This window comes from Erigeron canadensis, chromosome 7, assembly GCF_010389155.1.
Source record: "Erigeron canadensis isolate Cc75 chromosome 7, C_canadensis_v1, whole genome shotgun sequence".
Classification (NCBI taxonomy): Eukaryota; Viridiplantae; Streptophyta; class Magnoliopsida; order Asterales; family Asteraceae; genus Erigeron; species Erigeron canadensis.
The window spans coordinates 38,897,362-38,968,740 of NC_057767.1; the positions used below are offsets into that span (position 1 = coordinate 38,897,362).

Below are 71,379 nucleotides of genomic sequence, written 5' to 3' on the forward strand. Positions count from 1 at the left end.
AAATATTACATATTTTCAACATTACCAAAAATAAAAAGGGCTATTCTTTTTATAATATAGTATAGATAACTTTATATAATAACTCTTAATACTCACACATTAACTAATGTAACTAACAACAACAATATTATAACACTTTGTAATATATGTTAATTTTCACCGTAATTACTTTTTACGTTCATGTAATATTAAAACAAAACACTATATTAAATCATCGTTGTCGAAGTATCATTATTTGCATTAATATAGTTATTGCTTTGTTCTATGTTGTTCGTATATATATATATACTTTGATTTTATTATTTATATAAGTTATTTTTATGATTGCTATATTTTGTTTTCAAAAATACGAGCTTAAATATTTGTCATAAACGTATTTGTATTACACTAATATTATTATATATTTTTTGTATCCAAAAGTTGGTGTTTGAATAATATGTTTGGTAATAACGCACGAATACCATGACTAGTTATTTATCTAACAACCTTTTAAAGTAATAATTTATTTTATAAATATATTAGTAAATAATATATATATATATATAAAGATAAGCATATTTTATATATTTGTGAGAGAATATATCACTTTTCCTATTAGGATATTTGACGAATATTACATTTCAAGATTTTCATGTACAAAATATCAAAGTTCTATCAAATCAAAAATTGATCAAAATATTGAAAAGAATGTTATCTTCTTAGATTTTGTCATGAGTTAAATCTCACCTCATATCTCGTTAATTATATGATTAAATAATTTAATAATTGACGTATTTGTTATTTGTTGTGACTTACGAGCCTAATAGAAAGAAAAAAAATGAGTGGGTGGGATAGATGTGTGTGAGAAGAAAGGGGTTCATTTTTTTTTATTTTAGTGTGTTTAGTTTGTCATATACAACAATTTTAATAATAAAATAATTTAAAAATAAAAAATAATACGATTAAGGATCATTTCTCCACAAATTATATTATGTGTTTATACATAAACATACAGTATCATTATTATTATTATATAAAATATACCATATTACAACCGTCACATCAACAAATGTAATGAAAATAAATTTAGCACCATGTCAAAAAAACTATGTGGTATGTGCAACATTAATCCATTACCTCTAATCTTAGGTGGGGTTAGAATTTAGATATAGATATATAGATAATAATAGATAATGATATAGAATCATAGATAGATATAAGATATAGAATTATTATTAGTGGACCACTTAACCACTAGTACATGAAACAAATGAGTATGATTTAAACTTAAGATATAAAAAAGTAAAATAAAAGGTCCGCTATATATACTTCCGTATATCTCATTATTCTTCCCCCCTTTCCTTTCCTGCGTAGGGTTTTATAAATTTCACCCTCCCACACACACACACACACACACACACACTTGAACCTATAATATCTAATTGTTACAAATCAATCATACCTTAGAAATGGACACATACGCCTTGCATTTAGCTATGGCGGCACTAGTGGGAGCTTCATTTGTAGCTGTGTCGGCATACTATATGCACCGTAAAACCCTAGACCAACTTCTTGAATTTGCCAAAACCATTGAGAAAGAAAGAGAGGATGGGGATGATCATTACAAGAACTTGAATGGTATCAATCGGAGAAATGGGGTTTATCGAAATAAGGGTTCGACTTCGTTGCCAGACGTCACGTCGATTTCGGGTGGTGGGCATGATGATGATGGTATCCCTGTTGGCTTGCCTAAGCTTCAAACTGTTCAGGAAGGTATAAAAATGCAATCTTTTGTTTTTTCCTTCAAGTGTGTATTTTATTTGTTTTTGCAGGATTTTGATGATGCATATATCGATCTGTTTAAGTCTTTCTCGGATAAACGATCCGTTATTGGCCTGCCATCGACCTTTCCCGAGTGCTGTAAATTGTGTAACATTATGGTTAAATCGGTTTTGTGTTGCATGTCCTCTGCCACTAGGCTAACACTTATTGATTTTGTTACTGATTGAAGTGAAATGTGCTATTTGAATTATGTGTTTTGTATTAATGAAATGATACTCTGTTTGTATAGGCTTAAAATTTTGGTATTGTTAAAGCATAATAATGGTCTTTTCTAATTTGTCTGATATGGTTGTGGGCTTTTGGTTAAAGTTTACTTTTTTATTTAATAAAAAATTTGTTTGGTTATCCTAATTACCTTTTTCTTGTCTTTATGATTGTTCGACTACTTTTAGTCTGTGCACTTGTAAGTTTGTTGACTTGTTTAAACTAAGTGAGTATCACATATTAGATCCAAAAAGAGAGATTTTTAGACATTCATTTCACTCATAGTGACTTCTTTCTCGGTTTTTATTTTATATCTTTAAAGGCTGGATGTTATAGAGTCTTGATGTTTTTTTTATTGCATCTTATACTTGTAAAAACACGCTGGTAAGAATTAGTGTCTTCTTCCTTCGGAGGCAGCTATTGCCATGTGTCCCATATTTTAACTTATTGTAGGTTTGCACTTCAAGTTTTACCCTTTGCCAAGGTCAATGCCAATTTTGTTACCAAGTTTGACAGATTACATTAGCAAAGGAATAAATGGGTTTGGGATAGGTTGGTACTTGTGTTCTAAATGTCATTCTATATTGGTAGTTGATATAATCATTTGTACGTGGGTGCTTATATGTGCGATGCCGACGTGATATTGTATCTTCATTGTTTCAAGTGTAAGGTGTTATCCTGTTTTACTTATAATAGCTTAATTTATTGGCAAGTTCTATTTTGTAGAATCAAGGTTTTCAATGCTTGACTGATCCAATTATTACAGGGAAATCTACTGGCCACACTGGGTTGGCTAAGAGAGCTTCACTCATACTTAGACCGACTTCTCCAAAGTCTCCGGTTGCTAGTGGAAGTGCTTTTGAAGACGTTGAAGGATCTGATGACGATGTTGATGTGACTGACAATGTTAATCCGGATGCTACATACCTTCACACAAATGGGGACACGGTACTCTCTCAATTACCATGCGAGACATATGCAATATTATATGTTCGGTAGATATACAATTTTGTATATAATCTAATTGGACATCACATGTGCAGGGCCCAGAGTGTGCAAATGTTAATGCAAATGGTGAACAGTTGTCCATCACGGCAGCTACTATGATACGCTCACATAGTGTATCTGGTGATCTGCATGGTGTACAACCTGATCCCGTAGCTGCTGATATTCTAAGAAAGGAGCCAGAGCATGAAACTTTTGTACGACTTAAGATCAGTCCGTATGGTAAATATGCCTCTTTTTTCTTTGAATTTATCTACGTGACTACATCCCGTTCGAGAATTATTTATATAATGATTGATTTACTTGGCTGGTTCTTATTAATAGTTTATTCAATTAAATAATGGCTTTGTTGGTTCCAATTTTCCACTATGGTTATTTGCAGAGACACCATCACCTGATGAAGCGGAGGTCTATAGGGCTTTACAGGGTTGCCTTGAAATGCGCGAGTCTTATGTGTTCAGAGAAAGCATTGCTCCATGGGAGAAAGAGGTCATATCTGATCCCAGTACACCGAAGCGCAATCCAAATCCATTTGGTTATGCTCCTGAGATAAAATCTGACGTGAGTTCTCATTGTATGCTTTTCATTCCATTGGAAAATAAATGATGGATTTTGGTCCAATGTTGGCATATGCTATTTTGACACGGGATTCTAATTGTGCCACAGCATTATTTTGAAATGGAAGATGGAGTCGTTCATGTTTATTCGAATAAAGATTGTAAGATCCTATGATTCTCTATGGTTGACCTTATGTTCATAAACATGATAGAAGTTTTCAGTTGGAGTGTCTAATTGTTCTCTTTATCAGCAAAAGAAAAGCTCTTTCCGGTTGCTGATGCAACAACCTTTTTCACCGACTTGCATCACATCCTTAAAGTGATAGCTGCTGGCAATACACGAACGGTATGCCATCACCGTCTTGGTCTCCTGGAACAGGTAGATACTCTTTTATTGATTTTTTTTGTTTATCACGTTTTAAAATTTCTTTTGGTGATAAAGCTATCCTCTGACTTTGACATGCTTCTATATGGTATCCATCCAGAAATTCAACCTTCATTTGATGCTAAATGCGGACAAAGAATTTTTAGCTCAGAAAAGTGCCCCACATCGTGACTTCTATAATGTTCGGAAAGTCGACACTCATGTTCATCATTCTGCATGCATGAATCAGAAACATCTGTTGAGGTTTATAAAATCAAAGTTGAGAAAAGAACCTGATGAGGTAATGTGTTGATCTGATGTTCTTATATAATATCCGATAGTGAACTCTAAAATTTTCATTCTTTGCCTTTTTTTAATCTTCAGGTTGTAATTTTTCGGGATGGAACTTATCTAACATTAAGAGAAGTTTTTGAGAGCTTGGATTTAACTGGGTATGAAACATCATTTTGTATTGCCAATCAAATTAAAGATACCATCTACAGTTCAAATTTCATTAAATCAATCAGTCTAATGGTATATAGAATTCATTGTGCAGTTACGACCTCAATGTTGATCTGTTAGATGTGCATGCAGACAAGAGCACCTTTCATCGTTTTGACAAATTTAATCTCAAGTACAATCCCTGTGGTCAGAGTAGGCTTAGGGAAATCTTCTTGAAGCAAGATAACCTTATCCAGGGTGAGCTTCATCTATTTTAACTTGTGGAATCAGAAACCTAGTACTGTAATTTCATCTATTGTAAATAAATATTCTTTTTGCCAGGCCGCTTCCTTGCGGAGTTGACTAAACAAGTATTCACAGATCTTGAAGCGAGTAAATATCAAGTAAGTTTTGAATTCTGGATCGTATCATGCTTTAGGGGATTTGCATAATTAAATGTCGATTACAAGCGTAACACTTGTTGGCTATCAAACCGAATCTCATCCATCTGTTCAGTGGCAAGATAGTGCTTGTAGTTCTGAGTTTTCTGTTCTTGATGGCTCTTTCTGATTTTAAAAATGCTGCTTCTATAGATGGCTGAATACAGAATATCCATATATGGGCGAAAGCAAAGCGAGTGGGACAATTTGGCAAGTTGGATTGTGAATAATGAACTATACAGTGATAATGTTGTATGGCTTATTCAGGTATTGACTAGAATCAACCACATAATTGGTTCACATGTCGAATGTGGCAATTATATTGACGTTAGCTTGTTGTTTGCTATTACTTTGATATGGTTGCTTTGTTGTTGAAAATGCATGTGCATAGTGACAGAAGCATTACTTTGCTCACTTATGAATCTCATGCTTTGTGCAGTTACCACGCCTTTACAATATATACAAGGAAATGGGTATTGTCACATCATTCCAGACCATCCTTGACAATATTTTCCTTCCTCTCTTCGAGGTTACCGTGGACCCAGCATCACATCCTCAGCTACATGTTTTCTTGAAACAGGTTTGACTCTTAAACTTTCAGTATCTTTTTGCCTGCACATCTGTGCACACTTCAAAGCTACATGTCAATTTTTGTAGAAAACCAAGTTTCAGCAAAATCGCTCTCCCTATCGACGGTCGGGTCGTATATGATATTCTTACTATTGTTGCTTCCAATGTTCTAATATATGCCATTTTGTAGTACCATAATGCAGTGTTATTCAAAATTGTAGGTGGTAGGATTGGATTTGGTGGATGATGAGAGCAAGCCCGAAAGACGCCCTACAAAGCACATGCCAACGCCGGCTCAATGGACTAATATATTCAACCCTGCCTTCTCATACTATGTATACTATTGTTATGCCAACCTCTATACCCTAAACAAGGCAAGTATCCCTAGGCACAACTTCATATCACTTTTCTAAACTGTCAAATACATGCTAATATAAAATTAATGGATTCTGAGTTTGTTGATGTTTTCTCACAGCTCCGTGAATCAAAAGGCATGACTACCATCAGATTTCGACCTCATTGTGGGGAGGTATGCATTGCAGACCCCTTAAGCTTTATTCTATAAATGATTGTAAACATTATGAATTCTGTATTTGACCAGGCTGGTGACATTGACCATCTTGCTGCTGCATTTCTTACGACTCATAACATTGCACATGGGATCAACCTGAGAAAGTCTCCTGTACTTCAGTACTTGTACTACCTTTCTCAGGTAACACGAGCATCTCTTGCTGTACTGGTTGATTTTGTGAGACCTGTTTTGTAGTATATCTAATGGTCCTTTGGTTACTTTTTGATTAGATTGGTCTTGCTATGTCTCCTCTGAGCAACAACTCCTTATTTCTTGATTATCACCGGAACCCTTTCCCAACATTTTTCCTACGTGGCCTTAACGTTTCCCTATCTACTGACGATCCATTACAAATCCATCTAACAAAGGAGCCATTGGTGGAGGAGTACAGCATTGCAGCTTCTGTAAGCATTCACTTTCTATTTCCGTTAAAGCGCGTATTTAATAGAGGTGGCTGTTTCGACCCATTTAGTTGTTGATCGGTAAATCTTGGTTTTAGCTTACATGGTTGAAATCGCTCAAACATGTGAGTTACAGGAAGTATGCATTCAATGCATTCAACTTTTTAAATGGTTGTATTTAAAGATTGAAGTTATTACTATAATACTAGCACTATCGTTTTTTAATCATAGTCAACAGAAGAATTACTCAGGGATGTCCTAAAATGGACAAAAAAGAAAAAAAAAGGTTTTGGCACGTTAACTTAACAAGACTAGACACATTTTATCTGTCATAAAATGACTCACTTTTGCCTTAACCTTGTCGCCCTGTTACTCAACCCACTTATGTTTGTGCATCTAGTGTTTGATATTATTAGAAGGTGATAGAATAACATCAGTTTTTTACAGGTATGGAAATTAAGTGCCTGTGATCTCTGTGAGATTGCGCGTAATTCTGTATACCAGTCGGGTTTTTCACATGTTCTGAAGGTACATATTTCATGCTTTGAGCTATGATTTTATTTTAAAAAATAGCTTTTTTCTTGTGGTTCTGCATAAGTATATCTGGACAGCATGTAATTATTAACCTTTTTTTTCAGTCTCATTGGATAGGCCAGGAGTACTACAAGAGAGGACCAGATGGAAATGATATTCGCAAGACAAATGTACCACATATCCGACTTGAATTTCGTGATATGGTATGTACTTAACTTGCATAATCTTTTCTGTGAGTTCGTTATGGGTACGATTTGGAACTTACCTAAATAACACAAGATTTGTGAAGATTACTTTACTCAAATATATTATATAGATATCTGTGCATCAAGATAGTAGTTTATGAGATTAAAATGCATATTAAACCTCTATAAATTATCCTTGTCATCATGATCTTTCAGATGGTACTTCCGGCAAGTAATGTTCTCTATCCAGCCATTAATGGTCTTAGACATTGTTATCTGAATTAACTTATGATAACTGTCACAGATCTGGAGAGAGGAAATGCAGCAGATTTATTTAGGGAAGGCACGCCTGCCTGAATACATCGAGACTTAGCTTCATTGATGTGGTTCCACCATTTGTGGGTTATGTGAGTTATTTATACTTTTTTATACTTCGTTTTTGTCTGATACGTCTGGGTGATTTTCAACACATCCAGCATTAATATACCTCTTTGTTAAATAAAAACACCATCTTGCAAAAAAATTAAATCAGTAATTTTAAATATGTAAAAAAAAGAATAGCACCTCATCGTTGTCTGTAAATTAGACATGACTTGCAACATATTTGAGTGGTGCCCCTTTTGGCCAACTTTAGTGACATGACCTGTTGCAAACAAAACCCAAATTGACCCAGATACAGGTGGGTCAGAATTACCTTGTCCAGATTCTTTTGAACGGAAATATTTACTCGTCTTCCCCTTTTCAATCAGCGGCAGCTAGTTACGGGATTTTGTTACTGCTGTTTCCGTGGCCCACTTTTGGTGACATCATGGCACTCTTGAGTCTTGACTATTGTAGGGATCTGAAACTTGGCATACTGCTAATTCCTAAAGCTTAAGAGCTACTGTGGATCAACACCAGAGTTCAGTGAAAGCTTTAGGTCAACTTGGGCTCATCATGTAAGTGTAAATTATAAGAGGTCTTCACAACCTGAAATATAAAGCTAATAGCAAGAAAATCACAAGACGATCTTTGCTGCGGCTTTCAGGGATATAGTAGCCAACGGATAGAATAAACGAAGTATCTGTTTCAAGATGCTTGATGAGTTTCTTAGTTTTGCTGTGCAATGAAAATGTTGGGATTTTGTTATCATTTTTTCTTCTTTCAGCCACACATTTCTAAATATGCTTATTACAGCTGAATTTTGTATGCTTGTAAAACTAATAGTGGGGTTGCAATGTCATGAATGGCTTCACAAAATGATAGCATCTATGAATCATAACTTGATAATTTATATTTACATATTTGGTTACATTTATTGGTTTTTTACTTTTTAGGCACCATGTGTCATTTTTCACCAGAGTAAAGCTGTTTCTCATGATGAGAGGGAAGTTCTGTGTGGAGTTAAGATAGGAGTTTCATCTCTCATTTGGGAAGGCTTATCAAATACCCTATCCGTCCCATTTTAATTGTCCCATTTTGATTGGTCAAATTTTTTTTCTTCTGACTTTGACCGTAAATATCTTTGTTTGCGTTATATATTAGCTGGCAAAAGTTATATCAATGAAAAGTGGATTTAAAACTCGATCAATTCATATATGTTACATCAAGTGTTATATAACGCAAACAAAAATATTTACAATCAAAGTTGAAAGAAAAAGACTCAAAAAGTCAAAATAAGACACTTAGTTGAGGACAGAGGGAGTAGTTTTATTTGGGAGATAGCCTTTACATGACTCCTAACGTTTTTTATGTCAAAGCATGTTACTTTTAAAAGCTCATAATGTTTCCAAAGCTATTAAAAGAAAAACGAAAACCTTCAAGATGCTTTACAACTGGTCCCAGTTAATAAATCGTGAAAGACATCTGTTGTCTCAGTGCCATGTCGTCATGGAACGGATTCGAACCTGCGGCAATCTTCCATAAAAGTCCACATTAATGTCAACTGATTGTTTTCGAGGAAGCACTCGCTGCCAATTGAGCTAAGCACACCCGCGCTAAACAATTCAAATCTTATTCTCATTTGTAACATTTTGTTATTTCTTCCTCTCATTATGTTACACTTGCGGGAAAGTTTTAGAAAAACCAGCACAACTTTCCTTCAAAAATCTTTCCAATTATCTCAAAAATAACTCAACATCAAACAATCTTTGTACATTTCTCGTTTCCTTTGAAGTCATTTATATAAAACTAGCAGCAAAGACCTTTCTCATTTCCTTTTAAGTCATTTATGTAATACTAGCAGCAAAGTAACATAGAATGTCAAAAAGATACATCTAGCAAAGAAACCAGAATGAGTTTTAACATGGTGACATAATGTCACATCTTTGATAACATCAAAACAAAAGCAAACAAAGCCATATCACTTGAACTAGCAACAATCTCAAGTCTCGCTCAGATGAAACAACTAAAACACCTCAACTTCAAAGGTGACATATCTTGATTTCCTAATATACAATACAAATGTCATACTGGAGCGATCGAAATGACTCTAGAATTTAATCAGCAATCAGCCATCAGTCCCTGGACTGCAACACACAAAAACAAAAGAGACATTTTAATAAAATGCCAACATTGATGTTTAATGAAAGTAAAACAGCATCCCACCTGAAAGTCACGGGACATTTCCTTCACCTGCTCAGCAATTTGTTGCCGCTTTTTTGCAGCTGCAGAAACCAGATATGGTGAAACATGAAGATTAAAAATGGCACGATTACCATTTAATAGGTTATAAAACAAATAATCCCTAGGTACAAGAGGTGGGGGCGAGAGTACCCAAAAGTTGTTCTTGGCAGCTAACTTTCTATGAAAAATAGTTAAAATGTTGGTTGTTATCAATTGTCATAATGGGTATTGTTGGCAAAAGCCTTTAGAAAATTGTTAATGGTGACTTAAAAGTACAAAAAATATAACTATTTGGATAATCCATCTGCTCTTCAAAATGATTTAGGATCCCATCTGCACGAAAATAAACTTTGGACAACTTTCAAATAGTTTGGCCTGCTTCCCTCAAAGCTTACTTTTTAAAAATTTGTATACAACTGATTATACAGGTGCTGACTTAATAGACAATAGAATATGTATCCTTACCTGTTTTTGATATATCTTCCAATGACTTTGAAGTCCTGACAGCAAACTTTTGAAATGTCCGGCTGGGAAATCACATATCATGATCAAAGAAGCTGTTGTCAGCTTACTATAGTAAATATATCTTTAAGAAAAAGATCACACAACTGCAAGCAGTATATACACTGACTAAACACTATTACACTATGTAGCTATATATGAGGTCTTCACTTACGGGACCAAAGAAACTCTGTTATCGTAGAACGAAAACTGTAATTCAGGAGCATGAGCCTTCAAAATATTGTTCCTGAGATGGCCCAATTACTGAACAACCATAGGCTTGTCTCTCAAAATTTAATAGCCATAAACAAAAACGAAATATAACTATCTAAAATAACTTCCTTTATTCCGTGTTTGTTAGATAGCAACAGAGTGCAGAAAAATAACAAAAACACTGGCCATCAAAATGGTGCAGCTCATCTAACAGTGCAGCTTAATACTTATTTGCCATATACCGATTCATAAGAAAACTGAAATGGGATGAAAAATCCATCTGGCGTATAATTTCTCTGCAATATTAAGATATGACTCTGTCCCTAACACGGTTTATTCTAGCCAAAAAAGTCATGTACAACTTCCATATCCAAATTTGCAGTAGGGTATATTGATTATTTCTCCTTGACAGTTGGCCCAACTAATCGACATAAACGAAAGAAACAAAATACATGTCATAAAGGGTCCGTCCATAACCCGCAAAGATCAATAGCCCTTATTTGATGATACTTACCAATCCTAATAACTTACTCACACTAGCTGAAAAATAACTATTCTACTCAAACATGGCTGGCCAGTCTCTGAAAGTTGAATAGCCATAAGCCCATTAACAAACACAAAACTTAATCGTCTAAAAAAGTTTCCCCGAAATTTATAAACGACAGCACGAACAAACAATAACAAAAAAAGACATCAGCCATAAACTATCCAGCTAAAAATTTAAGCTTATTTGTTTGTGAAATCTAAAAGCATCATCATAGAGTGCAGAATATCAAAAAGGTACAAAATTTCATTTTAAAACATAAGTTTTTCAGCTTATTTATACAGCATCGATACAGATATATATACATACAGATAAAAATAGATAGATAGATATAGTTATGAAAAATAGATAATAATAATAATAATAACCTGTTGGCAAGGCCATCAACGAGGACTTCATTAACAACGTAAGATATAACTCTCTGCACGAAATTCCCTCCCGCCATTTCTGTCACAAATTTCAAAGTATATTATTCATGAAGCCTAGTATTTTCTGAATGGAATAATAAATATATTATATGACGAAAAGAAATAAAAATTAATATTGATGATTGAATAATGGGAAAAATAAAAGGGTAACTAATGATGTTTAATTTATTATGAAATACCTGAGATTTCAGATGCCCTAATTTGTTAATTGAAGGTGATGATGTTTGTGTGTGTGAGAGAGAGAGAAAGAAGGAAGGGGCGATCAGTTAGTTAGTTTGATATAGGTGATGATGCGGGTTTGGGTTCTCTTTGGGCCCGTTTTTCTTGGGAAACAAGGTATTTGACTTTTTTGTTTTGTTAAATTCAATTGTTTGAAATGTTTACATGAGTCCATTAAATACTTTTTACTCGGACTAAAAGATATGAATTTTCGACAACATCCGGAGTGAGACATGTTTCGGCAATTTTTCGACATAGAATGTCCTGGAACGCTCTTCACACTGCCCTCGAGGCCATTTGGGAGAAAGAATGAATTGTTGGTTTTTTGGACCACGTTATCTAAGCGAAAAATAAAAGAAAAGCTTTCTTTTAACGCCTCACTTCAGGATATAAGAAGGGAAAACCCCTAAGTAACTAGACTGCCACGTGACATAATATGTCTTAAGAGAAGCATTATATTAAGGACAGTAGGGCACCGTTCTAAAAACAATTATATTAAAGTCACGCTTCTATCATTAAGTATAAAGACTATTACTAAGTATTAGGGATGAGTGAGAAGACCGAAATCCCAAAATCGAACCGATACCGGTACCGAAATTCGGTACCGATGGGGATTCGGTTTCAGTTTCAGTATCAGTATTTAATTTGAGATTTCCTAATTATCTACTTTCTTTCAAATCAACGATTATTAGAAGAATTATTCATGACATTCGTTAATGACCCCTCGATAATTTTAGTTTTTCGTTTAAAAAGAAAATGTTTTACAATCCAAAATTAATGACCCAACAATAATAATACTAGCATTTTGCAGCTGTATTGCTAACTTTGATAGTTGTGATTTCTAAATGTTTTATTAAAGTGTTCAAAACATATAAAGGTAATAAAAGAAAACTAAATAGACAATATGTCAGTATAGATTAAAGTATTTGTTGGTTTAAAAAAAAAGAATTTTCAGCTACATAACTTTTTTATATAAAACAAAAACTATGTAAGAAAAACATAGTTTGTTGTTAAAATATTCTACAAAAATTATGTTGAAAAAGCCAAAAATGGTTACTACTTTGTCAACCACCTAATCAATTATGTTCTACAAAATTACAAACCAAATAACTTGACGCAACTATGATATTGAGAAAGTTGACAAGTTACCCTTTTCATTCCATTTTAATTTTTAATGCATTCGAATATCGTATGTATCATCGGTATTATTATTTTCGTAACTGTTTCGAATCCCCGTACTCATCCTCTTCATCATATCCAAAAATTACTCTTATAATTAAGCCATTTCCAAAAGAAAAAAAAGAAAGAAAGAAAACATTAAATTAGAAATAACAACAAAGCAAGAAAACATTAAATTCACCCTTCCTTCCTTGGAATTGGTTCATTTTCAATCCCTCTGTTTCTCATTTCTTCGTTAATAATTGAAAATAATTAATTAAATACAAAAAATAAAATAGAAATGGAAAGGAATACGGATTATTCATCAGGAAAAAACCATTTTAAGGTATACAATGAGCTTGAATTACATGAATACAAGGATAAATTCAGAATCAGATCACTTCACTTTCCAGATTCAGGCTTTTATATCTCTCGTTCCGATGGCACCTTCCACGGTTTGCTCTCTCCCTTCCTTCCTTTTTAAAATTTTTTTTCTTCATATAAATATATTTTCTTAGCTTACTATACCATTAGTTGCTGATATGAATATAGTTTTATCTAGAAATTTGATGTGTTTCAACAGGTGAGGTCAATATCGAACCCGGTGCCACAAAGGTTTATACCATATATGGAGTTGCTGGAACTATTCGCTTACTTGCAGGTCGGCATATCATTATCATATACGTGTCGTGCTTTTTTATTGAATTATAATATAATAGGCACACAGCTATTGAATACTCTAAGTTGTGTAAAACGACTTAGTTTAGTTCTCGTTTACGGAAATTTGATGTTAGTGTTATGTAGTAGCTATGTAATCGTAAAGTTCAGCTCTTGCTAAATAAGTGCGATAAAACTTTTAATCATCGGCATCCCTTTTTGTCACACATCCAAATCCAGTCTGCATACGTGGTCAATTATTAAGCTTATACTAGAAGATTGCAGACCCAAACTATAAAAGTATTGTCAAACTAGCTGGCACTTCGGGTGAAGAACGTGTGAATAAGTCATCATATCTTTGTTTTTGGTGGGATTTCATATTACAGAATCAAAATTTTACATATTAAGAAAACACTTTTTTGAAATACCTAAATGGCGCATGTAATCTTCAACTGGCCCCTTGTAACTTCTTCCTTTTTTTTGGTATTTGTATAGGAACATACTTATTGGTCATAACTTCTCGCAAGGAGGTCGGGGCGTATCTTGGTTATCCTGTCTTTCGGGTTATGTCTATGAAGTTCTTATCTTGTAATGGAGATTTAAGAAACCTAACTAATCAGCAAGTAAGATCCAATTCCTCGATAAGCTGTTCCATCCAGAAACAGGGCACTTTCTGCAGTTCCAGATTTTAATTGTTTCATGAATCTATGTTTGTGCAGAAAAAAGATGAGGCTTACTTCCAGACATTGTTGAGAGTCGTGGAGGATACTCCTGGCTTGTACTATTCCTACGAAACTGATATTACATTAAAGTATATTTTTCTTTTCGTATGATGAGTTCCTATAATTTGATTTGCTTATCTATGGGACGTTGGTGTTTGATACTGATGCTAAGCTTATATTTTTTAGCCAATCATTCTAAAGAAACGTAATGTCTTACAGCTTGCAGAGAAGATATAAGATGGCTGATGGGTGGATGAGTAAACCAATTTGGAAGCAGGTACATTCACACCATTATGAAGTTATTATTTTATACGCAGTCTTGTGATATGAACTACTCCATAGCCTTCATATATCTTGCATCATGGTTTTTAATGATAAATAACCCCTATTCTTGAGGACTCTTGAAAAGCTTCCGTAATTGTGTTTCAGGCCGACCCACGGTTCGTTTGGAACAGGAGTATCTTAGAGGATCTAATTGAAAATAAGGTTAGGCATTACTATTGAAAGAAACCATGTGATTATATCTGTATCTTTCCACAATTGTTCATATATACATTTTTTTAGATGATATTTTAAATTTTAATTGTTGCAATATAATCTTCTCTGATAAGTTCATATTTCTTTCCACAGCTTGATGAGTTCATTGTACCCCTTTTACAAGGAAATATCCTTTTCAGTTGTCTGAGCGATATAATATATAGATGATTTAAAAGACAAAACTGTTTTTAGATTTTGAACTATCTATGATGCTTTCTTTAACTGAGGATTAAGCTTCCAGATGGGTCAGCTAAAGTTGAACAATTTAACATCCACGATTACATTAATTTCAAGGCGGTGCACAAGGCGTCTTGGTAGGTCATGATGAATACTACTGATTCTTGGATTGAAGACAATCTCATTTGTATTGTCAGTAATTTAATATACCCATTATGGATTAGGTACTAGAATGTGGAGACGTGGAGCTAATCTAGAAGGGGATGTGGCTAACTTCATTGAAACGGAACAATTGCTCGAGTATGACGGATTTAAGTCGTCATTTTTGCAGGTAAATTACTTTCAGGAAGAATCGGGGCGTGAGATATTTTCTGTCGGTTATGTGCTAAGCTTCAAATTATTGTTTGTTTCACTCTCTTTTATCTCCAACAATTTCCATCGTTTGAATATCTAATCCTACTACTTCTGCATGTTTGTTGATTCTATAATGCAGAATCTGTTTTTATTTACCCTAAAGTTAAGATGGGAGCATATTCGATATTCCACTACACTGAAGAACATTAAACCTCTTAAAAGACATTTTGAGGATATTATATTGTCTGATTAGTAAAGTTACTTTCTGATTTCAGGTTCGGGGATCAATTCCACTTCTGTGGGAACAAATTGTTGATTTGAGTTATAAACCCCATCTTGCTGTTATCGAGCATAAAGATACGGTATGGAGTTCTGTCATGACATAGTTTTATATCAGTTCATGAATTATTCAATCAGAGTATGATATGATTTGTCTAAATTGTATACTATTTTATGCATGATCTACATTTAGATGAGCAGTTACTTAAAATTGCATGTTTGGTCAATTGCCTGCAGCCCATGGTTGTGAAACGCCACTTTCGTGATCTTTTGCAGAGATACGGAGATACTATTGCTGTTGACTTAACTGATAAGGTAAGAGCTTGCCAAAACATTATAAAATATAGGCATTGTAATATTATTCTATATAATGGCTTGCAGACTTCAGTCCACATATGAATAACCAACTTTTTGAGTGACTCTTTACATCCTATAAGTATGTATCATATGCTGGGTTCTCACATCTCAGCAATTATGGTATTCTTGTTTGTTATTGTCTTATATGCAGAGCGGCAACGAGGGCCATTTAAACCTAGCTTTTGCCACCGAAATGGAAAAGCTGCCAGATGTTAGGTATATATTGTTTACATTCTCGACCCAATCTATTTCATTTACGTAAAAAGGGAAATGTACGAATATAATACATATCCGCAAGGTAAGTTCATTTCTTGTTAGATTTAGGCTAATACTAGATTTTCAACCATATCATTACAAAGTTATGTTCAAGGTATGCGCTAATTTAACAACAAAAGGGTTACACTAAGTTATGCATGTGCTTACCGAGCAGATCATTTAGGTCCAACCCTAATGGTAAAGGAAAGATGACGTTCCATTACTCATGATGATGATGTACTACATATCAAAATTGGGATAATATCATATAACATTGATATAATTAGGATTTTCTAAGTTTGTAAGTTGCAGAATACATGTGATTGCAGTTTTAATTTAAGTTTATTAATTGATTCAGATATGTTTCATTTGACTTCCATCATTGTTGTGGCAACTCTAATTTTGATGGTCTGAAACTTCTTTACGATGAAATAGCTGACGACTTCAAAAAACAGGGGTATTAGCAAACCTTGACTATTATTTAGAAGTTATACTGAAATAGTTTCCTTAAGTGGAGCTATGATGGTTTTCCATAATACCACTTGTAATATTCACTGTTCCAGTTGAGCAGATACTTCCTCCAAACCCCAGAAGGCGAGTTACTAGCAGAGCAGAAAGGAATAGTTCGATCCAACTGCATTGATTGCCTTGATCGAACAAATGTTACCCAGGTTCAACAACAGCTTTTTGCTTTACTCGGTTATTCATAGAAAATTATACTTTCTAATGATTGCAACATGTTTGGTCGATTTACCAGTAAATGGGTTGATTCAGGTTATGTTAGACTTCTAGCATGTAAAATAGGTAAAATGAAAAAGTAGAGTTTTTTAAATCATGTTTCCGATACAACTAATCATATAAAAAAATCTAATAGTTCTAGACCTAAAAGTGATTTGGGTCAGTCAGACATGACCAGACCCAACAAAAAATTGACCAATTTGACTTGTTATCCAACCCTTCCGACAAGCCCATTTTGGAACTCGCAAGATCTATCATTCTGAATGATTGTTTATTCTAAATGACAATAGTTTAGTCTAATTTGCTTGACGTTAGACTCTTCATGCCCTAAAATGAAAAACGTTTCTCGTTACACCTCATTGCAGAGCTATCTTGCACGAATATCTTTGAATCAACAATTGCAGCGGATCTGTGCATTGACATCATCAGAAAGCATCTGTACATTTACAGAGGATGAAGATCTTGAGATATTCAGGAATTGTATGGCCTAAGAGTATTATCTTCTCGACACATTTTTTTTATAAACGAGTCAATTCAGGTTATGCTTTTATCATTGGTAGGTATAATAAAAATATAATATAGCTAAAAGAAAATGAGTTGAAAATCGTCCAGAACATGTTGTTTTAACACGTATAAAACCTTTTGTATAACTATTTTTCAAAAGTTAAGCTGTCATTGAAGCAATATCATTTGTGTAATCATAGATGACACCTCAATACTTGTATCAAAAGTTTTTGGACCGCGTATTTCGGATGAACCCAATCCGGCCCAATTTTATGATTACCAAAACAATACCCATTTTGACTTGTGCAATCTGCCACATCTAGTTGTGTGGTTATTTTCAAGTTAAAAATGTGTTCCCCTCTCATATTTTCCAAACTTCTTGATAGTGTGGGTAAATCAAGGTGACGAGATCAGCCGTGAGTATTCTGGAACCAATGCTTTGAAAGGGGACATTGTCAGGTGATATCAAACGACAAATTTGAGATACTCTAATACTTTTGTTTTCTTTTTGTTGATGCACTTGATCAAATGAATTTTGCAGATATGGAAAACAAACTGTTTCTGGATTAATCAAAGATGGGATAAGTGCCCTTTCGAGATATTATTTGAATAATTTTCAAGATGGAGTTCGACAGGCAAGTTTCTTTATAACAAATTTGGCCTTCAGTTGGTGCCGAAGTTGCCACTTCCTAGTTGTGTTCATCTTTTCCCTGAGTATTACTCTTATGTTCTTTCAGGACGCTATAGACCTCATTTGTGGCAATTATATTGTCAGTGGAAACAGTCCTTCCCCATTCCAGCTTAACAAATTTGAATCACGCACTGTGAGTATTCATAGCCTCATAGCTATGTCTAGATTATATCTTTTATACGATTATTCAGTTAACAGTCATTAATTGATTACGATGCAACTATGAACTCATCGATCATTATTAGCGGTAGCTAAGTTGTTGTGTTTGGGTGATGAGTCAAGATAAGTAATTTGTTCGGGTTTACTCTAAACTTAATTGCCCAAAACCTTCTTTTTTTTTCTTTGTAGAAAATTGGAGTGTCAAATATAATAACACTTTAATGATAATCTATTGGATAAATAAATGTAGAAATAAGATACCTTCAGCATCTTTTTATTTGTTTGCACCCATATGACATTTTTCTTTTTAGTTTATCTGATTCGCCTGTTAACATAACATAAATCGACCCATTTATAACTAAATGTGCTAAAATTTTCACCTCTAATAATTATATTTTTTAGAGAGCTCTCATTTCATGGTTTTCTTGAAAGTAAACCTAATCTTTGACTAGACACGTTTTATTTTCTTGGGAACAATTTAACTTTGGATCATTTTACTGCTAACTTGGAACATTGTATCTTTTTGCAATCATCAATCTCATCAACCACTACAATTTGGTTATATGCAGTTGTTTCCTGTGGCATCAGCTTTATTGATAGGAGGGTTGACGGTAACATCTATCACTCTTAATCGAGGTATTGTATGATTTACATTTTATTGAACTTTGAATCCCTATTTCGTAAAATTTTCAAATAAAATCATGCTTTGAATACTCACATAAGTTTTTGATATGGCAAAGTAACAACATCAATGAGGATTTAATCATTTAAAATCCGGGTCTAACTTGGTCCTCTTATAACTTAATTTGAGGACTTCATCATTTTCAGTTTATGTATAGACTTCTAAAACCAGATTTTCCAAGACGCTATTAATCCGATTTGATGAATATACTTGAACAGCAAAGCATATCCATTCACGATCTCCTACAACCAGTTTTGTTGTAGCTGATTAGCTGATTATTTTACCATGATTATGCCGTGTAAATCAAATCATTACTTTCAAAATGTACTTCCAAACACCCCTTAGTATCGAGTATTTGTTGTAAAATTTATGGAGTTGTTGAGTTGGTTGTATGTGGATCTCACATCAATGGCTTCATTGTGTGTATTTGTTGTCCTTAAATTGCAGCAGGACAAAATGCCCAGAGTGTGATATCTTCGGTAATATGTGTGGGTGCAACTGCTGGAATGATGGCTCTAGTAAAATCAAATGGAAGACAAATCTGTTCTAGGCCTCGCTTGTGTGGCCTTTTGTAATCAAGTGATCCTGGTCTCGTATTTAAACGAGACATCTTTGCTAAAATGGTATTATGACTTCGTAGATGTGTCCTCTAGGTGGCAATGATAATCATTTTTCTCAATTAATAATAAGTGGCTATACATTGAAACAATAAACATATTGAAACGGTTGTAAATAACTGAATTTGTAGGTTTTCATTCTCGGACTTCTGGGTCAGCGGTTCGCACTGATTTTGCAGTGTGAAAAATTTGTTGATTAGATTTACTGTATATAGTTTTCTTTAACATATATATATATATATATATATATATATATATATATATATATATATATATATATATATATATATTCTATCTTAGTTATTATTTTCTGAATTTCTGTTATCTTATACCGTCATTGTACAGATTTCCTTTTTTAGGTTCCGCTCGAACTAATGAATTGCCAAGAGGCTCTGAGTTCTATATAAATATCAACTTCTCAAAAGTATATAAAACAAAACCACGACCAGCATTTACAGCAAAATCTTTTCACATCAGAATCATATTTTGCATTTAATAATAAAGATGGCCAGTACGATATTATAACCCTTGTAAGTTACGGATCCACTAGTTTACAAACTATACTCTGGCTAAATCTAGTACAACGAAGATGAAAAGAAAAGAGAAGAAATTGCACTAAGTGTGAGAATAGGAATGCCAAAAGAAGATAACAGAGGGATTTATCCAGCAGCCCTTGCACACTACCGATGCAACTTTATACTTTTGGATAGCAGTTCACTCTCTCCTACTTGAAACTTGATACATAAGCAAACAAACTGTTCAAAGTACACTGGTTAACAGTTAATGCATTTGATGCCGCGTCTCCAGTGTTACAGGTTTTAGGCTAGGTTTCCAAAACAGTTGGGTGTTCTATATATAGTTGTACAGACAATGGCTCAATATTCATGGACTTAATGGGTGTTATTATTGGAGGTTGCTTCCACTGCTTTATATGTGTTGGAACCCACATATCGACATTATCACCCGGAGGAGAGGAAAAGTAAGCTGTTATTTCCCACCTCAAATCTGAAATGAAAGAGATCTTTTAAATACATCAGTTTCAGTATCAAGCCATGTGTGCGGCTTAGGCAATTGCTTTAGGCATTTACCTTGAGATACAACAGTCTTAAAAAGAGGTTCTGATTGAGAGAGCTTGATCAAAAATGATCTGAGGGACAACTCCAGTTCTGCATGTTCCATCATCTGCTCATAAGACTTATTAGAGTGGTTCATATCAATTTTGAACAAGAATTTCTCCATTGGAATTTTTTCGTCGCTGAAAAAAATTACTGCGATTCTCTCAACCAATCCCTGTTAGAATAGTATTATATGTTACTTGATATCCTTAGTCGGAACAATAAAAAAATGAAGGCCTGAAGGGGGGCGTTTGGTATTAACCAGTATATATAAACAACTTAATCAAAGAAGACGCACATATACCTGTTGGAAGTGAGGAACAAGTTGATTCAGGGAATGGTGAATGTAGTGCTTAAGTTGGGGGTGTCGAGCTTTATGTACCAATATATTCATGTATCTCCCTCTTTCAAAAGCACCTAATAATAATAATAATAATAATAATAATAATAACAACAACAACATGCTATTCACTTTTACTTTCAAGCAAACAAAGATACACAAACGCTAATTAAAATGAAATTACGAATGAACCTGCAGGATATATTCCTTTGAGGAAGACGACTGATGTAATAGCAATTTCAAGAAATTCAACCACTAATTCTGTCTCCCCTCCTGCAATCAACTCAACAATTCATTCAACGCCAAAACTTACAGATCATAACATGTATGAATATACAAATGCTTTTAACTACACAACCACCTTCTTATTATCAACGACAACAAGAGTGTCAAGACATACCAAGTACTTACTACTTGACAACTTGACATGATCTTTGATATGAACTACTATACTACATGACACCAAAAGTGTTTCTTTACAACTTAGACGTATTGCATAGCAAAAGGGATGTAAAAAGTTCAAAAGATGGCTCATTACCCATTGCCAGACAAGCCAAATCCGTTAGCTGCCCAAATGCGCCCTGCCCCTATCCTTTCTTGTCGTACTTGTATCACCTGAAAAAGTATAAACATGAAGCGTTAAGCTATAAGCTTATGAATAAAGGTACTATATTAACTTGACATATGGCATAGATTGTAGTGCAGCATTAAGAGTCCTGAATAACTTGACATATTGGACCGATAAGCCAAGTGTACCAATTAATAATGACTTGACTTGACTTGTAAACTTGTCAACAATGTGGTGCCAAACTTGAACGCATGAATTCTACAATCAATCAAATAAGAGTATATAACTCTAGAAAGCGAACCCATGATAGGATAAATGCACACCCTTGTACTCAAACACCTGAATGTCTTTTGAGTGTCAACTATCTAATCCTTACCCGCCCGTTACTCACCTTTTAGCCCGTTTGCAACTACACTTGAGTACTCTATGATCCTTGATCCCCCTATAACTGCACATAATCACATATAGGCACTACATTAGTATACTTATTACAAAATAAGGTTCATAAACCTTTAAATACTTGTATCTTACTTCCATGACTATTCAATTTACTTAAAATCTTGCCGATTTTCCTTCTTTTTTCTTTGCCGATTAGATATATATATATACCAAACCGATATTACGTCAAGGGTATGTAGACAGTCAGTCATACGAGGGTAAATTCAAAGGACATTAAAAAAAACTAATTACCAATTATCTAATAGCAAACATGTCATGAAACTTGAAACTTTCATTCAAGCATTTATACAAACATCTAACCTACATGACTTGATCTTTCCTTCTATTGTTCCCTATATTTTTCCAATAAGATTTACATACACAAAAAAATAATTCCTAACCTATTATTTGTTTATGTTTGCTTACATCAATAATATCTATCTCATCTTGATCTGATCTGATGTTTAGGCCTCCTAAATTTGCTCGTTCCCTTTAACCGCCAAAGCAAGGACACATACAGAGATTTAGATGTATGTTTGATGGTTCCTACTACTTATAACCCTGAACTAGTTGTTTTATACACCTTTAGTCCCTCTTCATACTTTTCCTCACAATTTCAGTACTACTTACTTAGCAGCTAAATAAACCTACTTCTCTAATATCATCTTTTTTATAAAAAAAAATTCAAAATAAATAAACGTTTTCTTGTTTTTGTATTTAATATGTGAAATATTTTATATTTAAGTTTAGATTTAGATACGTGACAATTCTGGTCCCTAAACCACCTTCTCATATTTTATATTTAAGTTTAGATTTAGATGCGTGACAATTCTGGTCCCTAAATTACCTTCTCATATATAATATATATAAGTGCAAGTTATTTTAATACCACTTATTTTAGTACTAATTTTAGGACATGTGTTTTTTGTAACTTACACACCACCATGATCATCTCCGACCACCACCATGATTTTTTAGCCGGAAAGTTTTAGTGTTTTTACAAAAAAGTCTTGTATATCGTAATAGATGATAATGATGGTGTGTAATTTACAAAAAACACATGTATAAATTGGTACAAAATAAGAGGGGGTATTAAAATAAGTCATCCCTATGTATATATATATATATATATATATATAGATAGGATACCTTAAGAAGAGAGGGGTGTGAAGGTTCGTTTTTTTTTAATTTGTTTTAAAAACTTTTTTCCTTTTTTTCACTTTTTTCATTCTCTCTTTAATTAACTTATTTTATATAAAAATGTTTTAAAAAAAATTTTTTTTTCAAGGGCGTAGCCCGTAAGTTTTAGGCGAAGCCTTTCGGCTTATGGCGGAACCATAATAGCTAAGGGCGAAGCCCGTTAGGTAGATCACCCCATCACCGATCATCCCCTATGACCTATCACCCTCTATGACTTATCACTCCTACCAGCTACCCCTTATGAATATCCTTAAGGGCGAAGCCCGTACTGTATCCTTACATGTATAACTCACTAACTCGGGTTAGAAATTTTTATTTTTATTTATTTTTTAAAATTTTTTTATGGATTGAATTAATTAAAAAGAGAATAAGAAAAGTGAAAAAAAATAATTTAAAAGTATATATAATATTGATAAAAGTATATATAAAATTTTTTTATCGATAAAAGTATATATAATATTGTCTCGTACCAAAGTATAATTGTGATATATATGACAAAAGTATATATATGATTTGAGTCTCATGATATCCGTACATATTTAAAAGTTTTTTCTTTATCAAGGAGCATATAAGTTTGTATTTTCAAGCAAATTATACAGACACTTATTTTATTGATTTATTTTTAAAGTAGTATTTGTTGTATCCTTGTGAAAGTTACTAATATCATAAGTCAAAAAGTGTGCATCAAAAAGAAAATTAAAAAACTCACCTATACGGTGGTGTTGTATACTAATTTTCTAAAATTAGAAAGAATCTCATCATAAGTTTAAAAAAAGGGTTCAAAGATGTAACGTATAAGACTATGTGGAAAAAACATGGAATGACATAACTCTATTATCTCTATTACATTATAAAATATTTGTTCTCTCAATTTTTCAGATTTAAGCAACTGAAAATACCCTTGTTACTTAATCATTCATGATATCATTAGAAAAAATTTCAACCATCCATTTTTCTCTCTCTCCTCAATTCTCAACCACTCGTTTTTCTCTCTCTTCCATAAATCCTATATTCATCTTTTCATTCAAAATCTTTTATCTCAAAAATCATACATCGATACATTATAAAAGTTATATGAGTGTTTTTAAAATTCCATGGTCTTTCATTAGAGATGTCATTCGAAATAGTTTCGACGGATTTTTAAATCCGATGATGGAGCCCGTACGGCTAAGGCATTTGACTATCACACTCTATGACCCGTTACACTCTATCACTTATCACCCCACCATCTTTCCGCTGCAACGCGTGGGTACTTTTCCTCATGTATATTAGAAACAAATTTGTGCAAACTATTAATTTGAATTGGTTTATTTTTTGGGTGAGGATTCCCTTAAGTTGAGTCCCCAACTTGAGTCAAGTTGGGGAGATCTTGACCATTAAATGAAAATCAATGGCCAAGATTCAAAAATAGATTCAAAGATCACCCTAACATGATAAGTCATGTTAGAGCCAACTTGAAGGAATCCCTTCCCTTTTTTTTTGGTGCGACTCAACCAATTAAACCCATCGAGCCAAATTATATATATATATATATATATATATATATATATATATATATATATATATAACGTGTGCGTTTGGAATCCAAAATCCGCTCACTAACTTTTTATAAGATATCCTGAAACAACGATCAGTCCTATACCACCATCAACGAATTTCGAACGGCTGCTACTATACTAGCAGTACAAAATAGTACACAAAGTATATAAGGTGGCGGGACTTAATAAATTAAGTTATGACTTATTCTAAAATAGTTAATCTATTAGGTCATTAATAATGTTTGTTTTTTTGACTTACTAATAAAAAAAACTATATTGACTTAATTTATACAGACATTATTTTCATTAATTAATTCAATAACTTAATGGTTAGAATAACAAACAAGCCCTAAGTCCATGATTATTTTATATGGATAAATAAAAGAAAAGATAAATTAATTAAATAATGTAATAAATACTCGTAGACGGTAGCTATACATCTTACGTGTCAAAAAGGCCTTAATTTCCTTCTATGTAGAGTAATTCCATCTGTCACTTTTTCCACTTGCCCGCTTTCTTGAAATATCTAGAAATATCATCTCATCGATCCATCACAAATTAAAGAATCTTTTGAATATCCCAAACTACTTGTGTATATAAATCTTTTCCGGGTCATGTAGGAAAACTACTTGTATAAATAATATATAATATATAATAAAAAGATTTGATTTTACTACTATTAATAAGAAAGAAAAAAATGTCCTCGGCCACTAGTACGAATAAGTCGTCACGAAGAAGAAGCGTGAATACAAACATAACTCAATTCGAGAATTTCTTTCAAGGCTGGTTAGTTCGACAGCAAGGTTATCTGGAACAACTCCGTGACACTTTAAAAGAATTAGTGTGTGATGATGATGATGATGATGATGATGATGAATCGGCATCAAGAGGAGGAGGTGACGTTGGTGGTCTGATAACCCGGGTTCTAGCGCATTACCAGGAATACTACGAGGAGAAATCGCGTATCGCCAACCATGATGTATCCTTGGTGTTTTCTGCCCCGTGGTTTTCGTCTCTTGAAAGAAGCTTTTTTTGGATCGCTGGTTTTAAACCCGCCTTGACCTTTCGTATTGTCTCTCGCTGCATTCTCGATATGACCCAGGTAGCTACTTACGTACCTTTCCCATTTAATTTATGCGGCCGGTATTCATTTCTACACGAATGCATGTGTATATATATTTTATTGTTTGTTTTTCGCATTTTTAATCATATAAAAATATCTAAAGTGTGTGAATGAATATAAAAATTTAAAACACCGCAATTACTTTATGCAACAATTTTTATATGTAGATTTAATTTGGAAAGGGAAGTAATATTCATATCATATGTTTTAATAAATCTACATACCCCACACATTCTTTAATAACTTGTATAGTGATGTCTGGTAGATTTATTAAAAGGGAAATGATATATGTTTAAAGATAGGTTTACCTTAAACATTACATGACACATGTTTTTCATTAGTTTTTTTTTATTATCTTTACATTTAATCTTGTTACATGGCATTATCTCTCCTTTAGACATATTTTTAGGCATACCATTTAGTCACATTAATCATTTTTTTTAATTAAAATGGATAACAATTAATATGTCTAAATAATAGGCCTAAAAATTTAGTGATGACACATGAGATGATGGAAGAAAAAGAATGAGTGCATTCATGTGTTATGTTTTAGGCCTATATTTTAGACATGTATATTGTTATCGTATTAAAATTTGTGATACAAATGTCATTTCCCCTTTAGAAAGAATAAGCAGTTTTAATTAGTAATATATACTATGTATGTTTTTACGTACTTTATATGTTCAAAATGTTGAAGATCCTAAAATGGATAATCCTTTTTTATGATCTTTATAGTTAAAATGAAGATGCACATATATACTTACTTAGGAATATGAAAGAAATAAGAAAATAAAAAATACTTCGAAGAAGAGGCAGAATTTATTTATTATTATTTTTTTTAATTCTAGCATTTGGATATATAATATTTTTAAAAACTCAAATTCACTCATTGCCCTCATCGAGTTCGCCACATCAATTAACATGTCGGGTCGTTGGCCAACCGGGCCAGAACCAGTGAATTGAAGGCTACAATTCTTGCAATATTACGGATGGTGTTGCAACCAATATTTCGGTCAATGAGAATTTCTGACCTTTTCAAAATACTGTAATAAAGTATAATAGTGTATCAATAATATTCTAGGACATTCTCATATGAAATGTTCACCGGCCATATAGCACCTACAGAGTAGTTGAGCTTTTCTGTTTTAGTACTTATATATATATTGGGTCACATCGATCGGTTTATAAAGTTGTCATGTGTAATTAAATACATACTCGTATAATTTACTTTAATATTTCCTAAAAACTAGTTCTTCATACTGCCTGGTCAACATGCATGCTAGATCTATCAAGGAGTCGGTAAGATCATTGCTAAATGTAGCTTGAATCTCAGATGCCTTTCCAAGGTATCAAGTTTTCATTTATGTATTTCCATGTTTGTTACAGTATTAATTAATGATCTCTTCTCGATATCCTTTTTAATTTCTTTATCAAAAGGTTTTTTTGTCGGGGTACCAATTAATCTGTTTTCTAATATTTATTTATGTTTTATTATCATATCAATCAATATATCCTATATGTTAGGAACAATCTGAGGCAATGGAGCGGTTGCAAGTGGAGACTGCGATAGAGGAGAGGGAGCTTGAGAACGAGATGGCTAGAATTCAAGAAAGCGTAGCGGGACCAGCAATTGTGTCAGCTACTAGAGGTGAGATCTCGATTGTGGACGGCAAGTATGATGATCTGGAGGTAGCCATTGAAACGTTGAAAGCCGAAATGGAAGTCGTTTTAGGAAATGCAGATATGTTGAGGTCGAGAACGGCAGAACGAGTTGTGGAGATATTAATGCCGGTACAGAATGTCAAGTTTTTGGCCGCGGTCACAGAGATGTTTACTGAAATGAGGATGTGGGGATGGCATATGGAAGGCGGCAGACAATGATAATAAGTAGTTATAAAACTATAAAAAGAAAGTTATCCTAATCTTGCAAGTTTAGGGGTTTTTTTTCTTTCTTTTTGGGCTATGATTAATTAATTATGTCATAGGTTTTGAGGTTTCTTTTGTTGGTGGGATGCATGGGTTCCTTGTTGCATATATATATATATATGTATATATATGTATGGCGATGATGGTGTTTTGTTGGAGGGTAATTTTCTTGAAAAGATCGTCAACAGGGCTGATACATTAAGAGAGTGTTTGGGTAATTTTAAAAATAAATTATGCAATTGGTATAATCAGAATCAGTACATGATGTAAATTAGTACATGATGATGTAAAATTATAATGTTTGGATGGATTTCATCATGTTGTTTATTATTATTAAATAATTAGTTATCAATGTCGTTTATTATTATTACGGGGTGTGTGTTTACCCAAAGTTTTGCGTTTGAGTTTTAAACTTTTTATTTTAAAATTATTTTTCACGATGGATGTTTAAAAAGTGAAATAAACAAAAGGTCAAAAGGACATTTCATTTGATATTAAAATATCAAAATACATATAACACATATAATCTAATCATATATGAAATCACATATCTATACTCCTTATATAAATAAACTATTCCCTTTTAAATTAAACATTCTACTTTAAAATTTCTATAAACCCTTTTAATTTAAACTACCACCAAATCCTTTATTCCTAAATCTATATCTATACTATATTAATAAACAAACTAACCTTAATTTTTAACACATTCTTAACTCACACATTAAATCTATCCAATATATTATTAAAATATTTTACATCCATATTTTTCCAAACTATCTATCTCATTTATTAATTAATTTAAATATTTTCACCTAATATCTCTATTATATTTTTAATAAAGTTATTTATAAAATATGCATCTCTTTAACCATAAAATAACTACATTACCATTTACATTTATTACTTTAAGATTAATAATCACATCGTTAACACCACCGCCACTAGCACCGTCCGTTGCTGTCACCACCGCATTACGCGGGTACCCATCTCGTATTATTATAATTGTGCAACTCAAGCACGTTTTTAAACAAATAAACATGGCATCATATTATGATCATAAGAAACGAAATATCATTAATAAGCACTAACTGACATACAAATGATATATTTTGAGAAATAATTCTTAGTTATTTTTTTAACTTGAGTTAAATTAAAAAAAATTTGACTCTTGATTAAAAAATAAAGGGTCAAGATTTAAAAATTATCTTTGAATTTTGGTCATTGATTTTCATCCAAAGGCTAAGATTACCCTAAGTCATGTTAAAATAACTTGAGAGAATCGCCTCCTTTTAGTTTTCACAAACAAAACTAATTTAATAGACCAAGTTAAAGACAACGACAGTATATGAATACCAACTCATTTAATTCACTATAATTAGTAAAGACATATTTGACCCAATTAAACAAAATCAATTATGTTGACGTAACCCGTTTGCTTCAACCATAGTTGAAGTAGGTTTATATTTATTCTTTGATTACATAAGACGGAGACTGGTCGAGGGCAAGAGCCGATGCAACAACGTTTGTGTGTTGTTTGGGGGGGGGGGGGGGGGGGTTGACACCAAAATAAACACAATAAAGAACTTCATAAAACCCGTCATTTTTTTTTATTAGGAGTAACTCATTGATTGGTGTTGTAAATAACATACTTAAACAACATAATAACCCTTAACATGTTTACTAAATCTGGTTTGACTTCTTGTAACCCAATGTATTATTCTTCATAGCATAGTCATACTAATTGTATGGTTTTAACCACTAGGTGATAGCCTAGTGGTCATCAGCCGTCACTTTTCAGGAGATGTTTTGGATTCGAGTCTTGCCAAAGGGGATTATTAAGTAGTTGAGATTCACCTGGACACTAGCCTTGCTGGGGGATTAATAGGTACCAAATAGTACATGGGATTAAGGGGTTTCCATCTAATTATCTTTTCTTTTCTTTTTTACTAATTGTATGGTTTTGGTGACACAAGAGGCGACCTCCGTCCCTAGTGGAAGACCGTATCTTTTTTTTTTTACATGGAGTCGGGTGGAATTAGAGAGTCTTTTTGTAGCCTTCACTCATTGTCTAAAATAAAGCCCCACGCACCGGCTCTCGCCTTCCCCCCTTCTTTACTTGTACCCGTACCCTTGGCCCGTCCTCGAGAAGTAAACTACTATGACCTCTCCGATTGTTTTAGAAAATGGGATGAAATAATTGATTAACAAATAATTATAATCGAGCTTGATATTATCTTATAATATAAACTAAAGACAAATACTTAGTATGATATGTGGATTATCTGGATACACCTAACTGGATTCATGAAAATTATTGTTTTTCGCTGGGTATTTTTTGCGGTCGTCGCACCAAACCCCTACTATTTACTCCATGGATGAAAATACGGCGAGATACAATAGATATGTGGTTAGTGTTGTAGGTTAATTCCGGGAGAGTTTTACAAATATTCGGTATTTGTAGTTGAGTTTTACATACTTTGTAATTTAGATTTATTATTATTGAAATAAATCAGCTACTTATATTTTGTTATTATTATATTTTTTAACTTTTAATTTTCAATTCTTTCTTATTTTTTTAATTACAATTGTTTAGTAAAGAATGTCACAAAACTAATTAAATATTTATAATCTTACTAGCTAATCAACCCGATTTCAACCCGGGTTAACTGATAGACGTTTTGCAAATACACCGAATAATACCCGGTAGCTTTACAATATGTTGTCGAAAAACAAAAATTGTATAATTGTGGACACACGTTAAAACACATTCGGTTCGCAAAAAAAGTTATCAGGAAAAAAAAACATACCAAAGTTTCGGCCTATTGTACGAAAAAATAAAGTGATTAAAATCTTAAATAATAAGATGAACATTAAATAAAAATCTATATTAATGATGCATATTTAAAAAAAAATCTATTAAAAAAATATATTTTGAATTTTAAATAGGAAAAATATGATGATGTCATAATTAAGTTAAAGGGATGTGTGGTAATACAAATTTTAAAAAATCTTATGTCATCACAATCTTTCTTTATTAATATAATAGATTTTTTAATTCTAACAAATGTCATAATTTTAAGAAGATTTTTCGGAAGTTAGTTTTAGAGGAATTATTTATGGGTTTTGATAGGGGCTGTCAGTAAAAACTAATTGGGTGCATTAAAATTTGTACATTGCTGTTAGAAAAATCAAGAGACAATTTTTAATATATAATGTACAAGTATGTAATATGTTGTTAATCATTTTTCATTATTTATTTTTTACATTATTGTTTAAGCAATTTAGAATCCAGTCCAACAAACAAATATGACCGAAGAAGACTTGAAAGCATTTCGTTCATATTCTTTCTCACACACACATTCACAAGAATCTTTCAAACACCACACCTCGATCAGTCCAATAATCAACAACAGTAAATTATATAAAATGTTTGCAAAAAAACTGATCCAAAAAGCTACCAAACTTCACAACCAGGTATTACCTTCATAATAATTATTTGCTGTATATGTTGAAACTACTTTGTTTTGTTATCAATATATATATGTCAGATAGATTCCTGGCCGGATGAGGTTTTTCTATTTCGGTCAAGTCTTTTTTTTTTTGGCTCGGGAGATCGTTTCAGATGATTGTTTATAATATATAGAATCCAAGCTTTTGAATTGAATGACAGTTTGTTTGCTGTGATATTTTCAAGTGTTTGACTATGCGTCTTTCTGGCTAATAAGTCTTAGGAATCATTCCAACCAACTTTAATGGGCCATGACATAAAAAAATTACAATATCTGATTTCCTTGAAAGAATGTTGCAATTTGCCTTACTGGGAAAAAGCATGTATGAGTTGAAAGCTCGTATCTACTTTTGGGTATAACAAGTTTCTATTTGCAGCGATTTCTTTTGATTCGTCTATTTCTCTAATGTTTTCCATGTGAAATGTCACCAAGTTTAGTGTGCTTTTTTCCTTGTTTGTTGTGTAGCAAATTGTAAAGGGCTGCCTCACTCCACAAGATCTGGATTTCCGGATATCAGTTCATTATGGTATCCCAACTACAGCGTCAATTCTTGCCTTTGATCCCATTCAGCGTGTATTGGCCGTTGGTACATTGTAAGTAGTGCTTTACCATTCTGTTAATCTCTTAACTTCTTAAGTTCCGGACGCATTAGAACTTCTCAGGAGCTATTTGGTTCTTATAAGAGTCGACCAAAGTTCTTTCAAATGCATTCACACGTAGTATACCTTTGAAAATTTCCCATCAAAGTTAAATAAAATCATCGTACTCAGAAATATAATAGAGTAAATCCGTTATTCTGATGAATATATACTGTTAAATTAAATATGATATTTGGTGAAATAATTATTATTTATGGTATTTGTTCTTATATACATTAACTGAAAAACGATGCCTCCTTTCGTAACAATTTTTTTTTATTAATCTGTGTAGAGATGGCAGGATAAAAGTTATCGGGGGTGATAACATTGAGGGACTCCTAATTTCTCCAAAGCAGTTACCTTTCAAGTATTTGGAGGTTTTCCTGCTTTTCATTAATATTTTTCATATGTTGATGATCAATGTTAACAGTGGTCTTTACACTCTTTCACTGTTGCTAGATACATGTGCTTATATTTCATTATATTGTACTCACAAGTTCTTTTGTAAGCTAGTTTCTTAAATCGTTTTTCTTTTGTAGTTTCTATCCAACAAAGGTTTTCTAGTCAGCATCTCGAACGACAATGACATACAGGTAGCGACTCGTTTTTATGTGGCATTTTTTGACAATACACTGGAAGCTACTACTGGATATTATAGGTTTGTACTACTTTTGTATGATGGCTTGATGTTAATATGCAGGTGTGGAATCTGGAAAATAGATCGTTAGCTTCTAATTTGCAATGGAGTTCCAACATTACAAGTTTCTCTGTGATATATGGCTCCTTCTTCATGTATGATTCTTAAGAAGTACAATAATACTTAGAGTTGATGTGTGGTGCATGAGTGAGTTAGTATGTTACTAACTTACTATACACAGGTATGTTGGAGATGAGCATGGGGTGATCTCTGTATTGAAGCATGAGGAAGATATAGCGCTTTTGGTTCTGCCATATCATATTTCAGCCAAATCTCTTAGTGGTAAGTATCTGTCACACTGATAAGTGGTGCTTGGTTAATCGATTATCTCTTCCTGTAATAGAGCTATTTGTTTTATGTTACATATAGGTTCCCACGCTGGCAACATATATAAGGTGCTATAGAAACATATTTGATATGGCAATTAAACATTCATGAAAATAATAATATGAAAAAAGCAATGCTAAACTTACAAACTCAGTTTATAAACCCTGTAAAAGTTTCTAAGTGTAGCATTTCTCTAATGTTAAATTGTGGCCACACAGTAGACTTCCATGAGAAGTCAGGCCGTATTTTATTTATAAACTAAGGTGCCCTTTCTTTCTATGAACTTATGCGATCAAACTTTGATAATTATCAGCTAGATGATTAAAGGGTCAAAAAAGGTCATAACTAGTTAGGGTTGAAATGTCTTGTCTGTATCCATGTTGAATTCAACCTAATATTTTTGAATAAAAATAATTTTATGAAGTTTATGAACCAAATATAATCTTTGAACGACTTTTAAGTTCAACTCACTTAACCCGTTTCCTTCTAAGCATAACATTTGATATCATATCTGTTTGACGCCTTGGAGAATAGAGATGAAACATAACTTGAATCAATTCAATTCATAAGTGTTGAAATGGCCCTTTTAGAATGAAACTTGCACTTTGTTATCAGAGAATTTATATCAGATAAATTTTATGAATTTGGTGACATACAGTAAATATTTTAATTATATTTTTTACTCTACAGAAGCAGCAGGATCATCCTTTCCAGATAATCAAACTGTTGTTGGAGTTATACATCAACCTTTATCCTCTGGGAATAGGCAAGATACAAGTATTGGTTGAAGTTCCCTCCTTTATATTCTAGCACATGTAGTTTGGAAAAACCCTTTTTGTATATGTTCACTAGTTTCTGTATGGCCCAAATGATTTATTGTGATTCGACCAATTTCAACAAATTTGAACCATGTTTTCTAATATTCTGATTGTTTCCTTCTTTACAGAGTTTTGATTGCGTATGAGAGTGGATTGATTATTCTTTGGGATATTCTAGAAGCTCAAGTGGTTGTAGTTAGAGGTGACAAGGTTCTTGAACTGAAGGAGGGAGTTGTTGATGCTTCGGATGAACCTGAACACAATTTGGAGGAAAAAGAGATAACTGCTCTTTGTTGGGCATCTTCTAATGGGGCTGTTCTTGCTGTTGGATACATAGATGGAGATATTATGTTTTGGAAAACATCCACTACTGCCTCTAGTAAAGGCCGAAAAGCCGGAGCATCAAGCAATAATGTTGTGAGACTACAGTTGTCATCTGCTGCAAGGAAACTCCCTGTCATTGTCTTGCACTGGTCTGCAAATAGTGCATCCCAAAATGATTGTGATGGCCAACTGTTTGTATATGGAGGTGATGAAATAGGGTCTGAGGAAATTTTGACGGTGAGTTCAATAGATTAGTACAGTAGATGATAATTTCGATCCATTTACTTATGAACGGGTTGCTTTATCTCAATTGGGTCATATAGAAAATGACCTAAGAGGGGAATCGGGTCAAATGGGTTGAAAGTCACCCAGGTTCAATTTTGGTATTTAAAACCTTCTAAATTGTTTTTTAAGAAGATTTAAATTATTATTTTGAATCTGTGACAATATTGCTTTCTTAATCAAATGCATTAATTTCTAACACAGTTGAAGTACCAAACACTTTAAACATGAAATCTTTACGCCCAAAAATCCACATCATCTGGTCTGTCTTTATAGAGAAATGCGTCCATGTGTACAACATATAAAGAAGCTTCCTGGTTAATTACGCTATATTGTATGCTTGTATTATGATGGCAAACTTTTGTAATTGTACCAGATAGTAAGCCTATTGCACTCGATAACAATTATAACAAATGGTGGCAATCTAAAAAGATTTGTGTGTATTTAATAGGATATGTATTCCAATTTCAGAAGCATCAGTCCTTTCCATTTTTTGGTTTTTTGCTAACTTCCGTACATATTTGGTAGAGGGGAAGGTTAAACAATTTACTTATGTAGGGGCCCCTTTGGGTTATATCTAATCTCCACCTGTTCAAATAAAAAAATAGCTTAAAAGGGAGCCTATCAAATGGATTGAAGGTCGCCCAAAGTGTATCTTCTAAGAATACAACCTCGTGAAACATTTTATTTAATGATTTAGAGTATTATAGTATAGGCTGATAGGCGTTTTTGTTATCATATATAATGACTTGAGTATGACCAAATAATTTATATAAGGGACAAAGAAGCGTTTTCGAGTCAAGCCATCTCGACCATTTTCAAGTATACCAAATTTGACCCGTTAACCAACTTCTCGTCTTGCCACCTCTAGTTATCCTGTACAAAGATTAGTTTGGGAATGTTAGTGAACACTCATTACTTGGTCATTTATGGCTCTTACAGGTTCTGAGTCTTGAATGGAGCCCTGGGATGGAAACTTTAAGATGCGTTGGTCGTGCAGAGCTCACTCTAAATGGCTCCTTTGCTGATATGAGTTTATTACCAAGTACAATAAACAATCATGGTGCTGATTTATTAGTACTCACGAGCCCTGGACATCTGCAATTATTCAGTCATGATAGTTTGTCTGCCTTGATTTTGGAACACGAGAAAAGAATTACTCTCTCTTCTGTAGAATGTCCTGTTGTCATACCTACACTTCAACCGGTCCTGAATGCGGCAAAACTGATCTCACTAGTTGGCAGTGAAAACACTTCAAAGTTTCTTTTGGGGGTAATGTGCACGTACATGTTAATGGTGTTTTTTTTTTTTTTTTTTTTTTTTTCTATATATGTTATTAACTAAATTTTTGCTTACTTAGATAGCCACAAACATGAAGTTTAATTCAACAAAAAAATCTGCCAGGGGAAATTGGCCTGTTTCAGGAGGCATAGTACAACAGCTGTCTTCTCCTGAAGGGTATGTAATAGAGCGAATTTACGTTGCTGGTTACATGGATGGGTCTGTTCGAATCTGGGATGCCACCTCTCCTGTCTTGTCAATTCTTTGCGTTATAGGCGAGGTGAGTTACTACGAAATGTTTCTTTTTTTTCTTGAAAATCAAAATTAGAGATAGCAAAATGGACAGGTTAGGTGGGTCGAGTAATGGTCAAAATGGATAATGGGCAATCTTGTATAGTTTGGAATGATTTTTACTTGATTGTTCCAAAAGTTTGAAGTTATTTGTAGGTAGGTAGTGTATCATATATGATTGTTTTTTTTGTTTTTATATTTTTGAAACTGATTAGAAGGATCTTGTTATCTCAATAAGTTTATGTATTTTTTTAAGAGATTTAGAAGGTTATATGCATTAAAGTATGCTTTTGACGATGTTTGAGCTGGTTGGACCACATAACTCCTCTCCTTTTAAGCTCCTTTCTTTTACGTTGTTATCCCCGCTAAAGATAAAACATAACCAGATTGACAGATTTACGCATTCAGAAGTACATGGGCCGAAATTGCTACCTCTAATGTAAATGTTTTTCTAGTTCGTAGGGAACCCAATCAGACATCTCATTTAACATTTCTGATGCAATTGACAGATGAAAGATGTGGAAATGGTTGGTTCAACTGCTCCAGTTTCAGATATGAACTTCTGCTCTTTGACTTCAGGATTAGCAGTTGGCAATCAACGTGGTTTGGTAAGAGACTCTTCTATAGTAAGTAGTAGCTACTTTGTTAATATTCAATGTAAAGGTAGACATTTCAACCCATTTTAAGGGTGGGTCAATTTGAATTTCATTTTTTACCGAAAGAGCCAAATGAGGTGAAAGCCATCCAAACCTTGAATATAAAGATCTAATCAAGTAAGATTAGTATTGGAACAGTTCTATTTGTTAATACGTTACAATCTGACACGAAAGGTTAACTAGTCCAACATTCTGCCCCGACCATTTTTCGTCCATTACCCACCACTCATCTTGCTACCTCTAGTTTATTCGTTAACCTTTGCTGACCTAGTTGTATATATTCTGAGTGTGTAGATTCGAGTATATAACCTTAGTTCCAGCTCCAGAGAGACAATCCTTCACATGGTCACCAGAAACAAACAAGAAGGTAAGCTTATAGATGATGATGGTATGACTAGCTCAAGGTCATCTTTTTAACAGTTATTTCAAGTGTTTCACTTATATGAGCATGTTTTTCCGAATTACGGTTGTACCATTGGAATTTATACTTTGTCAGTTTGTTGGGGGTATACAAAATATCAAAAACTTAACATCTCAAAATTTGAGATATTGCTGGCCCAGGGCCCTATAGAGTATTCCACATGATTCTATCCGCACCCCATGTTGATAATTGTACAAGCGTCATTTACATCTTAAAACAAGTCAGTGTTGTTTAAAATTCTTTTCAGCTCACATACAACCTCAAGATGGAGGGCCCAAGTGTTGTGCATGTTTCCACCTTATTGATTCCCCTGTTCAAGCACTTCAATTTATAGACCATGGAGCTAAACTAGCTGCTGCACATGAATGTGGCCGTGTAATTTTACAGCTTATGCTTTTGTCCAAATTTTTTTACTGATTAATGCTTGATGTAATATTATTATTTGTCTAAATAATATGCTCTCATTGCAGGTTGCAGTGCTTGATATGAACTTATTCTCCTTTTCATTCTTAATTGACTCTTCACCTAACCCTAGCACTCCAGTGATTTCCATGATCTGGAAATCATTTGTGTATAATGGCAATCATACTAAAAGTCCAAAAGATTCGTTGGCTAAGGATCTTGACAAAGGCGTAGAGAAATTTATCTTTGTATCTACCAAAGATGCAAAGTTGTATGTATTTGATGGTGATAATCATCGCATAGTCAATTCTAAGCCATTGCAATTGAAAAGGGACACAACTGCGATATCCATGCATGTTATAGGTAAGTATAACGGCTCTGCATAAAATAGTATTACCTTCATCCTAGATGTGTGACTTTCAACCCATTCAATCATAATTGGGTTGGTTTTGGTTTTGCTACTTGTTTAACAGGTAATGGCAAGTTTAGCTATATGAAATCGGGGTCAAAAGTCACTTAAAATGTATTTAAAAAGCAATAAACCTTTTAGTTTAGTTTCGCTATATAGTTTTTATAATCTTATGTAATAAAGTGCTTTCCCCGCCCAACGTGACAATTCTAACCGTTGCCCATTTTGAACTAAACACATTTTGCCACCTCTACTCTCTTGCAAAATGCAACTTTGTCTTTTCCGGGAAGGATGAAAAGTCATAGGTAAATTTATGTACTTACCCTCATTGTTATCTAAAGACATTAATTGTTGGTAATGATTTTGGTCACAAGATACTTTGTGTCAACTTATTGGCTAGGTCATTAACAAGTCTTGGATGTTTGATATATAGCAATAGTCTAAAAAGTTTACAAAATGAAAAGTTACATTTTTCAGGGAATGGAAGATATAATCCTTATTGTAAAATTTCAAATCTGACTTCTTCAAGGCATCCTTTTACAATCTATGGTATATTTAACAACTATGCGACTATCACGTATATTCTTTCAGAGGGAAGTACTTCCATAGCCAAGTTGGCTGAAGAAAAGGATTCTCCACAGTCTCCCAAGGATGTTGCAGCCAAAAATGAACCTCCAAGTGAAGTGGATCAAATGAAGATCAAGCATCAATCTCAGCCTGAGCGTATCAGTACAGGATTGAGTACAATGGAATCACTTGTTCTACTGTGTTGCAAGGATGCACTTTGCTTGTATCGTCTAAAATCTGTGGTTCAGGTGTGGCTATGGCCCTCAATTTCCAACGTTTAGTAAAGATGGCAAAAGGGTGGGTTGGGATAACCCTTTAACAAACTTTAATTCCTTTCTTGACTTCATAAATAATGTTATGTAATAAAATAAGATATACATCTAATTTGAGTCACTTCGTGTCATGTTTGACCCATTTGACCTCATCTATAACTATTCATGTTTTACTCATTGATTGTAGTAATGGGTCAAAATTGTCATCTATCCTTAAATGCCGGTGTGCTAATTATTTATGTTTTGGTAGGGAAATGAAAAACCATTGCATAAAGTTAAGCTTGAGAAGCCTTGTTGTTATACTTCAACTTTTAAGAAAGATGAAAAAACTTGCGGATTAGTGTTACTTTATCAATCTGGAGAATTAGAAATCAGGTATCTCTATCCGTCTATTTTTCATTCCCGCATGCTGATAAACAGAACATTTGTGCTTATATTTTGGTAAGGTATGTTGACACCTATATTTGTACAGATCCTTGCCAGACCTAGACTTGGTGAAAGCAACCTCATTAATGTCTGTATTAAGGTGGAGTTTCAAGGCGAATATGCAGAGGACCATGTCCTCTACAGAAAATGGGAATATCGCCATGGTATTATGCAGGAAACGTTAGAATATTGGAATTTATTTGAAGTTTATAAGATCTTTACATAAGAAATCTGAAGGGCACAAACATAAATTTTTTTGCTAATTTTTCAAATTGCATATAGTTATTCATGTGGTCATATGCCTAATTTGATTCATCAAAGATAATGACTATTACTTTTCTATCACATTCTTTTATATAGATTAATGGTGCTGAATTGGCGTTTATCTCTGTACTGAATAGTGATGATGAATTCGGGTATTGGTAACTTTTATTTGTGACCATATTTCATACATATTTCACATATTCAAGATAACAGTTATTTGGTTGCATTCATTGCTGCAGGAATCTGGAATCTTTGCCTTCTCTTCATGATAAAGTGCTTGCAGCTGCACTAGAGGCTGTGATTAGCAGTTCCCAAAGTCAAAAGAAAAAATTGGTTGAGAAACTCATTGATTACATTTTGTTCAAGCCTAATAATCTCCTCATTTATGTCATAGATGTGGGAATCTTGATGATTTGGGTTAATTTTATTCTCAAACGAGTCAAATAAGAGGTGTCGTTAAAATGGGAATGGTTTAAATGAGCAGAGTGTGTACCCATGGATCTAAATCTTACTATAGTGAACATTGTTTCTATGATCATATATAATAGACAATAGTGTTTTCAGGTCAACCCAATTCTACCCCGCCTATATCAAGCCATACTATTATGACATGTCTACTTTTCTATAGGATCCGTGAGACAATGACCATGCTAAAGTTAATTATATTTTATCTTTGTTGATGCAGGGTCTCCCTGGAGCACTTGTTAATATCCTCAAAGGATTTAGATCAGGAAAAGCAAATAATAATATCAGTTTTCATGAAGATTTTGCGTCAGGTTTTCGCAATCTGGAAAGGATCTTTTCAAAAAATCCATTTCCAGATCCACATGAAAGCACTATTATTGATCAGGAAGATGTAGAACTTGATATAGGTAGTCTGGCTATGTAAAGTTGCAAAATGGGTAGTTTGGGTTTAAGTTCAATGCGGGTAAGAGGTTAAAATGTGTCAAACTGAACAGCTAAACAAATTTCCGAAATTTTAAATAAAAAAACGATTAGTGTGCCTAAATATGATTACAGAAGTTATACACTATAATCTATCTGTTTTAGTATCTTAGTTTAACAGGTTTTAGCCTTAAAATCACACTTTGGCGAGTTATGACCCTTCAGAAATAGGAACATAGCCCTGATTGATCCTTCCATAAGTAATTGGATTGAAATTATATTTCAGACTCTCTAGTTTGATACTTGTACGACTAACTTACCTTTGTATGTATATATAATGATGCAGATGACATTGAAATTGATGAACCTGTAACCATGCCAACCACTTCATCACATACAAAACAAAAAGAGGAAGTTGGTATGTTTGAAATGATTCGTTAATCCTTTTTTATTGGTCTTCTAATGAACTGACCAATATTGCATAATAGCTGACCTACTACTCGTTACGAAACAAACAGAGGAAGTTGGCATGTTAGAAATAATTTGTCGTTCCTTTCTTATATGATTTATAATGAGCTGATTAATACTGCACAATCATATGAATGCAGGAAAGAGGACAGACAGGCAAAAATTATTTGATGACGACAATGCTGATCCGACACCCCGACTCCGCACACGTGAAGAAATCATTGCTAAATATAGAAAGGCTGGGGTAAATTTTATAAATAGTAATTATAAGAGTAGTAATTATTCAAGGAGGTTCACTTGTGATTGTAGTCAACGGATGTCTAATGGGTCATGCTATACTGATTCTTTCCAGGATGATGCTTCCTCAGCAGCAGGACAAGCAAGAAACAAGCTTTTGGAGCGCCAGGAAAAGCTTGAGGTAGGATTTCCATCATGTAGACACAGCATCCAACCTATTAAAAAAAAGTATTTGCTGAGCCCCATCATATTTTATTTATAACTAAATGGTTATAGATTAGTCAAATAGCAACAGTTAACTTCACATATGCTTATATAGAACTGTTATAACCATTAGTCCAAATAATTCAAACAGCCACAATTGTAAAGGCTGAAAAACTCAGACCAAAATCATTCAGTTATTTCCAGAAAGGCAAAGACTATTACACCTGTGTCTCAATTCTACCTGTTTATCACATTTCCTCAACTTTCTTTCTTTTCATTTTGCTAGTTTACCTATTAGTTTTAAAATATAACCTAACCCAATTCATAATCGATCAAAAACCACCTGTACTCTCATCATTACTTGTTTTCAAGTTTTAACAAACTCAACTTCATGAAATTCACAAATGTGATAACTTTGGGTCTTTGGTTTTTTATTCTCTTCCCTTTTGTCAGAAAATCAGCAAGAGGACTCAAGATCTAAGTAATGAAGCTGAGGACTTTGCATCCTTGGCAAACGAGCTCGTAAAGGCCATGGAACGTAGAAAATGGTGGCAAATATGATTAAAGTTTGTTGTATCTCCGTTTCCAGAGAATATTTAATTCAAAGCGTATGACATCCATTTGCGAATATGAGATATCACATGCCCTCCAGTTTTCTTTCACATTACGAGTAATTCTGGACAAGTTCAATTAAGCTTGTTTCAAGTATAAACATGTACTATACAAAGTTAATCTGACGAATGTAAGTGCGAAAAGGTGTTTGTAGTGTAGAAAACAGAGGTTGGGGTGTATATTACTATTGTGATAGTTTCAAGTGCACTGCTACTAACTTCTTGTATATTTTAAGTTTTGAGTAATTGGAAAATAGAGTTATCACTGAACCTTTACCATTCCAAAAAGAATTATATTATAGATGTGGAAAAGGCCAACCAGCATCAAGGTGTAGTATGGTCGTAAGAACTTTCAAATTCGAACTTTCGTGGGTAAATTTCTTAAGGCCGGTACGTAACGTGGTGTATCATGTATGACTGTATGGGGTTTGATCCATAATAAATGCTTACAGTTTTTTTTTTTTTTTCAATGAATATATATATATATATATATATATATATATATATATATAGTGAAGATAATATGAGAACTAAGAAATTGTCGAGAAGTGCGAGAACTAATCATAACCATTAGATTAGTTAAATCAAGGGTTAGAAAGCATTAATGGCATTTGTGTAAATAAAGTTTAGATTAGTTAAATCAAGGGTTAGAAAGCATCAATGGCATTTGTGTAAATAAAGTTTCTCTTTTAAAGACGTGGTCCGTGTAAAAGGGCAGAAGAGGAATATTGAATTGATATATAATTTAATTTAGGGATTATGGCATTGGAGTGTAACTAACTATGACTCAATGGTTATGTAATGTAGTGACCTTTCAAATTGGCTATCTGATGTAAGTACCTTTCATTTTTGTTCTTTTAATGTATCGGTTGACATGTTGTACCTGTAACCGGTAACAATGTTAGTTTTACTTTGGGATTATGGCACTAGAGTGTAACCAACTATGACTGAATGGTTATGTTATGTAGTTGTCTTTAAAACTGGCTATTTAATGTAAGAACCTCTCATTTTTGTACTTTTCATATACCGGTTGACCTGTTGTACGGTCATGGTTACGGTTGTGGGTTATGAACTCCGACGAAATGGATGGTGGATGGTCTTAGACTCTGACGAGGTTGTAGTGGGTGGTCTCGGTCTCATTTTTTCTTCCATTTAATAGGTGTGGCCATCTCTCTACCGTCTCCACATCCGGACACGTGCCACCGCTGATTGCCACCAATAAAATAAACAAATGTCAGCCGCCACCCAGACAAACACCGTCATCATTCTCTGTCAGAATCTCCCCCGTTTACCCTATTGTAAACCAAAGTTGCTGGATCTTGCTTGTGGTGGGGATGGGATGGCCGCATCTTTATAGTTAATGATGATGGGGTGATCATAACACAATCCGATTTGTGGATTAGGGTTTGAGTATGATTATTATTGAATTGTGTTCTGAAATCAATAAATGTATATATGCATCTATCTATATCTAGTGTTGATTTGTGTTCGAGATTGAAGTTAGACATTTAGTTACAGTTTCACATTTTCTCTCCGGAAAAAATTATTGTTCCCGAAGATAGTGCCAGAATTAGCCGGAGAAGATGACCAAAGTATAAAGTCGTCGGAGTAACCCGGTAGGATACATCGAGTGAGCAAAATAAAGAGGTTCTTACATCAATTTTAACACTTTCGTAGGTTACTACATTACATAACCATTCACTCATAGTTGGTTACACTCCGGTGCCTTAATCCCTATTCTTTTTACGTCCAACGTGGCATTACCGGTTATAAGTAGGATGTTACCTGGTAGGATACATTAAAAGAACAAAAATGAAATGTACTTACAACCAATTTGAAAGGTCACTACATTATATAACCATTGAGTCATAGTTGGTTACATTCTGGTGCCATAATCCCTTTAATTTATCTCCTAATTAAAACACAATTCCTGATGTTCACTGCCACCGATTCTCTTTCAACAAAATACGGTAAAAAATAAATCAATCTATAATGAAAAGAAAATCACAATTTCAAGCAAATATTCTGTGAAATTAAACTGATCAACTAACAATCCGGGATATACTAATTGGCTGTTTAGAGAAGACACTCATTTTATCGATATGAAAAGAGGTATTTTTTAACCTAAAAAGTTTCATTGCTTTTGTAAACTTTTTTATATATTAGTCACCTAAATCAACTAATGGTTTTTCGAGTGATTGTTGTTTCCATTAATTGGTTGGAATACGGAGATATAGCGAGATGATAAGAATATCGACATCCTTTAATTGGGATACCAATTAAGTTTTTCTAATTGTTTGGGGGAAAATGAGGGTTTCTTAAGTTTATAACTGGTTATTCAGTAATATTCAATATTCTTAATGTAGGGTTTTTTGTTTTTTCCGTTAAATAAGATAATAGTCAAGTATTGATGTATGAACAAGTATTTTGACATTTGTGTGATGTAGTGAACTCAGATTTGTCTGCACTCAAATGGATGATTTTTTTTGGTGGGTGAGTAAAGAAGATAGTAAGTCATAGAATGATACACATGTTATTAGATACATGTATGATTTTTTTTTTGTATTGTGGACACATGTTCTATCTGTGTGCACCTGTATGTGACTCGGTTCACCTATGTTTATGTGATTCCGTGTATATATGTGTGGGCTCTCTGTACACATTTGTATGTGAGACGGTTCACCTGTGTCTGTGTGGTTCTGTGTACACATTTGTATGTGACTCGGTTCACCTATGTTTATGTGATTTTGTGTATATATGTGTGGGCTCTCTGTACACATTTGTATGTGAGACGGTTCACCAGTGTCTGTGTGGTTCTGTGTACACATTTGTATGTGACTCGGTTCACCTATGTTTATGTGTTTCACATGTGTTGTGACTGTTTATGTATGTGTGTTTTGTTTGACTAAACATATGTGTTCATGTGGTAAAAATGTGGTATGATGGTTAAAGCATGAGGTTCGTATTTAATAACGTGTGTTTTGGGATGTACTAAAACGTATGTGTGTACTACATTGCAACATATATTACATAAATGTGTTATGAATTTGTTTCTTTTTAATGATTTGGTAAATGCATATCGACACATGTTACTATTGTTTTTAGTGATTTGTTAGATCTTGGACCCATGTGAAAATAATGTTGGTATTGTAACAATGTGAACAAGTTTAAGAGAATTATCGTTGGGTAAACTGAAGCTTTCACAACAGAACTTCAAGAATACATAGTTGGAGACTTGGGGCTTCCTCTACTGCTGTGGCTGATAAGTCCATTCCAAGGTAGAGAGCTATCCGAGGCAAAAACCGAATACAACAAACACCATTTTGCAACATGATTGGTGGCCCAGGGGGCATTGGCCCGTTTGAAAGACGTATGGAAGACGATTCATGGAGTAATGTGGTGACCCAGATAAGACTAAGTTACCTATAGGCTATAGCTTATTCTGGCTTGTTACATCCTTCATAATATCTTGACATGGAAGATGTCTGACTTTGATTGTTAAACATGACTCGGGGTATCGCCTTGAGGCTTGTGACATGGTGAATAAGATTGCGTCACTTTCGAGAGATAAGTTGGCTTTTACTTGTCGGGAAGACTACATGCTTGATCTTTTTCAGACATTTGGTTCAAGAATGTGTATATTACATACATAGCAAAAAGATTAAAGCTTCAGATAGTAGGTGTTTGTATTTACATATATATTTTATAAGCAGATTGCACTTTTATCCAATTTGCATTCTTATTAAGGTTTTTGAGAGTTTGAAATTAACTATTCGATATTTCAACTCATATGATAAGTTTAAAACTTACTTATCTAAAATCTTAACTATATGAAGCTGCATAACTATAAAACGCAGTCTTAAACAATGGTGCTAGCTATCCTCTTCCTTTGAAGGAATTTTAATGTCATTTTTATAATCCATTTTGATTTATTTTTTTAAACAAAACTTTGTTAAATGCGGATGATAATTACCAATTCATGGAAATGATCGGGTAAAAAGAGTATTGTTAACTTAACAGCCTTGAGATTGTAACTGCACCAGTTATTCACGGGGGAATTTTAATTTCAACTAATAATTAAGTAATTGTATTTATAGAATTACAATATTACCCTTGCACATATTAAGGAAATAATGGTTCTCGTGGTTCTCGACATTTTTTGTGATTCTCATTTTAACTTTTTAATATATATATATACATATAGGGGACAATCAAATAAAAAATAGTATTAAAATAAGAATGGTAAGAAAACTTAAAAATCATCATTTTGATGTATTAAAAGTCCATAAAACTAACATAGTGCATAACTAATTATCATTATTTAAGTGTATAACAACACATTGGCCTGTCAAAATCAAGAAAATCACGTTTTTTGTTTTGTGCATCCATCTTGGATGCATATTCTTCAAAATGACGCATCCACCAAAAAACGTGATTTTTTCGATTTTGACGGATCAATGTGTTGTTAAACATTTAAATAATGATAATTAGTTATGCACTAAGTTAGTTTTATAGACTTTTAATGCATCAAAATGATGTTTTTTAAGTGTTTTCACCATTCTTATTTTAAGACTGTTCTTACTGGAGTGTTACCCTATATATATATATATCATATATATATATATATGATATGTATATACTACCTAATGATACAAGATTCCGTAGTAATGGTATATATGCTTCCCACTGCACCTTTTTTTTTTTTTTTTTCATATATAGTGTAGAAGAAATTAGATATTAATTGTTGAAAGTTTATGTGGCAGGCAAATGAATGATGATAATAATTTTAATATAAACAAATCATCAGGGGGCATTAATTCAGCAGTTACGTAGAGCTTCAAACTGTGTTTTACTTATCTGTATTAGGCAAATTCTTATATTTTATGATGAATGATGATATTACTGTGGACATGTTTTCTTTTCTGCAAGTGGTTTACTTTGTATATCTTCTGCTTTGATTCTAACATGTGACTTTCACGACACAGAACCCAAACAATCGACCAGCCTGATTTGCATTGGGGTGTTACTTACTTATTTTCCTTTCCATGTATATATGTAGGAAGAATATATGATTGAAGAGCAATACTGGCCGGCCGGGCAAGTCATTTAATTGAACATATATAAATTGTATCAGAGTAATATTCAAGTAATTTTAATTTGTTGATAACAAATATTTAGACAAATACTCAAGATCGAGATCATTGATTATATATGTTGGAAATTATGGCATAGCGAACCATTTATTTTAATTTGGACGAGATTTGATCAGTGACTCCACTTGTGATTTCCCATGAAGACCATTTAACCTGATGAAAGTACGGTACTCGTTAAATGTCATTGGCTGATACAGAGCTGGCTCGTTGTTTGTTAGTAGCTGCTTGGCAGGCTCAATGGCGATATCTCCCCTTGGATTGTAGAAGAAAGCCAGCGAGACCCGCTCTTCTCTTGAATTAACCACCACACGGTGCTCCACGCTCTTGTACTTTGCATTGCTTACCACCTACACACACACACACAATTTAATATTCCTCACATAATGTACGTACGTGTGCATGTAAAGAGACATACGAATTGAATCTAGAAAGAGAGATCGGGGAGTATATGGACCTGAAGTTGATCAGCAAGGTTAACAATGAAAGCATTAGGAATAGGTTTAACGGTGACCCAAGCGTCACCTTTACGTACTTGTAGGCCAGAAACACGATCATCTGGTAACAAAATGGTAATACCCCCTGGATCCGAGTGGGGTGAGATTCCCAGGGTCAAATCAGGTTGCGGACACTTTGGATACAAGTTAACTCTCAGTGAAGCCCCAATTCCTTGTTTCCCTCCAAATGCATTCTCAAGATAATCCTCATCTTCCGATCCAAGGTTCAACGACAAAACTTTCATCAATTTGCCACATAGTTTCAAAACTTGTTCGCTGTACTCGCCCACCAATTCCCTACGTACGTACACATGCACCCATCAATCTAAACATTATACATATGCACTTCCTTAAGTACTCGTATTTATTTTGCTTTCTTTAACGACTAATTAACATTGTTCATGTCAATGGATGTTGTCAATATAATCAACAAATTAGTTAATTAATTAATAATAAATAGGATATGATCAAGTCATTGTTTTCTGAGCGTTTCGTCAAGAACTAAAAGTAAGTTCAAGGCTTATGATTATGTTCTTCATGATCGAGAACATTAATTAATGTCTTTCGTGGAGAAAATTAATGAGATGTATATAATGCATGTCAATGGATGTTGTCAATATAATCAACAATAAACGTAATATAGGTTTTAATTACATGACAATATATTATATATGATGCATGGTCGTTGATGGTAATTTTTCACAATCCATTGTCCTTGAAATTAAATGTGTTCTCGATCGATCTAGAGCTAAGAATTGAATATGTCATAATGATCGAAATTGAATATTTCAATTAAATTGACTACTATACAGGTGTTCCAGAATGCCACATCTGAGTTTGTTGACTATTTACTTATCCAATATCTATTATTGACCACTACAACGATGGCTTTTCTAGCATTTGTGCATTTGTATGAATTAAAGACCAAAGGTCAATAAAGATCAAATCTTCTACAAAGTTGAATAACATGCATGCATGCTTGTATAATAATATAAATTTCACATTATAAAATGTATATACTTACAAAATGACATGTTTTCATCAAAGTTGACTTAGTATAACTGCCGAAGATTTCCAATATATACTAGATTTATGCCCGCACAATATGACAGCGATGGGGTTAGTGATGGTGGAGGTGGTGGTGGTGGTGATAGTGGTGGGGGCGGCAGTGAGGATGGTGATGGGGACGACGATGGTGGTGAATATAAAAGTAATGGATGTTAAATGTGATATTGTAATTATTTTAAGTGTTGGGGGATCTATACTGTAAATTATTTCATAAAAAGTATTATAGATATACTAGATGGAAATGTTTAAATTAGTTAATAAAGGAAAATGGTATTTTTGGGTTTTTAAAGGCAAAAAGTTTTAAAAAATTAATGGTTAGTTTGTTTTATTAGATAGTATAAATATACATGCATAATTAGTGTAAAAGCATCTCTAATGGTTATTTTTTAAAAGATTTTTTTTTAAAAACTTTCCATTTTAATAGAAAAAAGCTTTTACAAGTTTAAAATTGAATAAAAAATATTACTTTAGTATAGAGATACATTGAAAACAAGAACAATACGTTGATAAACATCAAATCTTTTATTTCATATCTCATCTAAAAAAATTATACATTATATCTAACTTTACATTTTTGAAAACTTTTTACCATTGAAGTATTAAGGTTTTTAAAAAAAACTTTTTACAAATTCTTATACATTTTTATATAAAAAAGCTTTTGAAAAACTATTATTGTGGATGCTGTTAATTTAATTGCTGTATAAAATGCATACTAAAATCTTGTTAATTTGTTAACTTACTTAGTATATACGAGTAGATAGTAATTAAATAAATAAGACAACTAATAAATTCTATTAGAAAAAAGATATACACCACTATACTTTTCTTTGATTTTATAATAATTATTAATTATAACAACAACAATTTGACACAGAAACCCATTATATATGAGTATGTTCTTATATGGTAAATATACTCGCATCAAATTATACGGAAAGTATACATTTATATTGACCGTATAGTTAGTGTTGTGTTTATGTCAAATTGGAATGTTTTTATAACAGGAATCGAATTTGATGAATACCTAAGACAACAATAAGAATATTTAATTACGGGTACTACTATATATAATCGAGTCAACCAAAGAGATTATCATTCAATTTAGTCAACCATAATTAAATGCATTATGTAACAGAAAATATATATGAAAATTAAAATGAAGATTTAGCTATTTATTATACTTTAAAGTAGTGTTTAACTAATAATATCAATAATAACAAAATATCTAAATTAAAAGCGTGAATTTTTAAAGTCAAAATTTTTGTTAAATTTGAACTTAGTTAAGTTGTGTTTGTGTTTTAAAATTGTTTCATTAATATAATTTTTATCAAGTTTTGTATAATACTAAAAATATATATATTTAAGGTTAAAATTTATAAATAAAGATTTTGAACATTATAAAGGTTACACAATCATTGGGACCGAAGAAGTATATAGTTTTTGATTTTAGTTGACATATCTAAAGGACCAAGTTATTTGAGCAACAACAAATCCAAGTCAAAATAATTGTTAATTGAGATAAAATTTGGGGATTCAAAAATATTATGTTATGTAAAATTTACATTAGTTTATAATAGAGATTTTTGAAAGTTCTTTGTTACTATCAACTCTCAAGAGTATGCTTTTGGATGAGAGCAGTAAATCTTTAAGTTCTCTAACATGACTAGTTATGTTAGGAAGATCTCAAATCAAGATTCAAATCCAAGGGTTGAGATGTTGTTAACTTGACCCCTCAAGTTAAAAACAACGTTGAGGGGATCCTCTCCCGTAAATATTATGCATTTATAATATATATAGAAGATTATCTTTTAGGTTTTTTTGATTATTGAATTTGCATGTTTGGACTATTACACAAATGGAATGTGTGTCCATTGGAGAAGATTAAATTATATCGGAATGTGTTCAACCATACATGTATTTTCATTATTACAATATTCTACTTTTGAAACATGCTAGCCATATATTGTACGTACGTACAATTACAATCCGGCAGGTTCTTGAAGCCGATAAAACCATTTGTATGATCATACTAATGTATCTGATCACATATTTAATTAAGGTTAATAATTACCTGCAAGAGGAGGGCAGAGACGGCCACTTGGATTCATCTCTCAATGAAAGAGGAAGGAAGTGAAGGAAGAAGTAATCGCTCCAATCCAACTTGGCCCCTTTCTCGACTCCAAGACGGCTTCCATACCCTTCATACGTGGCCGGGGAGTTTGCGTACTCTTGTTTCACATCTAACGGGAGATGAAAGAAGTCGCGCCAGACGCTACGTGTTGCCTCCATCAACCGGTGGCTGACCCCGTGGTTAATAACCTGGAAGAAGCCCCATTCGCGACAAGCCTCGGAGATTAGATCCATGGTGTTTTTGCGCAAGGTTGGGTCGTCGGCGTAGAGGTTGGCTAGATTTATGACAGGGATATCGGGTTGGTGGCTCGATTCATGATGATGAACTAGCAGCGAGCAGGTGGTGGATGGGCGATCTTTGATGGGTTTCACATAACACTCAGGAATAGCGTTTATTCCGCTATCCGAGAGTGACTGTACTCTCACGATTGGTTCCGGCCATGTTGTTTGCAAGGTGCTAATTACCATTTTTTTTTTATCTTATATGCTAGCTAGATATATATGGTTTGCTTTTGTTTAGAGATTATATATATAATTATAGGATAGGACTAGTTGATATATACGAGGGAGGTGTCACTTGTCAGTGAACAATTATATATATATATAAGGGGAAAATGTGTATTAGGTTGTCCCCCATCTAAGCTTAGATGAGAACACCTTATATTTTATTTTTTTAATCATAAAAATCATGGGACTCATGGTTTTATTTAAATTACAAACAAATATTAAAATATTTGAATGCAAGGAGTTCCCTATCTAAGCTTTTAAATGAGGAACAATCCCATATTCACTTTTCCCTCTATATAACTCGTCCATGTAACATCCCTTAATATTTTGTCAAATCGTACCCCGTCCAATCTTTTTATTAAGGGTTATTTATTGGTTTTTTGCTCACTCTTTTTCCTTTTGGGTTCTCAAACAATATATTGCAACTTTTTTATGGTTAATTATATCCCATAATGTTATGTACCCTTAATTATTTGGTTTTTACACGCTTTCATTTGACTTTTTTCTTTGCGCATATTAAATTTGTGTTCGATATATAAACTTTTTGATGCGTTTTGCAGTATTGCTTTAAATAAATATATATATTTCATACGGTAAAAGTTCTAAGCTAACATACATACAGCGACACAGCATAAGTAACAAAATATAATCACAATAATTGGCTCTCCACAACACTCAGATGGAAGCTTACGTGGTTTTGCCATTAAATAAATATATATATTTGAAACAAACTTATATATGACATAATGATTTTTAATTAGGCGATTGAAGGTTCAATACAGGTTTTTATATGTCATGAGTAAGAATTATTCATGACATATATGATATAATCATGAACGGCTAACGACTCGTCAACAAGTACAAGTTTATACTTATACACATCCATACTCTTTTATAAAACAAACCACCGGTTGACACTTTTTGGGAGCAACCCGGTTTCGATTCTTGTCAAAAACAAAAAAAATTAATTCGTTGAATTACCATAACACTATCTTTGTTAGGGGTTATGTGGGTGTCAATTCGGTACATGGGATCAAACGGTTCACAACAATCGACTTTTTTTCTCAAATAATGATCCATTATACTTAATTAAATTACTCGTATTCTTTATTCACTAGCTTAAATATCTCCACTAGTTATATTAATTATATTTTCTTACTGAGATTATTACAACATGTATACATATTCAACTCTTGTAATAACTATAAATCCATTTTCACATCAATTACTTTTACTGTATATTAACAACCACACTCAAAACCGACCACCGTCAACACTTTGCACGAATATCCTCTAGTACTCATGAATCACTAGTCATTTTCTTTTTCACCCCATCCCATATAAAGTGACATTCATGATAATTTCTACAAACTTTGTATATCGACTTAAGATACTGACTAATATATTCATTAAAAAAAGATTTTGTTAATAACCTATATTAAATAATACATCATAACATGCACATATTATAAAAACCTATCTAACATACTTTGTATATGTTAACCACATTACTTAATGTTATAACTAACAAAAACCTTTAAATAAAACTTATCAATGTAAGTATAGCTCTAATCTACACTTCTATATTCCTTTATCTATACTTCTTTATAAAATAAACTCCTCCTTCCCCTCCTTAATTTTAAGAAACCGAAATGACACATTTACTTTCCATCTTAATACATCATTATTTATATTTTATATACTGTAATTAAAATACCCTTAAGAAAAAATCAACATTTATCTCTTACTCACGCAGAAACACATATCAAAAACCCTAATTCAAATTATCCCTCTCCCTTTAAGTAATTAAGACTTTGAAATGACCATATTAACCCCTCAGATTAACTAATTTACAATAACTATCACGCTGCCAACACAGCCACCGCCACCTCCACCGTCTCACATTGGCACCAGCATTGCCGTCGTTGCCATACCATCGTCACCACCACCATTACCGTTGCATCTCGCAACCATTCGTCTATTATTTTTAATGCATTGTGTATGCTTTTTAACAACATTTTAGTAAATGTGGGGCTTTATGTAACACCCGTGACTTTTGACCGATTGACTTTACGTGTAAATTGACTAACAATTTAGCTAAGTAATGTAATTTGAGTCATTTTATGATTTAATGAAGGGTGATTTGTTAGTCGAGACTAATTAACCATGCTACTTGACTCAACGGTATTAGACGACATTTAATTAAGATGGAATGTGAAACGGCTACCCATGGGTTGACCCATGACCCACAAGACTAAACCCAACCCTATCCTTTTCCTTCTTCCACCTACCACTCATCCATTCATTCAATTTCTTTTCTACTTCTCTCTCTAAAAGTGCAAGAAACACACAAACACACCTCTCTTTCTCTCTCTATAGTCTTGCAAGATTTATTGTTGTTAACATCATCAAATCATCATCTAAACACCATATCAAAACTTGGGTAGTCAAAGGTGCAAGAAAACTCTTCAAACAGATCAATTTCGGATTTGAGCATCTGTGGAAGCTTTTGGTAAGTTAAACTTGTCTCAAAATCATCATTTTATGTTTGTAATCATGTTTCTAAAAAAAACCCATGAGTTTCTTGGTCAATTTCGGGTCAAAAACGAATTAGGGTTTCAATTAGGGTTTTGAAATGGGTCAAAATAGATTTATGCAATGATTTGATGTTATGGATTAAAATTAGGATGTGGGTCATGTTTAATGATGTTAAAATATGTTGATTTATGCATAAAAATGAGTCTTGAGCATTCCCAAATTGATTTGTATGTTTAAAATTGTGTTTGGAAGGTGTTTGGGTCGTGTTTGAACTGATCTGGGCTTAATCGCGCCGTGAGTGGGCTTCCTCGTGTCGTGAAGGGTTGAAACTTGATCAAATGTGTGTCACAGAGGTTTGACTTGCTCCGTGAGAGCCTGGGGCCGCGCCGTGAGGCACCTGTGCTTCTCGCACCACGATTCTTGCTTCCCATGCCGCGATTCTTGCTTCTCACGCTGCGATTTTTGTCAGTTTTCGTGTCAGTTTCCAAACGTCAATAACTTTTGAACTGTAAGTCGATTTTAGACATATGACCTATCGTTGGAATTGTAAGAGAGTATAATTTCTCATGGTATCATCCATTTGGGCTGAATCCTTGTTCATTTCTAAAAATGTTGGGTTAAAGTGTCTTTGTTCTTACTCGGGAAGTCGTTGGGGCGTTTCTAGGTTTGTGGCTTGACAACTAACTAGACCTTATTGCCTAGGGTATTAGAGTTGAATTTGATTGTATTGTGATATACATTGATAGTTTGTGGACACGTGGCTATTGTATTGTGATATACTCGATATTAATTTGTCATTTCGCTTGGAAAGCAAAGTGATTTCCGTAGCTCCCTACTCAAGTGAGATTTGGGCTGAAATGTGTACATATACTTGATTCATTAATTGATTGATTGATTGATTGATTGATTGATGGTTTAACTTATTGATTAATTGATTATGCACTCCGTTTCGTTATATGATATGATAAGGATAGTTGTACATACATGGAAGATGATGATGCCTTTAAGGTGTTATAGATGTGGTGAGAAAGCTGTGGGTGACCCTATATATAAGAATCTATGATTCCTGATGTGACTAATTTATACCCATTACCCACATCGTTATTGGCCATTTTAATATATGTTTTTAGTCGTTTTTATATTTGGCGTGTTTATGGTGTTTGTTAGTGTTTACAGGTTCTAAACAAGTTACGTGTCCATTTGGTACATTTTCGGGTAATTATTGGCCAGGAAATACGTTATATTGATGAGAGTTGATTTGAGTGGACGAGACGGCATAGCTTAACAAGTAATCGAGACCGAAAGTAGTTGGCTCTGTACAAGCTATGACTGCGCCGCAGTAGGAATGCATGTAGCCCACTGCGCTGCAGCCAAAATCCCTAGAAAGAAATGAAGACTGCCCCACTGCGCCGCGGTGGGGGTCGTAGGTGAATGACTACGCCGCAGTCTTGAAAGGAGGAAAAGAAGCCGTGGATTCATACTGCGCCGCAGTGGTGATCACACGAACCACTGCGCCACAGTCAACCGAAGTCAAGAACGACCAATACCTCACTGCGCCGCAGTGAGGGAAGTCTTAACCCACTGCGCCGCAGTGGGTGCACGGGGGCTGAAGGGTTGGATCGTTTTTGCATCAGATTTTGAAGGAGTATAAAGGCAGAAACCCTAGTTCGAAAATAGGTTATCCAAAATCTTTCTAGGAGCTGCTCTATCAGGATTCTTCCTTCTTCAATCAAGTGAAACACTTAGGCGGACTCATCGAAGATATTACGGGCACCCATCTAGATCGTATCTACTTTTTGTCTAGATCGTATCTACTTTTTGTCTATAAGTAATTATCACTAGTTCATGGTATGATAGTGAATATCATTTTAAGAAAAGATTAATTTTGTCAACGTGATTGATATCGGTTGGTGGTACCGCGTTATTGTCACATAGGTTCAATTGATAATTTGATAGTCAATAAAACTGATTGTTAGAAGAATTGTCTTGGTTTTGGTGGTACCGGCTTGGGTAATTCGACTAGTAGTTAGGTGATTCGATAATTTGTTCACGGTTGGTGGTACCACGTGAGTAGCTTAATCTTGTCACGATTATCTTTTAAACTCTAGAGAATTTGTTCTTCATCAAATGCAATCACATTTGAAGTCAAGGGAAGTCAAGGTGGATGACTTTTAATTATACTGTCTGAACTGTTCTTTTAAATTTATGCAAACATTTTGCAAAACCAATTTATTTAATTGTCAAAAAGGAATTTCGAAGCAACACCCGTTTTCCAAACCATTTTACAAGCAACTAATCATTTCACAGTCCCTGAGAACGAATTCAGACTTACCTCTTAACTATATTACAAACGATCGGGTCCACTGCCCGTGAGTGCGTAGTAGTGAGTTTTTGGGTAGTTTTAGTTTATAAATTTAAAGCTCGATTTTGCACATCAATTCCTTAAATGTAAAGTTGTATAAAATGTATGTGCATTATGATTTGATTGAGTTGTTGGATATTGGACTTGTGATTGAATTGGATGACATGTCTTGTTGGGACATTGATTGATTTATGGATTGATTGAATATGCATTCAGTAATGATTATACATTGCGATTAGGATAGTAGTGCATACATGGAAGACGATAATGCCTTCAAAGAGTATAGATGTGGTGGGAAGGCTGTGGGTGACCTTATATATAAGCATCTATGATTCCTTGTATGTAGAGTCGTATGAAGTGTATGTACATGATGGATTGTTGAGTTGATGGACATGATGACAAATGAACAGGTACTTACGTAGTTGATGACATTAAACGGGTACTATACGTACCTGATGACATTATACGGGTACTATACGTACTTGATGACATTTGGATGACATGAGAACTATTGAGGGACATTGATGAACTTGTTTGATATTATAGAACTTGCATGATACTTATTGTTATCATCATTACTTGTTCTTGTTTATTAGGCTTTTTCTAACTACCTTGAGTAGCTCATTTTGTGAATACATGTGTGGTGGACATTGTGAGTCATTAATGGACATTTTTGATATGTTGAGGGACATTGATGGACATGAAAGGCATGATGACATATAAACAGGTGCGCTAAGTACTCGATAACATTTGGATAACATGAGAACATTTGTGAGACATGGATGGATATGTTTGACGTCTTAGAACTTGTTTAATACTTATTGTTATCGATATTATTTGTTCTAGCTCATTGTATGTATTCTAGATATTTTATAGTTTGTTTAATGGATATGTGTGTGATTAGGTTGTGCGACGAGCCAACCTAAATTGAGTATTTGTTCCCTTTTAAGGACTAACTGTAAGTGTATTACTTGCTCACTCTCCTTGTTCATATTGTGAGTGGCATTGGCATTAGATCCTTTTCATTCTTTCCTACGAACTCACCAACCTAATGTTGACCTTGTTTAGTATACTTTTCAGGTAATCTTGTGAATCCAAGACGTGATGGTTGATTGATGCTTGTGCTAGGACTTAGGCTTGGACTTACATGGATTCAGGATTCATTCGCCCTACTTTATGCATTTTGTACTTGATTATTGATGTTGGATTCTCCAAATCCCTTTTTTCCCCATATAGTTCATGTTCTACGATAACCCATGCATACGCTATATCTTTTCGGTAATATTTCTAGCCTAGCTCGGGGTGTTATAGAATGGTGGCCCATGCTTTATTGTAGAGAATTAGACGGTTCGACCTAGACTACGGCTTAAGTTAAAACTATTCAAATAGCATGCATGATTAGAAATTTTGTGTATAACGTGAATTGTTTGAACTTTGATGGTGCACTTTAGGAGTTCGTAGTCAGGATCATTTCTGACAACAATATGAGTACGATTGGACAACGTGTTGTTTTGTGACGTGTGCAAATTGGACAATGTGTTATATTGTGGCAAGTACAAAGTGATGAATGTGTAATGAGTACGATGTGGTCAACGTATACAGTGATGTGAACTTGATTGTGATTGTGATGGATTATTGTTGTTGATTGGTTGAAGATAGTTTAACGAATTAGGGCAAGATGAAGTTATGGCATTAACGTAGAATAACATTATGGCAACCCTAAAATAGCTTGATCAACTATTTTATGGTCACCCGGTGTTATATGCAAGTTAATGACATCACGGATTGCACATGCTTGGCTTAGGGTATAATAAGGAACCGATATGCTTAATGGGAGTTGATTGGGTGGAGGAAAAGCCGCTGGTATCACCCGTATACAAACCAAATCAATAACTAGAGGGAATATAGGATTCAGATTATACTTTAAACCACTTGTTTTAGTTGCTTGTTTGTATGATGTGTTGAATGTCGGTACTTGGTTATGATAATGGGCAATTGTTATGATTTGGCATGAGAAAATGATAGATAACGGTTACTTGAGAATTTTGATATATTTGGCCTTAGTATTAAGATATGAAACATGTATAACGTGTCGGTATGAGGACATTAACATGTGAGAACTTTGAGATTAACCTCCGGGTCATAAACTTTAAGGCTGTTACTATGGTGAATACATTTAACCGTACCAGTATGTGTTGCCAAGGATTTATGGCGAGAAGCGGAGTGTTGTGCAAGACGACAAACCAAAGGAAAGAGGTTGTTTTGCGGCGAGTACTACTGAAGTCTGCAACGACCAAATGTAGCGGTTGGTGCATTTCTTCTTAACGATCGTTATGACGCGAGGTTATTTGATTTCAGGACTGATTATAGCCTCATTCCCTTTTTGCTTTATCTGATTGATTGACAATCATCCATATCCCTAAGATAGAATCTCGATCCTTAAATGGGTAGTGGTGTGTTTAATAGGTTTGGTCAATTACTTTAAAATGGTATTTTGATCTTAAACGACGTTGATTTTTTTTCATTTACCTTATGCCCTCCGATATGGGGAGCCTTGTGATTAGTGTGAGTACGGTTTGGATAACGACGGTTAATGTGGTGACAAATTGTGGTGAGAGAGCTATTAGAATACTTTTGTCTAATGGTAAAGTACTAAGGGATCAAGGCGAAACATTTGATTCCTCTAGTTCTAAAGTCTTTAGTGCTACCGTATCAAAGGTAAAATTTAAGACCGTTCCTAATGTTCGTGACTTCCCCGATGTTTTCCCGAATGATTTGCTGGGATTACATCCGTCTAGACGACTCGACTTCCGTATTTATTTGATTCCTAACGTAGCACTCGTAGCTAAAGCTTCTTATAGGCTTGCCATAACTGAGATACAAGAGTTAGAAACGCAACTTAAAGAACTCCAAGAAAGGAGGTTTATTCGTCCTAGCCAATCGTCGTGGGGAGCTCTTATCTTGTTTGTGAAGAATAAAGATGGATCATTGAGAATGTGTATTGATTATAGGGAGTTGAAGATTTTGTAGTGTATTGTGATGCTTCGAGGCAAGGTTTGGGATGTGTACTCATGCAAAGGGGTAAAGTCATTGCCTATGCCTTTCGTCAATTGAAGGTGCATGAGAAGAATAGCATTTTATTTTTGGAAATGTTGGAAAATATGTAATATTTTTATTTGGAACCTCTTAAAATATTTTTACATAGACTACCCTTTAACATTAATGAATAAATTACACTATCAATCTTTATCTTTTAAAATATCTCCATTAACCTTTACATCAATTATTTACATCACTCAATGTTTCATCTACCACCAACAGTCGCCCCCACCACCGCATTGCGCGAGTAACGTGCTAGTTTTAATTTATATATATTGGTCCAACTTACTTAACACTATTTTAATTTAACATTGATTTGAAGCAAAAAAGATTAATAAACAGAAAGGAAAAACTCGTCAACTGTTACTCTTTTTCAAATTTACAGCATACAATTTTCCTTTTGCAATACTTCGTTCCTTTATCACCAATAACTTCACAATTTAATAAAACGAGTATCACGTGCAGTATTGAAGAAATCTTATAGTAATAAATATGAAATATTCAATGTTTAAAGAAACTTCTCTAGGTGTGAATGGCAATATTAGCAATAAAAGTATGGAAGGTTTCTTGTCCATGCTTTTCCAAGTGGAAACGACCGATTCGTGAGTATACAATTACGTACAATTTACAAATTAGACCGAAACATATTTATTTTATATTTTTGAAGGAATTTATTATATATATATATATATATATATATATATATATATATATATATCTATTTATATACTTTTCTTATTTTGAAAACCATTTCATTTTTGTAAGAACAATGAAAATTCTCAAATTATGTATTGGATCATATGTTTTTTTGGGTCATTCACATGTGAAATGATATAAAAGAGTATGTTGTAAAAGAAACCTTTTTAAAAAACCTTCAAAATAGCATTTTTGTGAACCTGTGAATGAATATGTTCCCGTTTTCGTTCACGTGTTAACAAATGGGTATATATAAGGTTTTGAAAAATAACTTTCTTCTACAACATGTATTTTTATAACGTTTCACATGTGAATGAACAAAAAAAACATGTGATCTAATACATAATTTAAGAGTTCTCAAGGTTCTTAAAAAAATGGGTTCTCAAAATAAGGCTCCCATACATACATATATATATATATATATATGGTAAAGTTATTTTCAGAACCTTTTTTTTTCCGAGAACCTTTGAGAACTTTTTAAATCAAGCCTAACCGATGATTATTCTTTACATGAAAATTGTTTTTTGATTGTTTTCTGAATAACTTATGTGTAATTTTGAAGTTTATAATTGTGTGGAGCATAGATTATCATCTGTTATACAATTATGTAGAGATTTGGATTATTGATCACATGTGCACGAATATTGCTATGATCACATGTATGCAAGTCGATCACATGTAATCATAGCAATATTCGTGCACATGTGATCAAGAATCCAAATCTCCACATAATTGTATAACGGATGATAATCCATGCCTCTACACAATTATAAATTCAAAATCACACATAAGTTATTCAGAAAACAATCAAAAAAATTTTTTCATATAAAGAATAATCATCGGCTGGGATTGATTGGAAAAGTTCTCAAAAGTTTTCGCAAAACAAAGGTTCTCAAAATAACTTTTCACTATATATATATATATATATATATATATATAGGGGGGGGCATGATAATATAAGGTTGTTGGGTATCTAAGCTTAGTTATGGAACACTCACATATTTTTTTTTAAACCATAAAATTCATGGGGTCCAATCATTTATTTATTAAACAAGAAATAATAAAATATTAGTATGTGAGGTGTGGGTGTCGGACAGCCTTGTATTCCCTATTCCCATATATATATATATATATATATATATATATATATATATATATATATACGCATATGCATTAAATCTATATTTATCTTTTTATGTACAACAACTAAACATGATTAATTAAAATTTACTATTAGAAATTATACATAGTTTGAATTCGTTTGAAAAATAAAACTATATGGAAATTGAATTAATGCAATAAATATGGTTATGTATAACCTTACCTAGATTTTAGACCCGTGTCCAACATTGGATACGGATTTACGATATTAACAATATTAGATCTTCATATATTTAATTCATAAGTATAATTTTGAAGATATACGATTATAAGTCTTATACTTTGCAAGTTGTAGTTCAATAATCACAAGTTCGTCACTGTCATTATTAGTTGAGACATCTTGATGGAATTGTTTGTCGTAGTCATTTCACAAGGCACATGCTATTATAATTTCTCTATTATAGAATTTTTTTAAACCATTTGTACTCATAATGTGATATTATTATTAAAGATAATTAAGAATTAAAATATAAACAAATGTGATCATGTACTTGACATTCAAGTATATGTATTTGATCTTGATGCAAACCCATAACACGATAGGTTTATTTTCAATCACATGTCCTATGATAATTAGATAACAGTTAGGATTGTTTTCATATTCTTTGATAACAATAGAGGTGACCGAAAACCGAAAAAACCATAAAAACTGGAAAACCCGAACCAAAAAAACCGAAAACCGAAAAAACCAATGATTTTCGGTTTTGATTTTCTAAAACCCGAATGTTATGGTTCGGTTTGGTTTCAGATGAAAAATCGAACCGTAGAAATCGAACCGAGCCAAAAATATATATGGTTTATATTATTTTGTATATATATCATTTTATACTCATTCTCATTAGATATGTTAATATATTTGCTTTTGTTAGTATATAAAACAATATTAATTATATGTTTATGTGAAACTACACAACAAGATCGTTTCGGTTCAATCAATTGCATATTGAAAACAACACGTGAAATATATAAATAGTTATATACGAAGATTATTTGAAATAAATATTTAAAGTTTGTTCAACTAATTTTATACAAAGATTTATCGTCATTGTTGTATAGGTTTCTTTTTTACCAATATTGTTTGGATAAGTTATCGATTTTGTATCATAATCATAGGGTATAAGCTTTAAACTTTTTTAGCTCAAGTTGACTCAAACCCACGAGTGGTTAAAAACCGATTAAAACCGAACCGAAAAAGACTCAAACCGTAAAAACCGAAACTGAAAAAACCAAAAACCGATGGTTTTGATTTCAAAAACCGAATTATAGCGGTTCGGTTTTCAATTTTAGTCAAAAACCGATCCAAACAAAACCGTACTCACCCCTAGATAACAATTAGGACTCTGGATTTGAGTAACAATTGTAACTTTAAAAAATTAAATATAAATTCTTTTCGTAAATTTTTAAAATTTTTTAAAAAAATATCGTTAAATTGATGGCTAAAAATAAATATAACTTAAGTATTCAGGGCTAAAAAGAGTAAATTAATGAGACTTGTTCTACAAATTAATATAAATATTAATATATAATAATATATTTGGATAATGATTATTAGGATTTTTATTTTATAGTTAATCTAAAGGATGACATAAGGGAGAGTCAATTTAATGAAATTGAGCGATTTGATTAGTTAATAAGTTATTAGTTTAACCATCTTATTGTATATATTAAGATCATTGTAGAAAATTAATGGATGATATAAATCACAACTAAATAGTTTATTTATTAATATATATATATATATATATATTGGTAGAGGGAAAAGTTAAATTAGGGACTCCTTATTTTAGGGACTTCTTATTTGCTATGTATTATATTCTATGTTTATTTGGTTATTTAGTTTACTAAAATTACCTAGCGATGGTCGCCCATCTGGTCAGAGCACTCACGCTTTTAACAAGGTTTTGAGTTCGATCCATATTTATAAATTATTTAACTTTATAATATATGTCATTCGGGCGTTGTCTTATGAAACATTACGTTTATTGTATACGGTAACATATATGTGCTATTTTACATTGACCTTTTTAACATTTTTAATCTTGAGTTGATCGAATCTTATAACCAAAAACCACAACTGTTCAATTACATATGCTGAAAAAGTTTATAAACAATTATTGTTTAGTCATCTTAAAATTCACCAATTTTACACTTCGTTTGATTGTCACAAATAAAGCCAACAACCTAAAAGGAAAAATAACATGTGTTTTGCTGCAATTTTTCATGCATGTTTACTATTTTTTAACAACAAAGTATATAATATTTTTATAGAATACACTTTATAACCAACTACAGATATTTGTTGTTGCATTAAAATATATATTGTCATAATATTATTTTGACAATTGTTTAACAAAGTATAAACTTCCTTATTATCAATTAATCTTAATTAATCTAATCATGAAAAGAAACATATAAATACCTCTTATTATCGTAATATGACAACCACAATTCAATAACAACGTATAATGTATCTGCTATTATTTAAAGAGTTTAGTATTTGCAAGTGTAAGAAACTTTTATACTTTTTTTATTGTATGAATATAACTTAAATTTTGTGTATTGTAGGAAGAAACTTTATAAAACTGTTCAAATAATGTAAAAGTGTATACGTGGCAAATTATATGAGCTACTACGTGTAACTTTTCGATTGGTGCATGTCAAAATGTTACATTATTTAAACAGTTTTACAAAAAATTTTACATTATTTAAACAGTTTTATAAAATTTTTCCTACAATGCACCAAATATAAGTTACATTCATACAATAGACAAAGTATAAAAGTTCGTTACATTTCTAAATACAAAACCCTTATTTAAAACGTCGTATCCAAGTAACCATAAATATGACGTTAATTACACAAACGACACAAATGAACGGTATTAAACAAATCATAATATAGCAACAACAGTTAAATAATAACTTATAAAACTATTTGTTATCATTTATCACGTGATATATAATTGTATATTTCTATAACTGTGTCTTTTTTTTTTTTGAACATTATTTTGGTACAATTGAGATAATATTAAATGACTTTGTCTATTATAAATCTCATTGCAAATGCCACGTTTCTTTATTGAATAGGTACCTGTTTTAGTATATAGTTAGTAAATTGACACTATAATTTGTATCATATAATGCTTATATGATTTTTTTGAGAATTATATTACCCCATGCCCTCCAAGTTTTAAATATAATAATTTGAGGTTTTGGATATTTTTTAAATTTGACCGTTTTATTTGTGTTATAAAAATATCTGATGTAAAATATATGAATAGATGGATCTTTAAATGTATTTGCGTTGATATAATTTTAATCAAATATTATATAAAAACAAACACAAGTTTGACCATCCAAATTAAAAAAAAAAAAAGACAAACAAATTAAAACTATCTAAATTGGGACGGATGAAGTATTACACTAAGTGCATATATTTTAATTATAAATCATAATTATACAAAGCTATAAGACATATCTTCAAGCCATATACAATAAAACCATTTCAAATAACAAATATAACATGTTTATCTCGTTTATTACGCGAAAAAAATAAACTAGTTGGGTAAATATAAATAAGTAAAATTGTATTTTTATGATTTTGCTTCGATGTATTATTGATGGCAAAAGGTAAACAATCTAGTTGTATGGTTTTGCCATACGGGCTTATGTAGTATCGCAACACGCCACCACATGTCTAGATTGGCAAAAGACTTTAATAATATCCAAGTCTAGGTGTATGTTGGGCTACATAAGCTTGGCCCAAAAGATTGTCCCAGTATCTTAATTACATATTTAAATTTCTCTTTCTATGTAATATTATAGAATACATGTTTATTTTTCTTTTAACTGAAAGAAATTTATTCAAACTAATACTAATATAAATTATTAGTCTCCTTAAAAATTAAGGGGAAAAAATGAAACAAACAAGAAGGTAAAAAGGGAACACAGAAAAAAAAAACACTAGAAAATATGATTACATGATGTTTGGTGCGAGAGAATCATAAAAAATAATCAAAAGAATGAAAATGAAGCATAGAATAGAAATGAAAGGGAAAAAGAATGAGCATTTAGAAAGAGAATAATTGTGTTGTTTGTTATAAACAGATAATAAATACAAGAGAAATATACAAAATAAACAAAATTTTTTATAAGAAAATACATAAATGTAAGTATTCTATTATAAAATTAATAATTAAAAGTAATACATAAAAACCAATGAGAATAAATGAAAAAATAATATTGTATTTGATTTTATTCTCACTATTCCTTATCATTTCGCATGAAATGTTGAGAATGGAAGTATTTCCTTTTCCTAACCATTTTATTTTCATTCTTTGGAGTCACCAAACAAAAGAAATATCTTCCATTCTATTCTCACTCTTTTCATTCCATCATACTAAATACCACACCTTCTAGGTAAAATAAAACAAGTATTATATTAAAGTAAAATAAATAAAACAATAAGTTTCTCTTCACTGAAAATCACCATGCATCATAAAAATCATCGTGTATCAATATATGTACTTGTGTTTCGTGAATCTCCATGTATCAACTCTATCATGATGTAAGGGTCAATATCTTGTCTTATTTATTTTACTTTAATGATTGTTATACAAAAACTAATCCCTATATATAAAAGTATGAAAAATACTAATCATAAAAAAATAAAAAATAATAAAAGTGTAGGTGACACATATTACAAGTCCCCTTACCTTTCCAAAATCCCCCATTTTCTTTCTTTTGGATGACATCTTGGGGTGTAACTTGACATTACATGACACCGTCTACCCCCAAGATGTCGTCTTACTAACCTAAAAAAAAAGTCAAAGACTTTAAATTGTGTTTTGCGGCTGAACTTGTTTGTTCCACTCTCACACGCATTACTCGATCTTCTTTTCTGCCTTATGAAATTATAAGGACGAAACATGATTTTTGGGAAATCACAGAGACAATTCTAGAAAATAACTCTTTAGATCAATATCCATTAAACAAGTATTTAATTTTAATAAATATATATTCAGTGACATCTATTTCGAAAACCATTAGAAAAGTACATATGTTAAACAAAATGAGATTTGATATGAACGCTTGTGGGAATTCGTCTTCCCCAAGCTACATGACCACAAAATGCGTGTGAACTAAGTAAATCGTACTAAATTGGGATATAATTGGCCCCACAGTAGCATGACTGCCACGTGGATTACTCACTGGTGTTCAACAGCAACCACACGTGGGACATCATTAGCTGTGATAACGCGTAAAGTTTTAAATTAACCACAATTCTTTTTTAAACTAAGGTAAAGTGTTTTTTTTTTTTTTTTCCTTTTTAACAGTGAATTGGTTGTTAATATAATGATATTCAATTAGACAGTATGCGAAACTCAAACCATTCATAGATAAGATGAAATCAAGACTCTCGAAACCTTCCAAACACAAATAATTCACACCTATAAATGTAGGTGGTGAGATTCGAACCTTGGTGGATTTCACCAAAGTTAAAGATCTTATTAAATATCAATAAACAACCAACCCATTCGCAAGGTAAAGTTTCAAATTAATTACATTTTTTTCATGAATCTACACAAAGTTTGAATTAGTTACATATTTTTTTTTAAGTTAAGGTAAGGTTTTGAATTACTTATAATTAAAGTTAATTGAAACTCAAATATAGTACAATTTTATTTTATTAGAGGACAATTTTAGTGGCCGTTTAAAAGAAAGAAAATACTCCCTTTGTCCCATTTTAATTGTCTTATTTTGACTGGTCAAATCTTTTTCTTTCGATTTTGACCGTAAATATTTTTGTTTATGTTATATATTAGTTGATGAAACTTATATCAATGAAAAATACATTTAAAACTCAATCAATTCATATATGTTAGATCAAGTGTTATATAACATAAACAAAGATATTTACGATCAAAGTAAAAAAAAAGACTCAAAAAGTCAAAATAAGACACTTAATATAGGACGAGGAGTATAATTTTAATGGGTTCCGAGTGTTTGAGCGCACTCGTGTCAATTGATCAAACAATAAAACATATATGTAGGCGTTTGATCAAACAATAAAAGCTTAGAGTTCGATGAAGAGCTCAATATTACAACCCCATCTCCAAAGATATAAGCGCCTGAGCGGTTCTCAACATATTATTTCTTGACATGTTTATTGACGCATAGAGATGGACACCACAATTTTCCTCTTTTCATTAGTTATTTCATCACTACTATATATATATTTCTTAGAAACATCTCAAAATTAACACAATGATAAATTTGTTTTAATTTATTTTGTTGTTAATTAATGTAGGTTGAATATACTAAAAAGTTTTTATGTATACGTTGCTATTTTAGTTTTGGGTCCTTAACTTTCATATAAGTTTGTTTAGGAAAATGATAAATCCTCTTAAAGATTAGTTTAAAATTTTTTTAAAACTGTAAAAAGTTGATATGTGTTATCTACTAGTTATATTTTTTAATCTTGCCCTCTAATTTTGCCACATGTCTTCATCTAATAGTTAAAGTGATTTTTAGGTCATTCTTTTACGAGGATTAATCATTTCCCGTTTGTTTATTCAAGTTTGAGTTATTTCGTAGTGTTCTATTGCATATTTAGTTAGTTAGAAGGTTGTTTCAATTTCATTGGACTCTATAGGTCAACGACTTCTAATGCGAGAAAATCAAAAGGACATTTATTATAAAAATTCATTTAGATTTGCAAACTTGTATAATTTATGTAGAAACTTACAAACCGAATGAAATCTAAAAGACATCAGTTTTGAAACCACCCATCACAACATGTTCGTGCCAACGTTTTGCTTATTCTTTTTGGTACTTTTATTTTGGATACGTTATCATATACCTCTTCAACTTGCTATTTTATTGCTTTGTATGTTCTCTATCTTAGCATCTATAATACTCATTGTTTGAAACAAAACCTGTAAAATATTTTTTTTCACAGAGCAAATAGCTTAAAAATCCTTCTAATCATAAGATAATGTCAAATGAAAAATCAATAGGGGAAGTGAAGAAAGATAATGAATGGATTATACATATCAAATATTTATGATATTAGAAAGATTTTTAAGCTATTTTTTAAGGGTATCGATCATTTTTCCTTATAAACTTATCTGCCCATCGAACGAGCCATCCTGTTTAATCACATCCTTTTATTTAGTTAATTAGTGCATTATTGACACCTCAGCTGTTGCTTCTACTCCATGTTTTCCCACATATGTCCAAAATCAAAAATCCAATCAACTTTTATGCTTATCTAATTATCGATTATTCCGTATGACGTTAAATACATTTCCTATACAGCTATACTACAAAGATGATTTTTTTTCTTAGTTTATTCCAAATTGAAATAAAAATGAAAAGAATAGATTCTAATTGAAAAAGAGAAAGAATAGGAAAAACATAAATAATCTATAATATAATTAAAAAAAGGGGTTGGGATGCACTTGACACCCCTAATCCCTTTTTTTAGCCTAATACTCTCTCCTTATTAATTATTAATTTTTTATAATATTTATTTAATAAATGACTGACTTTTAATAAAAAAATCTTATAATTAAATATTTATTATTATTATTATTATTATCTATATATATAGACATATATATCTATAATTCTAATAAAACAGTAGTTATCTGATCATTCTTAGCCCTCCTCTTAATTTTATAGCTATCTTTAAAGATTGCCACCTAAGATCTATCCTATGTGTCATCTCCATATTTTTTCCATACAAGTTTTAAATTAAAATAAATACTAAATAAAGAAAATAAGTTGAATATAAACATATAAATATTAATTAATATTAATAACCATATATAAAAGATTACAAAAATAATATCTAATCTCTTCCATCACGTATGTGAATAAGTATATGGCTATAAATATATTAATATATTACCAATTTTTATTTTATTCCATATCAATTTAATTGATTGTTACTTCAACTTTTTTTTTCTTTTTTTCCTCAATATTGTTACTTAAGTTTTATTCTTTATTTATTCTTTATTATGTTATTTTTAGTGTTAGTATAAGATCATCATCTTCTTGAGTTAACTTGTCATTTAAATAGCAATTACATACCTCATATAAACTTTAATGGCAATTATTTTTAGGCAAAGATATAAAAACTCTTTAAATACATAGTTAAATGTAAATAGTTAAAATCACAACCACAATACAATATCAATCAATTTGTCTATGCTTTTAAGTAACATATGTTATATTTAAAATGATGGCCTTATTTAAAGGATTTTAACATTTATGAAAAACTGGCTTCAAATTGATAAATTATCGTCAAGAATACATGATGCGACCCCTTAAAATTTAGATGAAATTTTACCCGTGTATATAAAGTAAAAAAATAAATTATTAATAATTGTTGGCGTATACACTATAAACTTTAGCTAACTTAATTCACCTATATTTTTGAGTAGCCGCACATTGTGCGGGTAAAAGACCTATTATATATATATATATCACCTAGAAAAAACCTTCACATATTCTCAACCAAAAAAAAAACATACGGCCGAGAAAAAAAACCTACAATCGATTACCAAAAATGTTTTTTTATATATATATACTTTAATCAGATTTAATCATCATTATTATTATTTAACATTGAATTCTTATGTTATTGTTATTATTATATATTTTAATTTAGTTTTTTTGTCCATTATAGGTTCATTATGGCTTCTCTTTCAACAACAAAAAATAAGACCACAATAGTTCATCTTGAAGATCTTAAGTCAACACATGTTAACCATCATCTACGACTCCGTGTTGTGCATGTATGGACTGTTTCAGAGTGAAACAACCCGAAGAAAATCAAAACATTCGAGATGGTCTTTGTTGATAGATTGATATGTATTTTTCATATTATATATTATAAACTTTTTGTTTTCTCTTTTTATTTAACTAAAGTTGAAAAATAAGGGGTAAACTGGAATCAATATTTGTATGGAATTAATTTTCATATGTTTCTTCTTTAACTTTCGTATTGATTAAGTTATGGTATTGGTCATATTGATGGTTGCTCGAATCATACCGTTACTGTGTAAATTTTTAATTCGTCTATATTTGATGGAAACCAAAAGAAATTATTGTTTGTTCGTTAGCTTGTCATTGCATAAGAAAAACACTCTTGAATTAGCTTTGACTAAAAGAAAATCAAAAGTTGTTATCAAGAATCAATTTACTAAGAATATATGTTTATTATGCATTACTTATTCAACTTTTTACTTTATTTGAATTGTTTTATGTTTTATTTTTAGGTATTTTAATTTTACTTGGTATTTATTTAATATTCCTGAATTCTAATTTTTTAAACTTTAATCAATATATTTTAAGAACACTCGTCTATTAGACGAACCTGAGCAATAGTTAAGTATAAACAAGCATGGTTCAATAACAGGATGTCAATTAATCAAAATTTGATCATTCGTTTATTTTCATTATGTATACTAGACTTATACCAGCGCAATGAGACGACGGTGGAGGTAGTGATGGCGAAGGTGGTGGTGGTGACGGTGGTGGGGGTGACAGTGGGGACCGTGATGAGGACGTCGATGGTAGTGAATATAAAAGTAATTGATGTAAAAGGTGGTTTTGTAATTATTTTAAGTGTTGAGCGCTATATATTATAAATTATTTCATTAAGAGTATTATAGATATATATTATATGATAGTGTTTAAATTAGTGAATAAAAGGTATTTTTGGTTTTTCAAAAGCTGAAAACTTGAGGGAAAAAAAATGATTTGTTTTGTTGGATAGTATATATACTAAGTTAATACCTGTATAATGCATGATTTTGTAAAACATTAGTTTTGTTAAGGAAAGATCACTAAATAAATTGAAGACTTTAATCAAGCAATCGTACTCAATTATACTCATCTTAAAAAACATAAAAATGACAGACAAATCGAAAAACATGATGAAAGTAATAAATATGGAAAGTGAATATGGAGTTGTTCTTCATTCAAGGTTCCCGTAGATCGGGATCAGATCGACAAGATGGGGAGACAGTAATTTTTGAAAAATTAGGGAGATATCGAGGAGATATCGGAATGGGAAATATTTATATGTAAAAATAATAAGTTATGAATTTATATGTAATAGAATGTCAAAAATATCTAGTAAATTGAAACTTAAACATAATTGTCGAAAAACAATACGTAATTATTCAAGTTTAAAAATAATTGTCTAAAAACATTAACATAATTCTTTAAACTTGTACATAGATAGTTTGTTTAATTGAAAAAGGGTTTATTTTAAAGACCTTTGAAAAACAAAAAAATATAATAAAATTGAATTTTGTTGACCTTGGCTGAGTTTGACCGATCCATGGCGATATTTGACCGATATTAACACGAGATTCCCGATATTTGGCTGATATCCCATGGTTGACTAGCTTTGGCCGATATCCCATGGT

The 71,379-nt window shown here is 32.4% G+C and overlaps 7 protein-coding genes across 13 annotated transcripts; 4 read left to right on the forward strand and 3 right to left on the reverse strand.

Moving 5' to 3' along the window:
- Nucleotides 1–1,348: 1,348 nt before the first annotated feature.
- Nucleotides 1,349–8,384, forward strand: LOC122607066 (AMP deaminase-like). The gene is made up of 20 exons (XM_043779985.1): nt 1,349–1,752; nt 2,792–2,973; nt 3,069–3,252; nt 3,413–3,591; nt 3,697–3,748; nt 3,839–3,966; nt 4,073–4,252; nt 4,336–4,403; nt 4,508–4,650; nt 4,735–4,796; nt 4,986–5,099; nt 5,272–5,412; nt 5,624–5,776; nt 5,878–5,931; nt 6,004–6,114; nt 6,204–6,377; nt 6,822–6,902; nt 7,013–7,111; nt 7,398–7,500; nt 7,843–8,384. Exons 1-19 carry the CDS (start codon nt 1,449–1,451, stop codon nt 7,464–7,466), a joined length of 2,478 nt encoding a protein of 825 aa, XP_043635920.1. The 5' UTR covers nt 1,349–1,448; the 3' UTR covers nt 7,467–7,500; nt 7,843–8,384.
- Nucleotides 8,385–9,366: 982 nt separating this feature from the next.
- On the reverse strand, nt 9,367–11,762 carry LOC122607854. 2 transcript variants are annotated; one of them, XM_043780920.1, is made up of 6 exons: nt 11,563–11,762; nt 11,324–11,402; nt 10,374–10,445; nt 10,163–10,224; nt 9,680–9,738; nt 9,367–9,600 (listed from the first exon to the last, which is right to left on the reverse strand). In XM_043780920.1, the coding sequence occupies exons 2-6, from the start codon at nt 11,398–11,400 to the stop codon at nt 9,589–9,591; spliced, it is 282 nt and encodes a 93-aa protein (XP_043636855.1). In that variant the 5' UTR covers nt 11,401–11,402; nt 11,563–11,762; the 3' UTR covers nt 9,367–9,588. The 2 variants fall into 2 exon arrangements, with proteins under 2 accessions (XP_043636855.1, XP_043636856.1); XM_043780921.1 differs by lacking the exon at nt 10,374–10,445 and having other exon boundaries at nt 11,563–11,749.
- A 1,125-nt stretch (nt 11,763–12,887) lies between these two features.
- LOC122607221 (phosphoinositide phosphatase SAC8) lies at nt 12,888–19,804 on the forward strand. Of its 4 annotated transcripts, none has more exons than XM_043780153.1 (20): nt 12,918–13,215; nt 13,344–13,421; nt 13,913–14,040; nt 14,137–14,228; nt 14,359–14,416; nt 14,569–14,625; nt 14,770–14,803; nt 14,910–14,990; nt 15,078–15,184; nt 15,483–15,569; nt 15,724–15,801; nt 15,995–16,059; nt 16,457–16,555; nt 16,670–16,769; nt 17,202–17,316; nt 17,727–17,799; nt 17,882–17,975; nt 18,078–18,164; nt 18,760–18,826; nt 19,323–19,804. In XM_043780153.1, exons 1-20 carry the CDS (start codon nt 13,062–13,064, stop codon nt 19,445–19,447), a joined length of 1,779 nt encoding a protein of 592 aa, XP_043636088.1. In that variant the 5' UTR covers nt 12,918–13,061; the 3' UTR covers nt 19,448–19,804. The 4 variants fall into 4 exon arrangements, with proteins under 4 accessions (XP_043636091.1, XP_043636089.1, XP_043636088.1 ...); XM_043780152.1 differs by having other exon boundaries at nt 12,923–13,215; nt 19,320–19,804; XM_043780154.1 differs by lacking the exons at nt 17,882–17,975; nt 18,078–18,164; nt 18,760–18,826; nt 19,323–19,804 and having other exon boundaries at nt 12,896–13,215; nt 17,202–17,329.
- A 150-nt stretch (nt 19,805–19,954) lies between these two features.
- On the reverse strand, nt 19,955–22,459 carry LOC122607222 (DNA polymerase zeta processivity subunit). 2 transcript variants are annotated; one of them, XM_043780157.1, is made up of 8 exons: nt 22,377–22,459; nt 21,904–21,960; nt 21,701–21,770; nt 21,483–21,559; nt 21,137–21,217; nt 20,909–21,021; nt 20,578–20,779; nt 19,955–20,494 (listed from the first exon to the last, which is right to left on the reverse strand). In XM_043780157.1, the coding sequence occupies exons 4-8, from the start codon at nt 21,484–21,486 to the stop codon at nt 20,313–20,315; spliced, it is 582 nt and encodes a 193-aa protein (XP_043636092.1). In that variant the 5' UTR covers nt 21,487–21,559; nt 21,701–21,770; nt 21,904–21,960; nt 22,377–22,459; the 3' UTR covers nt 19,955–20,312. The 2 variants fall into 2 exon arrangements, with proteins under 2 accessions (XP_043636092.1, XP_043636093.1); XM_043780158.1 differs by lacking the exon at nt 21,701–21,770.
- A 2,899-nt stretch (nt 22,460–25,358) lies between these two features.
- On the forward strand, nt 25,359–28,010 carry LOC122608759 (protein ZW2-like). Its single transcript, XM_043781852.1, has 2 exons — nt 25,359–25,790; nt 27,336–28,010. The coding sequence occupies exons 1-2, from the start codon at nt 25,386–25,388 to the stop codon at nt 27,690–27,692; spliced, it is 762 nt and encodes a 253-aa protein (XP_043637787.1). The 5' UTR covers nt 25,359–25,385; the 3' UTR covers nt 27,693–28,010.
- A 3,071-nt stretch (nt 28,011–31,081) lies between these two features.
- Nucleotides 31,082–41,999, forward strand: LOC122607984. Of its 2 annotated transcripts, none has more exons than XM_043781067.1 (24): nt 31,082–31,214; nt 31,715–31,842; nt 32,180–32,264; nt 32,427–32,480; nt 32,588–32,679; nt 32,766–32,866; nt 33,602–33,677; nt 33,858–34,290; nt 35,278–35,607; nt 35,696–35,896; nt 36,417–36,515; nt 36,858–36,930; nt 37,232–37,359; nt 37,455–37,749; nt 38,387–38,610; nt 38,885–39,009; nt 39,107–39,224; nt 39,421–39,476; nt 39,564–39,657; nt 40,010–40,196; nt 40,556–40,627; nt 40,818–40,921; nt 41,030–41,095; nt 41,572–41,999. In XM_043781067.1, exons 1-24 carry the CDS (start codon nt 31,167–31,169, stop codon nt 41,677–41,679), a joined length of 3,297 nt encoding a protein of 1,098 aa, XP_043637002.1. In that variant the 5' UTR covers nt 31,082–31,166; the 3' UTR covers nt 41,680–41,999. The 2 variants fall into 2 exon arrangements, with proteins under 2 accessions (XP_043637002.1, XP_043637001.1); XM_043781066.1 differs by lacking the exon at nt 31,082–31,214 and adding an exon at nt 31,534–31,602.
- A 4,933-nt stretch (nt 42,000–46,932) lies between these two features.
- On the reverse strand, nt 46,933–51,042 carry LOC122608387 (jasmonate-induced oxygenase 3-like). The gene is made up of 3 exons (XM_043781486.1): nt 50,516–51,042; nt 47,337–47,673; nt 46,933–47,229 (listed from the first exon to the last, which is right to left on the reverse strand). The coding sequence occupies exons 1-3, from the start codon at nt 51,040–51,042 to the stop codon at nt 46,975–46,977; spliced, it is 1,119 nt and encodes a 372-aa protein (XP_043637421.1). The 3' UTR covers nt 46,933–46,974.
- Nucleotides 51,043–71,379: the final 20,337 nt, after the last annotated feature.

Excerpts from the sequence above, each read along its gene's own strand:
- LOC122607066 (XM_043779985.1), top strand. The coding sequence starts at position 1,449 with ATGGACACATACGCCTTGCATTTAGCTATGGCGGCACTAGTGGGAGCT. Across the intron at positions 2,974-3,068 it reads TTCACACAAATGGGGACACG|GGCCCAGAGTGTGCAAATGT; the intron begins GTACTCTCTCAA and ends TCACATGTGCAG. Across the intron at positions 3,749-3,838 it reads TGTTTATTCGAATAAAGATT|CAAAAGAAAAGCTCTTTCCG; the intron begins GTAAGATCCTAT and ends TCTCTTTATCAG.
- LOC122607854 (XM_043780920.1), bottom strand. The coding sequence starts at position 11,400 with ATGGCGGGAGGGAATTTCGTGCAGAGAGTTATATCTTACGTTGTTAAT. Across the intron at positions 10,446-11,323 it reads GTTGATGGCCTTGCCAACAG|GAACAATATTTTGAAGGCTC; the intron begins GTTATTATTATT and ends GGGCCATCTCAG. Across the intron at positions 10,225-10,373 it reads AACAGAGTTTCTTTGGTCCC|CCGGACATTTCAAAAGTTTG; the intron begins GTAAGTGAAGAC and ends GTGATTTCCCAG.
- LOC122607221 (XM_043780152.1), top strand. The coding sequence starts at position 13,062 with ATGGAAAGGAATACGGATTATTCATCAGGAAAAAACCATTTTAAGGTA. Across the intron at positions 14,626-14,769 it reads AGGATCTAATTGAAAATAAG|CTTGATGAGTTCATTGTACC; the intron begins GTTAGGCATTAC and ends TTCTTTCCACAG. Across the intron at positions 15,570-15,723 it reads TTATCGAGCATAAAGATACG|CCCATGGTTGTGAAACGCCA; the intron begins GTATGGAGTTCT and ends AATTGCCTGCAG.
- LOC122607222 (XM_043780158.1), bottom strand. Across the intron at positions 21,022-21,136 it reads CAAAGGAATATATCCTGCAG|GTGCTTTTGAAAGAGGGAGA; the intron begins GTTCATTCGTAA and ends TATTATTATTAG. Across the intron at positions 20,495-20,577 it reads TAAGACTGTTGTATCTCAAG|ATTTGAGGTGGGAAATAACA; the intron begins GTAAATGCCTAA and ends CTTTCATTTCAG.
- LOC122608759 (XM_043781852.1), top strand. The coding sequence starts at position 25,386 with ATGTCCTCGGCCACTAGTACGAATAAGTCGTCACGAAGAAGAAGCGTG. Across the intron at positions 25,791-27,335 it reads GCATTCTCGATATGACCCAG|GAACAATCTGAGGCAATGGA; the intron begins GTAGCTACTTAC and ends CCTATATGTTAG.
- LOC122607984 (XM_043781066.1), top strand. The coding sequence starts at position 31,540 with ATGTTGCAATTTGCCTTACTGGGAAAAAGCATGTATGAGTTGAAAGCT. Across the intron at positions 31,603-31,714 it reads AAGCTCGTATCTACTTTTGG|CAAATTGTAAAGGGCTGCCT; the intron begins GTATAACAAGTT and ends TTTGTTGTGTAG. Across the intron at positions 40,628-40,817 it reads AAAACAAAAAGAGGAAGTTG|GAAAGAGGACAGACAGGCAA; the intron begins GTATGTTTGAAA and ends ATATGAATGCAG.
- LOC122608387 (XM_043781486.1), bottom strand. The coding sequence starts at position 51,042 with ATGGTAATTAGCACCTTGCAAACAACATGGCCGGAACCAATCGTGAGA. Across the intron at positions 47,674-50,515 it reads TCTCTGCCCTCCTCTTGCAG|GGAATTGGTGGGCGAGTACA; the intron begins GTAATTATTAAC and ends GTACGTACGTAG. Across the intron at positions 47,230-47,336 it reads ACCTTGCTGATCAACTTCAG|GTGGTAAGCAATGCAAAGTA; the intron begins GTCCATATACTC and ends GTGTGTGTGTAG.